This window comes from Spinacia oleracea, chromosome 4 (genome assembly GCF_020520425.1).
Source record: "Spinacia oleracea cultivar Varoflay chromosome 4, BTI_SOV_V1, whole genome shotgun sequence".
NCBI lineage: Eukaryota > Viridiplantae > Streptophyta > Magnoliopsida > Caryophyllales > Amaranthaceae > Spinacia > Spinacia oleracea.
The window spans coordinates 37,698,267-37,770,355 of NC_079490.1; the positions used below are offsets into that span (position 1 = coordinate 37,698,267).

Here is a 72,089-nt window from a genome sequence, read left to right on the forward strand (position 1 = left end):
AGTCCATAACATTTTAATGAGGGAGAAATGTAGTGCACACTGCACACTACATACACGCCCTACAACGGATCTTTTTTCAAATTCCTATATAAGGGGAACCTGCCATCATCTTCCTGGTCACTTCCAAGTCTACACAAACAATTTTTTTTTAAGGTTATTCATATGCAATGTTGTTAGAAGGGAGAAGCCCAAATTCGAGTTCTTCAAAAAGCACATCCATTACAAGTGCATATAATATCTCATGCTATCATGGTTTAAAAGCAAAATTGCAGACTTGCAAACATACTAAAAATGTTGGAGAGAAGTTTTACTCGTGTCCCTTGTGGAAGGTATGTCGTGTACTTATCTCTGAATTGAAATTATATATTACTATGTAACGGTTCGAATTATATTACAGGATGATAACTGCGGATTCTTTTGTTGGGAAAACGAGATCACGAATGACACCATAAACAACATTCAAGAAGAAAATTCTTCGTTAAAGGAACAACTTATGCGCATGACACTTGAGAAAGACAATTTGGGTATGAAGTACAATATGTTGAAGGAACGACTGACCACCGCAGAGGGGGTTAAACAGGAATTGATGAAGCAACTTTTCGAATCTAAAGCTAACGAGAAGTTGGCCTACAAATTCAGCTTCGTACTATTGCTTTTTTTGTTAGTTTTTGCTTGCAAATTTAAATGCATATAAGTAAGTAATGTTGTAAATCGTACCCAAGTTGAAATGAATGTGTAACACCGTATTTCATATTGTACCTCGAAGTTAGTAGACAAACAAATAAAAACGAATATATTCTGTTATCTAAGCTAATTATTTTTTTTTTGGCCTTTCAGTTTGTTATGCGTACTAAAATTAATAATGAAATTGTATACTTGATAAAACACCGTATCCAATATTATTATTTTTCAGACAAATATTAAAGCTTAGATGTATTACGAAAAACTAAAACATAGCCTCAAGCATGCCTATTTTTCACTTTTTATCCTTCCCGTAAAGCATGCACTAAGTTGCTTTTTTGGACATCCTATTTAAGAAATGGGAACAGATTACCATGGAACACCATCTAATAATTAAGCATACCTAAGAAAACATTACCTAATACCATGGATATATTTTTTCAAAAAAAAAATATAGGAAATACATATCAGATTAACTGCCTACACAATTAATAATTTCTAAACATATAAAGCAGAAAAATGGACCTACCCTAAGACCCTAAACCTACAACTACTGTCTCACTATTTGGGACAAGGCACCAAACAATCTTGCACCTTAACAATATGGGACACTATATATAACCAATAAATTCATGGCTTCTAAGTACCACTTCATTTCTAAAGCTTAAAAAGCCACTATTCATCAGATTTAAAAGCATCTAACAAAAGGGAGACATGGACTTTCTTGGAGATATCTCAACGGGGGTACAAGATCAAAACAATTCAAAGGTTTATTCTTTAATTCTATACAACAATATTCGGTTTTTGTACATTTTATTTTATAATTTTTTGGCTACAGGTAGATCTTAATATAAAATGTAATTTTGCTACATTTTATTATCAAGCATTCTAACATTTACGTGTAGCATAATAATCATAATCAACGAGTGTGGGTATAACACTTAACCGATTCTAATAAATATATTTATTTTACAAGGACCGGGAACAATCAAGCTTGTCGGAAGATTTGCTAAATCAACCAGGATTCCGCTTCGCACCAACAAACGAGGAATTGGTATCGTATTACCTTAAAGGAAAGGTTATGGGTAAAACATTAGGAAATCATTTTATTTCTGAAGTCGATGTTTATAAGTATGCTCCATGGGAACTTCCTAGCATGGCTTTACAAAAAAATAACGAGTTATTTTGTTTTTTTTTCTGCGCGCCGGAAAAAAAATACCCAAAAGGAGAAAAAAGGAACAGGGGAGATCAATATGGTTATTGGAAGACATCGGGGAATGATAGAATGATAAAAAATAACGATTCACCTATTGCCCGTGTAATAGGTAAAGTTAAATACTTGGTCTTTCATGAAGGAAGGGCACCAAGAGGGTTAAGAACAAACTGGATAATGTACGAATATAGATTGGAAGACGATACACTAGCCGGAAAAAACGTACAACAAGAATCATACTACATTTACAAGCTCTTTCACAAGAAGCGTGAGGGAAAGAGAAAAAAGAAGAACAAAGGGGCCATTATATTTGAAGATGAATATGAAGGGGGTACCTCAAATGTTACTAATTTGGGTCATACTAATAATGTTGTCATTGCTTCTAGTATTGCATGTACTTCAACTACTACAACCATGCCAAGTCTCACCAATTGTTATGTTGAAGATGAAGCGTTCCTAGGTCTAGGATGGGATCAAATCCTATCGATTTTGGACGACTAATTGACTCGTTACGGTTTAAGTGTTTCGCAATATTTCTGTTGTAGCGTGCTCAATCTAGATGAAACAAAATAGTTTGTCGAAACTTCATTTCGTTAGTGTAACTTAATTTTTCAGCGTTATTCTACATTTTACAATGAAATCTTGATTTAATGATTTACAACTTTAACAAATTAGTCCTTTATTATTTAAATCATCAACATAATACAATGAGGTAATGTGGAAAATTGAACAAAAGATTCTTGCTGCAATTGAAAAAAAAAAGAATTAAAACACATGTAATGATTACTTTTGCGTTTACCTATGCGAATAAACTTGCGTGTGAAATTTGTAGCATTAGGTTAGTTGAATATTATAGGTAAAATTTTAACAGACCCGTTATTTAAAGTCACATACCACACACTATTTAATATAAACCACAATGAATAAAATTATACATAAGAACAAAAACATTATTAATTGGGAGTGGAAGTCTTAAGGTCAACAACTGCATCCCATCAAAGGAATGCTAGTAGCCTAGCCTAGTCTAGCTAGCCTAGAGCCTTTCAATTTCTGAAAAGAAAAAGTACCCATTGCAAAGCAAATAAAAGACACGCAAGAAATCAATTAGCTCCTCCTAAATTTGTATTGCTCATCACTCAACTTCTCTCCTCCTCCATCTCTCCTTTCTCATCAAAATCAATTAGCTCAATTATGGAAGAGGTCGATCATGAAAACCAAAACAACAACAACGATCCTGAAGGAAATCCCCTACAACTGAAAATGGTATGATTTTTCAACTCAAATTTAAAGTTTTTTTCCTTAATTCTCAACACTTTACATTGAATTTCTTCATAATTTCAACTTGGGTTGCTAATGTTTTTAAGGAATCTGTGCATTTAACTAATACAGTATAATGATGAACATGTTATAAAAGAATTATCAACTTTTTATCTTTGATTTTATCGTTGTTAAATTTGAAATAATAGAGATTATTTGTTAGTTAAGTGATAAGTATGAAAATTGGACATCTTTTAGGTGATAAAATCTGGTGGATTAATTAGAGAAATGCTAATGTAATTAGTGATGCGTGGTTTGGAAATGTGATGGAATGCGTATATATTTTGGTGAGTAAATGGGTTTAATCAAACAATGCATGCAAAGGATGAATATTTGCTAGTTATTCTACTAAGTTGGTTGTGAATTTGTCTAGTTATAAAATAATCTAATCAACACAATTGAGTGGGTTTGCTAAATTTGGTTGTCAATTTTTGGGGAACAAGGGAAGTAAAAATTTCAAGGACTCTATGAGTGTAGAAATTTTGCTAAATAGCAACACATCCACACTAAAGAATCACACTTGAGTTTACAAAAACACCAAGGAAACTAAGATAGACTATGTGCATATTTGATGACAACAATTAGCAATTGGATGTGAGTAATTGTTACATGTCAATATCATTTTCGAATTATGTGTAAAGGACTTAGTTATAGTAAATGAGGATAACGAAATGTACAAATTTTGGGTTTAAAGTTTTTTTTTGATATTTGTTAATTCAGCTAACTACGTTGAACAAAAGAAAACACCAACCGGGCCACCGATTCGCTCCAACGAACGAGGAATTAGTAGTCTATTTCCTTAAGAGGAAAGTAAAGGGAAAGAATCTTCGTGGTAATGAAGTTGCCACTGTTGACGTGTACAAGCACGCACCATGGGACCTTCCTAGCATGGCAGGTGTAAAATCAAGTGAACAAATCTGATACTTTTTCACCCCTAGTAAACAACCCGAATGCCAAAAGGGACAAGCGCGTAACACCATGGGGAAATTGGAAGAAAACGGGGACGGATAGGATAATTGTTATAGGTAGCCATAGAGCTAACGTAGGAAAAGCTGCAACTTTGGTCTTTTACGCAAGGAGGGGAAGAACTTCCGAAAGGACAGATTGGGTGATGCACGAGTACAAGCTACGAGATGAAAGATTGCATCAACGAAATATACAACAAGACTCTTACGTACTCTGCAAGCTTTATAAAAAAAGTGGATTCGGGCCAAAAACTGCAGATAAATACGGTGCACCATTTATAGAGGAAGAATGGGATACGGACACGGACGAGGATATCAAGGAACAGGAAGATAACGACAACTTCGCAATACTGGCGAAGAGCTACTGCATGTATTCAGGGCAGTAATTCGCAAAGTGTTTAGTGAGGTTTGACATGTTTTTGGTACGTGGACAATATGTGTTAAAATTTCTAACTAATTATTAGGGTAGTTTTAACTTCCTAATTTCACATTGGTGCTTAGTTCCTATGTCCCTTATTGCTTTTGTGGATTTAAAACTAGTAGATACACATGTTTTATTTCATGAGGGACAACTTTGATAGTCAATGTATCAATGTGACTTTTGTAATTAAGTATGTTAATATTATGTTTTAATCTATATCTATATATATATAAGGAAGATTTTACAATAGATACATTAAAATTGATTATGCTGACTTCAAAGTATTTTATTTTTTAATTATAATTAGTTTTTCAATAAAAATAAATGCATTAAAAATACCCCACTTTCATATTCTAAGCATCCACGTTCTTATAAGCAGTTTTTATCACTGACAAAAAAAATGAACAAAATTTCTGAAACATCAATCCAAAATTGATGTTCTTGTTATGAAATTAACGATTTGAGATCCTCCTAATCGGGGTTTTGGTAAATTGTCTGAAACTTCAATTCAAAATCGATCGCTATTGCCAGAAGTTGGTAGGGGTGGATGTTGCAGAGAGAATTGCATATTATGGGATAACATCAAATTTGATGAGCTATTTAATTGGACCGTTGGGGAATAGTAGGCGTTTGTTAGGAGTTTCTCCAGGATCAAGAATCAGAAAATATCAAAAAATTAAATTAAGATTGAACTTGTTAAGTTAATGGAGGAGGATTTCTAATTTATTTTTTAAAAAAAATATATTTATTCATGAATAAAAAGTCAGCATAATTTGATGAGTCAACAAAGATAAAGGGTTGAGATTCATTTTATTATGGTGGCTACCATTTTATGGTAGCCATTGAAAAATCTTCCTATATATAATAGCTGTTTTTTTTAATTATTGCCTAACTATTAGAGTGATATGGTAATTAATTATTGCGGTATACGTTACTTCAAATGGGAATAAATACATATCTGAACCATAATGACCAATGGCTTAGGCCTCATGTCTCACTGGTCTTGCATTGAACGTTACACATCAGCGCCCTGGGTTCGAATTTGGATACGAGCATATTTCAACGCGTATTATAAGAAACACATACACTACCCAAAACCTTTTTTTTAAAAGTTTTTTTTTTTTCAAAAAAAAACTTAAAAATTATATTGTCTTTTTCAGTTCACCGATTTACAATTAAAATTTTATTATTTTTATTATTTTTTCGCCTATGACCAGGTAACTATATTTTTGCAAATTTAAAAAATTAAAATTCACTTGCTTTCAACTTCGGTATCATCGCCATCTAAGAACAATGAAAAAATCTTCAGAAAAATTCGATTAATCAACACACCGACCAGGAAGCAATAAGCGCAGAAAATTTGAAACTACTCTTCGTGTAGGAATGTAAGAAAACGGGAGAGGAGATGACTTGGTGTGAAACTACAAACTCCGCATTTGGGTATTACCTTGGAAACATCGAAAACACAGAGAAAAAAAAAAGGGGGGAAAAAAAGGACTGAGTTTTGAAATTCAAATTGCAAAAGGGGTTTGAAATTTTGGAAGCTGAGTTGAGAGGGTTATGATGACTATACGCTGAATAGGATAAAAATGACCAACCAAAGCCTGGGGTAAGCTGACTGGTTTTACCCCCAGTCTATCTGTGGGTTTTGCGGTTTTATGCTAAAGGCTCAGCAGACATTTTCGTTCTCGAACATTTACACATATTAATATAATATACTGGATTATTCTGAAGTAATATACTCCCTCCGTCCCTTAATACTTGCAGCGCTTCTATAAATGAAATTTTTTACCAATATTATATTATTTCTCACACTTACCTACTTATCTGCCTACACCCCTACTCCCTACAAAAAAATCATTTTAAAATTCACACCCGTCACTCACCACTCCCTACCCCTTACACATTTCCCATTAATTATATTAAAAAATACCCTGCTATCAACTAACACACGTTAAATTAATAAGTCAATTCAAGTGTTTTAAAATACCCTACTATTAAGGGACGAAGGGAGTACTGGATTAGTCTGAAGCAGTTAGGAGTGTGTTTGCAGAATTATAAGTGTGAATTACAACCAGATAATTTGTTTGCAGAATACTCCATAATAAACTGCAAACAAATTATTTGTTGTTTATTTTTATTCAGTACCTGATGATATGTTTACCATAGTTTAGAACATGACAACATAACATACTCGTACGAAAGACTGAGGGATAATACATAAATATGCATTTGTGATTTTGTGCTACACTCTACACAGTTAAAAAGACTTGAAAAAAAAAAGTTGAAGTTAGAACTTTTCCTGTAATACAGATTACAGAATACAGACTACGGAGAACCATCTTTGTCCTTGTCCTCGCTTTCGCTCCCATCATCGTCTCCGTCTTCATCTTCGTTCCCGTCTTCATCATCGTCTCCGTCTTCATCTTCGTTCCCATCCTCGTCCTCAGAGCTAGGCGTTGCCATCATATAATCCTCAATATCTCGTATTATTTGTCGACGTGAAACCCGGCGTTTTTCTCTTAGTTGGCGAATCTGCTCATTAAATTCGGATTTCATTCTTTTATATTGGGATGAATCTGTACTAGAACTAGAACTAGAACTAGAACTAGAACTAATATTATTCTCTTCCCGAAGCATATCCTCGAGTACACACCCGAGAAGGACTTTAGTTAGTTCACCACTATCTGGAATTGAATTGCGTAAGCTGTTCTCACACGCTTTATTCCGAGTACCAGCAGTAGATAGTTCACTGTTTTCAGAAGTACATTCTTGTTCAGGATTCGTTGGTTCAGACGATTCTTGAGAGGGTTCTGATTCTTGACGGGATGTTTCGGTATCTTCCCTATTTCCAGAAGAAACTATTTTTGTATTGTAGCTTGAATTCTGTTGTCGATTTGTAATACTAGCCTGCTTTCTATTCTGTCGAAAATTTGGACGATTAGGGTTTCTTTGGTTCGGATTGTCTGGAAAATTGGGACGATTTGGGTTTGTTTGGTTCGGATTTTTCATACGCGTATGAAAATTAGGGGGGAAATTGAAATTTTCATTGGGTTGGACATTATCTGGATTGGTTTGGTTTGGATGTGGAAAATTTGGACAAGGATGGAAATTATTCGGAATTGTTTGGCTTGGAAAGTTTTGATTAGGTTGAAATGGATTTGGATGAAGAGGGAGATATGGATTGGGTAAATTATGATTAGGTTGGCAATTGTTTGGGTTTGAATAGTGTGTGAAATTAGGATCTGGAAAGTTTGTATGTGACTGGAAATTATTGGGATTTCTTTGGTTTGGATAAAGTGGGAAATTTGGATATGGAAGATTTTGATTAGGTTGGAAATTATTTGGGTTTGTATGGTTTGGATAGTGAGAGAAGTTATTGGGAATTTGAAAATTAGGATTGGGTTGGGGATCATTTGGGCTCATTTGGTTTGACTGATGATGAGGAGGAGGATTAGGATGATTTCCAGTATTTGAAGTTGTTTTTGGACGTTGAGTATTTTTGGGATTTGGATAATTTGAATCCATATTGAGAAAGTTTGGATTGGGTTGGGGATTAGTTGGGTTCATTTGGTTTGGATGATTTCCAGTATTTGGAGTTGTTTTAGGACGTTGACTATTTCTGGGGTTTGGATCATTTGAATCCATATTGAGAAAGTTTGTAGAATGATATTTGAGAGAAACTGAAAAAATGGAGCTGAGTGACTGAATGGGAATATGAATCTGTATAAACTAGTGAGAAATGTAGCCGTTGATATTGTCTTTTCAAAAGTAGTTGCATTGTTTATCAGCCTTTTCTGTTTCCTACCCATACTAATAATTAGCACTTAGCAGACAGAAATTTAGTTGAACATATTCAGTTGGTGATGTCTTCTTCTCAGGTAACAGTAGATTGTGATGATTTTAACGTGGGCCGACTTAGACATAGCACCGTGCTCTGGATTTGCCAGTATGGTGTTCTTGGGAGCACGGTAAGCCGGTAATATGGTACGGAGTATAATTGGCCACTTACTGTCTGTTGACAGATTATACATTCTGGACTTTTATGGTAAGTTGAAAAAGTATAACTAACTTGTCTCTATTTAGTGTACTTGACAAGGGTTGACTGTTGACAACCCTATGGGTTAAACAAACATTTATAAGGAGTCTAATTTACGATTAGAAAAAGGACGGAATTGTGAAGTCTGATAATGCCGGGATGATAACAAGGTATTTTCGGGTTTAAAGTATTCATAAAGCTGTATAAGTTAAAGTTAGTGATATGTTTTATAGGTGCTGATACTCAACAAACTGGTGCTAGTATTTCATTGTAGATTATATTGTAATATTGTTGTTGTTGTTGTTGTTAAGGAGCAGTTTGTCATAAGCTCCTCCGTAATACATAAGTTGAGCCTTACCTGAATAATTACTTGGTAGAGGAACTGTTTGGATTCAAACCCACATTGTTAGCATTATCTGCTCTTCCTAATTCATGCAAATGAACAGAATCTAATTGATGACCTTACGTTTTATGAACTTGTGAGGAGTGACTATGTAGAAAATTAAATGTAAGCATTTCAATGAATATCATATATTATCTGCTGGTTTGAAGTTCACTTGTCGGTTCTCACTCTTATTATTGTTTGTTGTTATTCAATGTTTTTTTAAACGTACTACTTAATCTGTTATCCAATTATTTGAATTTAAAAGCATTGCTGTACATAGTTCTAAACTTCTAATGCCCACAATTTGGACTTTTGTGCATTTTATCTGTTGTAGGAAAGAGATATGAGGGTGGAATGAGGTTCCTAATTACGGAGTAGTTGCATTACAAAATTTATCTGCATCTGGTGTATATGAAACAAATGGAGTTGGGAACAATGTTGTCTGTTGCTCAAACCCTGTTTACAGCGTTGCAGTGTATACCGACAACGTTGCATGGCTGAAGTCACTACCTATGGAGGATCTACAGTTTGTTAGTGAGATAGATAATGTGTGATAAGGTGCTGGAGATCGAATTTGTCACAAGTTGAAGATATTTTCAGCAGCTGCTCGTCTTCTCTGAGAACACTGAGGAGTTTTATCTAGGGAGATTTATCTAAGGGTTTGGAGCATCTTACTGAAGTGGAGATGCTAGTTATAAAGGATAACCCCAATATAAGCAGTCAGCAGTCTTGAAGATGAGAATGGGATGCCTTCATCATAATTCATAACTTTTGTTCCTTGAGCTTGGAGTTTCTTCCAAATCTAGCGTTTGACCTCCCTCCATTCTCTTACAATCAAGGGATGTGAAGAACTGGTTATGCTGCCGCAATCATTGCTCAAACTCACGTCTTAAAATAAACCAGGTATGGTGTACTGTAGGCCGGATAGCTACACTTAATTCTATTTCATATTGAGTATTCTCTACTCTTGAACAAATAATTTCTCTATGGACCTGATACCGTGTAAATACTTTTAACTTTTTCATACTATAGATAACAACTAATGACCTTGTCAATTCTTCAAATTTTTGTTCAAGGAAACAAACACTCAGGGATGTAGCTGGAAATCTCTACTGTATAAAGTTTACATGTTACGATTGAATAATGGATAGGGCATGTCTGCATGAAAAATCCATGTTATTTTATTTTCACAAGTATGATAAACAATTTAATATATCGTGGTGATGAGAGTTGAGACTAGCTAGAAATGGTATGCAGAAGATTTCTATCGTATATATGAGTTTTGTAGAAGATTACTCTCTGCCCTTCAAGTCTTCAACCCCACTATAGAACTTTTTGCTACCACTGTTATGTCTGCAGTTGAAAAAGGAAATCTGAAAAGGCGATAGTAAATCTTGATTCTGTGTTACAACTTACATGCAAGCTGTTATTTGCTGGATTGGTGTATGTTGAGGGATAAATTATTCTTGTTATATGTAGTGGTTTACTGATTTGAATATGCTTTAGAACTGTAAAACATCTTAGTCTTTTAAGTGCTACTAATTACTACGGTTCACAACTTTATGTAGGGTATTATTTATGTCCCGATGTAGAGACAACAACACAGCCCTCTGAAAGCCTCTCATCAACATTAAACAAATTCTCCTCTCCCCTTTGGGATGAATGCATAGGTCGGATTAACATCCATGAAAATAGGTTGTAATTCTGCCTATTTGATATTAACCTTAGTCCCAAAATGATTTGGAGTGAATGATATTGTTAAGAGTGTTTCAGTTTGTGTTTATTACCATATCTAAATTTGTGCTAATTTTTGGATGTTTGTGATTTGTTTTGTTCATTTTCTTGTAGGAGGACTTGCCTCTGAGACATGTTTGGAAAAATGCTATTGTTCTGTTCAAATCTCCAGTTTCCTTACTTCCTTCTGGCACAGGTTTCAGTTTACTTGATTACAGACTAAACTGGGTCAGCGGGTCATCCCCTTTGTGTTTATATTTTATAAGGTGAGGGATTGGATTAATCACATCTGTTACATTTTATAACCCTCTTTCCCCTGACTCATATAAACTCCTTCTATTCCCTATATTAAATGTAGCCCATTTACCGATTCCTTTGACTCTAACACACTCAAACTCATTGAATGTCTCAATCCAAGGTCAGAAATTCAAAAGAATTTCGGTTGTTCTTCAAGGTAATTAATACACTTATACTATTCAATGAATTCTGCATCCCTTGTTACCCATGTAGAGAAGATACAACGAACTCAGTTTATACGTGTGACAACAATAACTGAGCTGTATGTTTAATGAGCTATCATAAGATGTTTGCCTCATTTGTAAGTGAAGTTCTGGTTTGTGCAGTAAAGTTATCATTTGATTTTGAAGCAGACAAGATATTCAAGCTTTTCCAATAAATCTTGTCAACGTATCAGACAATTTCTGTTTCTGCTATATTGCTAAGATCAGGAATCGACCCGCGGTCTAGAGATTGAAGCTCATGAGCAAACTAGAAGATCGAACTAAACACTCTCTATTTGCATATTCTTTCCCAGAAAGTTACTAGACAATAATGTAGACCCAAACTAAGGCATTTTCAGTAGCGCTGGGAAGGACCAGAGATATGATTAGCATAATTCAAAAATATTTTTTATAATTTTAATAGGATAAGTGGTGAACTTGACCATTTTGAGGTTACAAGTCACAACTGCTTAGAATTTGTAACAAAAACAACACAAATCATCTTATCTGAAATGACCACATAAATCTTGCATTTAGGTTGGGTTTTATTTTGTTGGTTTGTTCAAATATGTGGTCATATACTCATATATGTTGGGTTTTTGTTGCTATGTGGCTTTCTAACATTGCATGTAATAGGTTCATTTGTATGTTCATTCACTCTAAATGTGATTTGATTACATTATCGTTGAACACACTATCTTATATTCTTATATTGACCTGTTCCACAACAATAAATATGGTGGATTAAAGCTCGTTTATAAATAAAACTAGCGTAAGATCCGTGTAACGCACGAATGAGATTAAATTTGTTTAAGGAGTATTATTAATTACTCGTAAATTCTAATTTATAAATAGAAAATATTTTTAATAAACTAAAATAGAGTTATATTCCTTGTGTGTATTTGAGAAAGTATAAGGTACAAATTATAATAGTGAGAATTTACTGTCAAAGTTTTCATACTTTGGACACATATTCCAAGGCGTAAAGAACTTTTAGGAACAGAGGTAGTACTAGCTAGCCCGTTCCCAAAATTTCTTACACTTACTATTTGCATGCCAATAAGTGGGAAAATGAGTGGTTGTACATTGTCCAACCATATAAGGGGGCGCAAATTAATATTTCGTCCGTTTCACAACAGATGCAACATTTTGACTTTTCAAAATATTCATTTATTAATTTTGAATATATTTATCCCTATTGTACTCCCTTTGTTTCGAAATAATGGAGACAACTTACCTTTTCACGTTTTTTGACATTAATATCTCTAATTTTGTATTCGTAAAAATTATAAAAATTATTTTTCCGAAAGTACATATGACGAATCAAACAAGACCCCACACGACTATATTTTTTCTTACCCATAAATCACAAATGATAGTCAAATTGACATTTGTGAATAGGTCAAAAGTCAAAGTGTTCCTATTATTTCGAAACGAAGGAAGCGGCGCCAAAAATGATTATCCATTTTACCTTTACTTAAATCAGAAAAATATATTAAATAAATTTTACACAAAAAATCAAATCACCAAATATTAAACGTACGGAAAAATCTCAATCAAAAGGTAAAAATTAGAATCAATTATTATTGTATATGCATTTTTAAATTACAAGCACGCATTGTGTGCAAAGGAAACTAGTCTAATACGTAAATATAAATTTTGCGTTTTTAATTGTTATTGGGGTTAATATCAATATATATATTTTCAGAATATCTATTTTCTAATTTTTTTTATTAATATGTAATTAAAGATGTCAAAGTTAATGTATGAACAATATAAAAAGTCAGAATGATACATCTATGGTGAAACAGAGGAAAAACTTGTATGAAAGTATTGTGAGTGGCTAAGTTGTGGTGAATTCTCATACTAAAATATTGCAAGTTAGATGTTGTGGTGGGAAAAAACGAGAGTATAAATGTAAAATTTATATGCCAAAAATGTAATAAAGTAGAGTGTAGGAACAGACTAAATCGGAAGCGTAAAAAAACTTCCAGGAACGTAAGTAGTGTTTGTTATTTGTTCGTATTTGTTATTTGTTATTTATTACTTATTTATGTGTTCGTTTGTTCTCTCTCTCTCCCACTTCTCCTTATCTTTTTAGGGATTACAAAAGTTAGGGTTTCTTAAGCCGGAACCAAATTTCTTAATTTTTATTTTACTATATTCACTCAATTTTATTTCTATTTTTGCATTTGATCTCAATAAAACTATATATTCACAGTGTGGTAAGTATCCCTATGGTGGGTTTAATTCTAGTTAAGTTTTGTGTGTTTAGTTTAGTTTAGGTTGTTTCTCTGATAAATATTTGGGTGGGATCGAAAAGCATGTCAATATTTCAACTACAATCAGACGAATTAGTCATAAACCATATTTATAAAGGGTACAACATATGTATAGAGCCCATCGACGAAAAAGATTGTAAATCACAGTGATATAAAAGGGGTATACAAAATGTTCGATATACTATGATCGTATGGTGAAAGGAAGTTTTTTCTTATTCGATTGTTAGATTCAAATATTTATGCAAATGTCGTATGATTTTTTATCAATGAATTAATTAAATTATATAAAAAAAAGAAATTTATTTATTTAAGTTTAATAATGTCCTGTCCCGTTCATAACACTCCGTTTAGTTCATTCAGCTTAAAAGAACAGAACCTAAATCCTTTCTGTTTTAAACCGGAATGCAATGGTTTGGGGTTGTAATATTGTCGTATTAGTTTGATTAAAATTCTTTCGTATTCGAGTACTTTCAATGGTCAAGGTGTGTTTCTTACATTCTTACATTAAAATGTTTTTATATTTTAAATATTTAAGTATTTTATTAGACGGGTATGACTAAATATTTACGTTATATTACCTCCATTTTATAATGATATTTACACTTACTATTTGTACAAAAATATTAAGATAAAAAGGGAAAAGTGTGTAAAAGGTGGATGGATATAATAAAATATAGATAAAGTAAGAGAAATGTATAAAAAAGTAGGTGAGTGTAAAGAAAAAGTAAATAAAGTAAGATAAAGTGAGTAGAAAAATTGTAAATGTTGTAGGGTAAGAAAGGATAAGGTAGTAAATTTTAATGTCGAAAAATAGAATAAAACACAATGTAAAAGACACTATGATATAGACTAAAATGAAAAGTGTAATTTTGAAACGAAGGAAGTACTAATTAACCTTTTACCTTAATCAACTGATTCAACACTGTATTATTTTGGAACAAATTATACTCCAAAATAAGGGAAATGAGAAAGAAAATAAACTTATACTTGTATCTATTTATATATTTTTTTATTGAAAAGAAATCCAACAATAATACTTTATCCGTCTTTTAGATGACACGATTATTTAGGCATGTTTGCTGATACACGATTTTAATCATTAATATCTCTAACTATGGATTAAAAAATATATAAAAAATATTTATTGAGACGAATCTAACATTAAAAATATATGACTGTCACAAAAGGAAGTCAAAAGATATTGTGTAATTTGTGTTAATAATATAAAAACCCAATAGTGTCATCTAATAAGAAAATGAGGAAGTAATATCTTGGACAAATTGATGGGTTGAGAGTTTGGGTAACAAAAGAGAGGTTGAGTTTAGAATAGGTGAGGTATTGGCCCACTTAAAATGAGTATGTGGAAACCAATAAGATTTGACAGAATAAGAAATGGTTGTAGAAAATAAAATGAGAACCATACGTTGATCGAGAGGCTATCAATTATCTTATCTTGATATTTTTATGGCTTGTAATAACGTCTTCTTTCTTGAACATAATAACATCATCTTATACTTCCACTGCTTCACTCCTACTGTCTAAGTTGCTGCTGCTACATCAAGACTCAAGACTCAAGACTCAAGACTCAAGAGCATGGCTTCCAACATGCTCTCTATCGCTAACCCGTCTCTCCGGGTTATTATTTCTTCTTATTCTTTCTTACCAAGTAACAATTAAGTTAATTAATTAGCTTGATTATTGTCTCACAAATAACACTTTGAAACTTGACACAGATCACTTCCGTTGTTGATCGGTGTCAAGTTTCATCCGGTACAATGTGTCTGTGTGTGTCACACATTTTATGATCAATTGATCTTTAGTGTCATTGTGTGACATTGTAACTTTTTGTTATATTGTATTTTTGTATGCATCACTTTTTAATTATTTTAATGTAAAATATAATTATGACAGGTTTACAACAAGGGATTTTCTGAATTTTCTGGTCTACACACCTCTTCCCTTCCCTTTGGTCGCAAGGGCTCTGATGACTTGATGGCTTTTGTGTCCTTCCAAACTAATGCTGTAAGTTTACTCTTTTTTATTCTTTTGGTTCAAGTTTTATATGTCCAATTCAGGAAGGGGATTTTAATCTTGAATCTAAGTATAAAGTTGTTACTCCCTCCATTCGGAATTAATAGGTTTGTATTTGATCAGATGTAATTTATACATCTGTCTTGATTTAGTTGTTAGAGTATTAATTTGACATGTAATGCTACTTTGTTATTCCCTTCGTTTGAAACTAATAGGTCATGTTGAATACAAATACTATCTACTTTTATTTAGATCTAGTTGTCGCATTATTAATTAAAACTACATAATCAACACGACTATCATTTCATAGTGTTTTGAGTAGTTTTAAAAATTACGAATCGAAATAACACAATTACCCTCCAAACATTACATATATACACCTGGATCTTCATAATAAAATGTTAAATTTAAATGCATCATCAAGGGAGTGGCTCATTATTTTAGAATGTTCTAAGAATTAGTTTAAATTCCCCTGTTGTTCTTTTTAGGAGTCACATTGGCCTAAAATTAGGACGAAGATAGGGAAATAAAACGGTAAGAAGGCGCCTTGGAGTATATCATAAGACTAATTAAGTTGAAATACCTGGATCGAAATCTTGTAAGATAGTTTTGATTAGGCTTAACTACCAGAACTAAGATGTAATTTTTGTGCATTATATATTTTAAGGTTGGAGGGAAGAGAAGTAGCCAGAATGGAGTAGTTGAGGCAAAATTGAAGGTAGCAATCAATGGATTCGGAAGAATTGGAAGGAATTTCCTAAGGTGTTGGCATGGTAGGAAGGACTCTCCCCTTGATGTTGTGGTGATCAACGACACTGGAGGTGTGAAACAAGCTTCCCACCTTCTAAAGTACGACTCCATCCTCGGAACATTTGATGCTGATGTTAAGACTGCTGGGGATAGTGCAATCTCTGTTGATGGCAAAGTCATCAAAGTTGTTTCTGACAGAAACCCTGTCAACCTTCCTTGGGGGTCAGTATTCATTCGATCACCTTTTTATGTATGTGTTTTCCATAATATATATATATATATATATATATATATATATATATATTGTACGTAGGAGGTGTGAATTAATGTTGTTGTTTAATTGCAGGGACATGGGCATAGACTTGGTTATTGAAGGAACAGGTGTGTTCGTAGACAGAGATGGTGCAGGTAAGCACTTACAAGCAGGGGCTAAGAAAGTGTTGATCACTGCCCCAGGAAAGGGTGACATACCAACCTATGTCGTTGGTGTCAACGAGGAAGGTTACACCCATGCTGACACCATCATCAGTAACGCTTCCTGTACCACTAACTGCTTGGCTCCCTTTGTTAAGGTTCTTGACCAGAAATTTGGTACGTATACTCAACTCCTTAATCATATCATCTGCTGAATATACATATCTATCTATGACATTATATTAAAACAGACACCAGGAATTGAATGACACGTATATTGTGATGAAATTGACAGGCATCATCAAGGGAACCATGACTACAACCCACTCCTACACGGGAGACCAAAGACTCTTGGATGCAAGCCACAGGGATCTTAGACGTGCAAGAGCAGCATGTTTGAACATTGTCCCAACATCAACAGGTGCAGCTAAGGCTGTTGCATTAGTCCTTCCTAACCTAAAGGGAAAGCTTAACGGAATTGCTCTTCGTGTTCCAACACCAAATGTATCTGTGGTAGACCTTGTCGTACAAGTCAGCAAGAAAACCTTCGCTGAAGAAGTTAATGCTGCCTTCAGAGAGTCTGCAGACAATGAACTCAAAGGCATTCTCTCAGTCTGTGATGAGCCTCTTGTGTCCATTGACTTCAGATGCACTGATGTTTCCTCAACTATTGATTCTTCATTGACCATGGTTATGGGAGATGATATGGTCAAAGTTATTGCATGGTATGATAATGAGTGGGGTTACTCTCAAAGAGTTGTTGATCTTGCTGACATTGTTGCTAACAAATGGCAGTAAATTCATCTATCATGTTAATCAAAACCAAACTCACTCTTTTCTCTCATTCATCATACTTAGTACGTACAATTATCACCAATTTTCCCATGTTGCTACTACTTAATTGTTTTCATCTTTTTGTAATAAGAGATAACTTTCCAAATTTGTATAGAGCAGAATTCAGATGTTTATGCATATATTAATATTATGTGGGAGAAACAAATTAAATCCTTAATTTGCTAGCTTTGTGGAAGATGGGCAACTATATTGCTCCACATCGTCGGTTGATGTTTGACTCTATTTTCTTACCCTGCAATATATTAGAACATGTATCCTACTTTACTACTTAAATATCATAACCAATGATGTCTTGCCCTATTGGTTAAAATTGAGGGCTTGTGTAAAATAGTTCTCAGGTTCGAATCTCCATGCCCCCATTTGATACCATAATGTTGTTTGTATGAGTGCCTTAAAGAGAAGGAAAGTGTAAGTTGAAGCTAGTGGATGGTTACTAGCATGTTATGTATCGTAGCCCACTTTGCAAAGCATGTTTGCATTGTCCTCTCATTTATTGTTGAAGCTTTACCTGTATAGTTTGTTTGCAAGCATTTTCTAGAATTAGACCAAGTCTAAAGTAGGATGAATCATTTGTATTTTAAGCACGTTGACTACACACATCGATAGAAGATATCATGTCATTAAGTGAACTTGGTTAGGCTTAGTAAGCCTTAGAAAGACACTCAAAACATGTTTTCTTATTTTAACTTTTATGTCTGCTCGTGCGTATGGGATTGGATCTTGTCACCACCTTTAAACTTGATCATGCTTTCGCTTGCATCATTGCTTTGTATGTACTTGTTAGGTTATGATACATATAAAGCATATATATTTCATGCCGAAAAACCATAAAGCCAGGAATCCAAATTAATTGCCACATAACAATTAGCATAATTTCGGATACATACTTATGTAGCGTGCCCTCCCTAGCTGCTCCCGAACCGAACAAGAACAAGTTTAGGACTCCAAGTGTAGTCCCTCCGTAGATAGTCCACAGCACGTTCGGATCTGCCTTAGATTTAATTAACTAGAATTCAACCTAAGGTTTTAAGTTATTCGAATAATTGTGGCAAATTATTATCTTAGCTTTGACCTTAAAACTATATGAATACTTGAATTTGATTGATCATAAATTGTGAATGCCATCACCAATTTATAGGGTTGGAATAATGGAATTAGAAGTCTACTAGGTTTCAATTAATCTAATCCTATTAGAATTAGACATTAATTAAAACTAATAAGTTATTGTTTAATTAAACAACTAACTCTAGTAACTTTAGGTAAATTAATCTTTATCTAATCCTAATCGCTTAAGGATTCGATGCATGCACGAACTCAACGCACAACCCACGAGGGGTGCTGGACGCGCGCGCGCACGGAGCAGCTCGGCCCACAGCGCTGCGCGCAACCCAATGCTTTGGGCGCGCCAGTTGCCTTGCGCGTTGGGCCTGGCCTTGCGTGCTGCTTGACTGGGCCTGCGTGCCTTGGCTTGTTGTGTTGCCTTGCGCACATGGGCTTGCTAGGCGCAGGTCTGGCTTCGTGCTGGGCCTTGCGTCTAGCAAGCTCGTCCGATGTTTATTTCGTACGACGCGCTTCCGATTAATTTTTCGATTTCGGAATTCATTTCCGAATCGAACAATATTTAATATTTCCGATTCCGGAATTAATTTCCATTTCGAACAAATATTTAATATTTTCCGATTCCGAAATTATTTTCCGATTCCGATAATATTTCCGATTCCGATAATATTTCCGTTTCCGGCAATATTTCCGATTCCGGCAATATTTCCATTTCCGATAATATTTTCCGATACGTACCATGTTTCCGTTTCCGGCAACATCTACGAATTTGGATAATATTTATATTTCCGATACGATCCATATTTCCGTTTCCGGCAATATCATCGTTTCCGGAGTATTCATAATTTGCCTTTGACGATTTCAGCTCCCACTGGAACCGAGATCCGTCAATTCCGAATATCTATTAATGGAGTATTTAATTCACTTAAATACTTGATCCGTTCACGTACTATTTGTGTGGCCCTACGGGTCCAGTCAAGAGTAAGCTTTGGATTAATATTATTAATTCCACTTGAACTGAAGCGGCCTCTAGCTAGGCATCCGGTTCACTTGATCTTACTGAATTATTAACTTGTGTAATTAATTAATACTGAACCGCATTTATTAGACTTATCATTGAATGCATACTTGGACCAAGGGCATTATTTCCTTCAGTACTTGATAAGAGATATAAGTGGTCTCCACCCATAATGTTCAATAATCGAGCTTCATTTTATGAATCTTGCTCGAGGATGAGCGAGAGTTTAGCTTGGGGGTGTTTTATGTGCTCGTAATTTGCACAATTTTTAGATCCGATAGGAACTCTTTCAGTGATCTTGGTGGGGTTAGGCCCTGTTCTTTTTGGCTTAATTTCAGCTTCAGGACATATTTGGCAGTTCAGTTCAGTTCAGTTTAGTTCAGTTCAGTTCAGTTCAGGATCATTCAGTTCAGTTCAGTTCAGGAGCATTCAATTCAGTTCAGGAGCATTCAGTTCAGTTCAGTTCAGTTCAGGAGCATTAAGTTCAGTTCAGTTTAATTCAATTCAATTTAATTTAATAATAATAATAATAATAATTATTATTATTATTATTATTATATTATTATTATTATTTTTAATATTACTTATATTATTATTTATAGTTATATTATTATATTATTATATTACTTATTATTTATATTTATATTATTATATTACTTATTATTATTATTATTATTATTATTTATAACTAATTATTTATTAATAATTATTATTATATATTATTATTTTTTAATTAGTTACGGATTATTAGTTAATAATTATTTAGTTATTAGTTATAAAAAATGAATTATTATTATTATTAATATTTATCATTTATTGTAATTATTGAGTAATCAATTACAGATAATTATTAAGAATTATTATTTATTATATAGTTATTTAGTTATTAATTAATAATTATTATTTAAATATTATTTAATTTTTTTTTATTTTTTTTATTTACTGATTATTAATTATTAATTATTATTTATTTATTTATTATTTATTATTTATTATTTATTATTTATTATTTATTATTTATCATTTACCATTTATCATTTATCATTTATCATTTATCATTTATTATTTATTATTTATTATTTATTATTTATTATTTATTATTTATTATTTATTATTTATTATTTATTATTTATTATTTATTATTTATTATTTATTATTTATTATTTATTATTTATTATTTATTATTTATTATTTATTATTTATTATTTATTATTTATTATTTATTATTTATTATTTATTATTTATTATTTATTATTTATTATTTATTATTTATTATTTATTATTTATTATTTATTATTTATTATTTATTATTTATTATTTACTCCCTCCGTTTCTTTTTGTTGTATCCATTTCCATTTTAAGCGTTTCATATTGTTGTATCCATTTAGAATCTATTCTATATTTGGACATACATTTTATCCTAAAATACCCTTACATTTATATCTAATTACCAAAATACCTAAAGATTTTACCCATATTCCCACCTAATTTTCCCCACCCATAATATTTAATTCTTTTCCCTTCCCCATATACCCACTCTCTCACCTCCTTTATCACCCATCATTATCACTCATCTCTCTTACCTTATTTCTTTATTATTTTCTCACTCCTTTATTTATTATAATCTCTTACACCCAATCATTACACTTATACCCATACAAACCAAGATTCCAATTTTCTTAAAAACCACCCCAGATTCCAAATGGATACATCAAAAAGAAATGGAGGGAGTATTATTTATTATTTATTATTTATTATTTATTATTTATTATTTATTATTTATTATTTATTATTTATTATTTATTATTTATTATTTATTATTTATTATTTATTATTTATTATTTATTATTTATTATTTATTATTTATTATTCATTATTTATTATTTATTATTTATTATTTATTATTTATTATTTATTATTTATTATTTATTATTTATTTCGGTAATATATTCTGTTAAGTTCAGTTCAGTTTAGTTCAGTTCAGTTCAGTTCAATTCAGTTCAGTTAAGTTCAGCTCAGTTCAGTTCAGTTCAATTTAGTTCAGTTCAGTTCAGTCAAGTTCAGTTCAGCTCAAAAGAACAGGGCCTTAGGATGACACTAAAAACATGTTTTCTTATTTTAACTTCTGTGTATGCTTTTGCCTATGGAATTGGATGTTGTCACTACCTTTGGTCTTGATCATGTTTTCGCTTGCATGATTGCTTTGTATATTATATTGTGATGAGAGACATAAGTGGTCCGAACCCTTAAGGTTTCATCCTTGTGCTCTTGCTTCAATCGAGCTTCACTTTATGAATCTTACTCGAGGACGAGAAAGAGTTTAATCTGGGGGTGTTTGATGTACTTGTAATTTGCACAACTTTAGGAGCCAATATGAAATCTTTTGTGTATATGTTAGCGCAGTTCAGTTGCATATAGGTGGCATTTATAGCTATTCCTATTCTATTGTCTTTCTTTCCTTGTTTTCTACGTACAACTCCACGACCTCTCCCTATTTTTGGGCCAAGCTAGAGCGTAGCAAGGAGTATGGATGTCCCGCTAATTCAAAAGAGAGAATGACCACGTCAATGGGAACGATTGTAGCTTCGCGACCTCCTGATCACCCTATGTAATACCCCAGATTTTTAAACTTGATTTAATTATGCTAATTATTTTAATTAACCTTTCTAATTAATCTTTAACCTGATTAATGAATATTTTGAAAATTTTAAATGTTTTAATGTTATGTATTATTTTCAGGTTTTAAGATTTAATTAGAAATTATGTTAAAGCTTAGTAGTAAAATTTCAGAAAAAAGAGAATTAAAAATCTAAAAATTTTCTAATTGCCAAAATGCCCCTATTTCAGTCAAAAGACCAATAAACACTCTCTGCTATTCTTCTTAACCGTGTCATCTCCTCTATGAGAGTCAACCATGAGCTTTTGATGTGTGTTCACCATTTTTCATTCAACTCCTTGATTCATCAACCTACCTATAGAATTAAAGACCAAAACTAGAGTAGCCTATCTTAATCAGCAATTCTCATTCTCCATTTCTTCCATTTGTCAACACAATTAAGCTGCGTTGTTGAAACCAGAGAACACCATAGCCCCTATAAATAGAGGCACATTCATCACAAAAGAGATACAAAATCAGATTACCTTCAAAATCCAATTAAAATCATAAGTTCTTAATCTTGTTCGAACAACAGAGAGCATCGCCGGAAACCACCGCGAGCGACCATCACCGGCATTGCCGCCGGCGTTCTGCTACCACCCACCCTCGCCTAGTAATCCGGCCACCTCGTGTGTGCGGGTCCCGACCAGACGCCATGCACCCAGTTACCAGCCGATCTCCTTTTTCCTTCTCTGCTCTTCTGTTTTGCGAAACGGTGAGTTGCTTTGCTTTGGCCTGCTCCTCGGTATTTCATAACTTTGCTTTGGTAAAGTTTTAAATGGGCTTTTATTTCCAATAAAAAAAATTAGGCAAATTTGTTAAAAAGGACATTTTATAACTCAAATTTTGCGAGAAAGGACCTTATATAATTTTTTTTGTGAAATCACACCTTAATGTAAATTTTTTGCGAGAAAGGACCTTATATAATTTTTTTTGGTGAAATCACACCTTAATGTAAATTTTTTTTGTGAAACACAACCAAAAGTAAATTTCCGGCATTGACTGAGTTTTTCCGGCCATTTACTTGCACGTGAGAAGCACGTGTAGCTTTATTTTGCTAATTACACCCAGTTTTCCTCCAAAATTCTAAGCTTTAAAACCTAAAGTTGAAAAAAAAAATCGAAATAAAATCAAGTTTGAAAATTCAAGACTCGAGAAAATCAGTGCCTTTAGCCAACGTAAGCCACGCGTGCTGCTCACGTGCAAGTCAATGGCCGGAAAAGCTCAGTCAATGCCGGAAACTTCCCTTAGGTCCTTTCTCGCAAAAAAAATTACTTTAAAGTGTTTTCATAAAAAAAAATTATATAAGGTCCTTTCTCGCAAAATTTGTGTTATAAAAGGTCCTTTTTCACAAATTTGCCAAAAAATTATGTGGGATTTAATACCTTATAGTTGACTTTTCAAAGTAAGACATTGTTATTGGGGCTTGTTACAGTACTTTGTAGATTTATGTTAGGAAAGTTGGTGGGCCTTAGTTTCTATTAAAATTATCATGGCCTTGATTATTTCAAAGTTTACTTTCAATCAAGAATGCTACCAATACGTAGCAGTACTAACAATTTAAAGCTAACCATGTTATTTTATTTATTTATTTAAAATAAAGAAAAGAAAATGTATTTAACTTATTATTAGTATTACTAGTAGTAAGTATTAACTTTAAAATACTTTTTTCAAAAAGATCTCGACCCTCGGAGCTCAGGAAGGACGATAATCAAGGCTAAAGAAAAAGCCTAGCCAATCACGAAATTAAGGTAACGGCTATTGCTAGTACCCGCAAGTCCCTTCTAAATGAGATTATAAAATTACGATGTTACATTTTATTTTATCATTTTTATCGTGTTTTATGATTTGCGGGAAAGAAATATGCTTTGAGTAAACTATTTCATATTTATATGATATTTATGAGAACCATGAAACAATTATGTTTTATTGATCACCTGATCTCAAGAATTATTTTACTTCAACTGAAGTACAGAGGTTGAGAATTATAAAACTAATTAAAACATGATAAATAAAAGTGAAAGACCTAGTTTTGTTGGCAGTAGCAGTTCAGTTCACAAATTACAGTTTCGGTCATGCATGTATCCAGGGGCACAGGCCCACAGTTGAGCACAGGCTCTTATGGACATCGGTCCATCGTGGAAGACGTTTCACCAGTTTATACTTGCCAACAACTAGTATGTTAATAAAGAAAAGTTTACAAATAAACTAATATGATGTTTTATTAAATGTTTTATGATATTCTATTCTCCCTGTTTTAGTAACTAAAATGAGTTGAAATGATTTTACGTTGCTAGAGTAGTACGTTACTGAGTCTTCGGCTCACCGTTTGGTTTTATGTTTTAGGTGTCGACCGGGACGGCGGATGCGATTAGTGGCAAGGATTTCGTCTTATTAGGGCTCACCTAGTTTAAGCTTAATTTGTACTAAGTTCAAGTAAGAATTTTCTACTAAGTTATGTAAGTCACTTTTGAATATTAATATAGAACATAGTTATATTAGTTTTATAAACGTATTATGAGGATAATAGCCTTGTAATTCCCAAGAGGGAGTTACGGCGGTAATGTTCCGACCAAATTAGGGCAATTCCGCTGCTTAATTACTTGAATTAGAGGTCGGGGCGTTACACCCTACCTCATCACTATCATAAAAGGATTACACGGAGAAGGAGAAGAAAGTGTAGAAACATTCCACCAAGTCGAATCTTTGGCCTAAGGAGTGCATGATGTTTATGCACGGGAGAAGATAAGTGAACTAGCCACAGGCACATTCCTTGTACGGACCGTGCAACCCTTATATCTCTATGTAGCCTAAGGATAGCAGGGTGCCATAGACCGTGCGAATTTGGCACAAACCATGTAGAGCTGATGCATTGTTCGTCGCACGAACCATATAAGACCTATTGTGCTACCTTTCGCAAAACTACACGACCCTGTTGTACGGGCCATGCAGACCTGCTGAAGACTGTGCGATGATTGACGGATAATCCACTTCTTGGGCACATGTTCCCCTTAGTATAAATAGAATATTACCCTGAATCTCATAGGTGTAGAGTGTGTTGTAGTGTAGTTTTCTCTGACTTTTCTGAATTTCCTAGGTTGCACACTCTCACTACTTTATTGCTTTCTTAGTTTAACTCTTTAATTTAGATTTAATGTGCTTTATTGTTCTTTCAAATTCTGCACTTTAGGAGCAAGATCTCCTCTTTCGATTCAAGTCTGGTATTATTTCTTACCTTAATCTTGTATTGCTTTCATTTATTTCTTTCTTTACAATTTCTGAGTTTTTAGTCCATAATTTGTGGTTGAGTTTCTTTACTCAATTTGGTATGTTCTTAGTGTTCATCCTCAAGTTCATCTTTTAGGTTGAGTTTCTTTACCAAAATACTAGTAGAATAAAGGGGATTTGCCTCATTTGACCTCCCTTATCGTGGTGCGGCAACGTTGGAGGCTGCAAATGTGACATATCATTTGCTACGCCAAAAAAATGTTGCAAAAAAATTGTAAATTGCAGTGTTTTTCACACAATATGCGGTAAATACAAATGTTTTTTGCATAAAGTTTTAGTCACAAAATGCATCAATTGGCACTGTTATGGCGGGTAATTTGAAATATATTTTCTGCTATTTTATTATAAAAATGCAGAAAATGATTTTTAAGAAAAAAAATATTCTTTAAATATAGCAAATTCTGCCTTTTTGTAGCCCAAACTAAGTACTAATTTTAGCAGAGTTTCCTTTATATTTGGAAACAACCCAAATATTTTTATTTTGCATTTCACTTGTAAAACATAAACAACATCTCAATACTTGATAACCAACTACACCAACAAACCCAAACTCCATCATCCATCACCTTAACAAATAACCCCAAAATTACCACAGTTAGAATACAAAACCAACTAAAACCAAATATCGTGTCATTACTAAATATTTATTTCTATATACAAAGTATGTTTTGGTAATACATTGGTTCAAACCATCACATAGTTATTCGTTAAATAAGATGTTTCGTACAAAATCAACTTGTTCATTGGTGAAAGGCTCATCTCGTGGTGTGTTGTATTCCTAAAAACATAATAAACGAAGTCAACAATAAGTTAAGTAACAAAGACTAAACAAAGTCAACAATATACAACCATTTTGCCTTAATTTTTTTTGGTTAATAAACACACCATAATCTATAGTAGGAAATAGTAACCTAAAACCCCTTAAAAGCTACCAACAAAACTAAACTTCACAGCATACCAAAGCAACAATAGTCCTCACTAGACACTATTACTCAAACTTATGATCATGTTAACAGATAAATATATAACTTTTTTCATGATATCATCTCTAATATATAAGTCAGGAGGTGAGGTTATTTGATTAAAAACGCTTTTGGAGTTCATCTTATAGGTTTATTTCGCATGACGATGGGATTATTTATAACCTAACATAATGACATTATAAACCCCTAATCTACCTAATTAACATCTAATTAACCTGTTAACCCTCTAATTTGCCTACCCATTAACCCCTTAATCAACTCATATTTTTTCTGTTTCTTTTCCTCTAGCTTTTATTTTTGCTCTCCCCTTTCCTTCTTCCCTTTCTTCCATGAGGTGATTGAAGAAGTTGATGGTCTTCCAGATACGATGACAACCAGACACAAGAGAGGAGGAGATAAAATATGTGACTCTGTGTTTAGGAACAACATCTCTACACCAGACTGCATGACACCAAGGAATCTTCTGGTGATGCACCACCATTTTCTGATACACCTTCTTCACATAGTACTTAGGCAATTGAGCAAAACTGCTCTCATCATAGTATTGTTTCAGTTGTTCCTTAACTGCACAAATTTTCCTCCAATACCACCCACTACCAGCCTTTGGCTGATACCCCCACCAGTTCTCCCCTTTCACATAGATGGCATTAACCCATCTAACCCACATAATATCTTTTTCTAGCTCTTGCCCACACATACTTCCCCAGGGATGCAATGTTCCAAATCTGAACATTTCTGATTACTAAACCACCCTCTTTTTTAGCTGTACACACTTTTTCCCATGCTATGTACCCAGGTTTAGAACAAAAGTAAGACCCTTGCCAAAGAAAAGCTCTGCAGATAGACTCCACGGTTTTAAGTGTGTGCTTTGGCAACACAAACACCTGAGCCCAATAGGTATGCACACTCATCAACACATAATTAATTAGTGTGATTCTACCAGCAAAAGATAAGTTCCTAGAACTCCAAACCTTAATCCTAGCCAACATTTTGTCAACTAAGCACTCACAGTCAACATTAGTTATCCTTTTAAAGTAGATTGGCACCCCAAGATATCTGAAAGGAAAACTTCCTGCAGGGAAACCAGATAACTCCACCACCTTTGTAAACTCAGCTTATTTCACGCCAGCAGCATAAATAGCTGACTTTTGAACATTAGCTTTCAGACCAGAAGTATCAGAGAAAATTTTAAAACTCTGAAGCATCATGAGAATAGATTGGGAATCACCCTTACAGCAAAGGATCAAGTCATCTGCAAAACACAGATGAGTTAGTTTGGTAGCTTTGCATCTAGGGTGGTATCTGAATCCTTTTTCCTGGCCCAACTTCAGCATGATTCTAGACAAATATTCCATGCAAACCACAAACAAAAAGGGTGAGAGAGGGTCCCCTTGCCTTAAACCCCTCTTTGAAGCCAAAACTTAGGGGTAGTGACACAAACCAGAATCCATTTAATAAATTGAGCAGGAAACCCCAAAGCAAGAAGCATCTCCTCCAGAAAACCCCACTCAATTGTGTCATATGCTTTCTGCATATCTAACTTGATTAAACAGCTAGGTGAAGCATTCTTCCTCCCATACTGTCTCACAACCTCTTGGCAGATCATGATATTGTGCATGATGAATCTACCATGAACAAAAGCCCCCTGATTCTCAGCAATCAACTCAGGTAACACCACCTTCATTCTTTCACACAGAATCTTCGTTATGCACTTATAAATTACATTACAGCATGAAATCGGTCTAAACTCAGTGACATTGGAAGGACACTTAGTTTTTGGGATCAAAGTAATGGTGGTGGAGTTAATCTCCTTCAGCAACTTCCCAGTCTTAAAAAAGTCCAGAACAGCTTTAGTAACATCCCCACTCACAATGTGCCAATTCTCCTTAATAAAAAGGCTCCCAAAACCATCAGGTCCAGGTGCTTTGTCACCATTAATGGAGAACATGGCAACCTTCACCTCATCCCCAGTAACTTGGGTAATCAATTGCTGACCTTGCACAAGAGTTAAAACAGGTCCAGCTGCAACTACTTCTGGCATAATGCAACTCCTATGAGTAGTTTTTGAACCCAGGAGCTTCTGATAGTATTGCAAGAAAGCATTAACCACTGATTGTTCATCACAAACCCAATTCCCCTCCATGTCATGTATGGCATACACTGAATTCTGCAGAACTCTAGCTCGGATACTCTTGTAAAAAATGGCACTATTCTCATCACCACCCTTAGCCCATGACTCTTTGGCTTTTTGTCTCAAAAAAGACAAGTATAAAAAATGCACGATTCTATATTGATTTGCAGCTGCACACTAGAACAAAAAAGGGTTATAGTAACGCCCTTTTTTGCAACAGTTTCATTGGCGTTGCTATATCATAGTTATCGCAACAGTTAAATAATTATTAATTTGAGTAGACTTTGACTTTAGAAAAACGTTGCTATAGAAATGCTATGGCAACAATTATATAATTTTATTATTTTATTGCAACATTTATTAATATTCTAATGAAATATTGCAACGGTTTTTTGTTGAGTATCTAAAAAATTAAAAAATTAAAAAATAATACGGAGAAAGTTACTGAAAATTTTGTTTACTGAAAAAATGTTATTGAAACTTTTTGTACAGAAATGATTTATTTGGTTTCCCTCCTTCCAAACCCTTTTGTTTCACCCCCAAACCCTTCTTCACGTTCTTCTTCTCTGTCCTTCTCTTTCACCTGCTTAGGTCTTCTTCTTTGTTCTTCTCTTGCATCTGCTTCGTTCTTGTCAATCCTCTTCATTTTCGTTTCCTGAAGCAAGGCGAATCTGAATTGGAAATTGGGTTTTTGAATTGGAGATAAAGGAGAAATTGGCAAATTATGTTTCTGAATTGGCGAGAAGGAAAGGTTAATTGGTAAATATCTCATCGAATTTGGTCTTAAGTTTTCAATTACGCTATTTAATTAATTGGTTACAATTGCATTTTGTCTGTGGTTTTGAGGCCTAAATTAGGGTTCTTAATTGGAGAATTATGTTGATTTTCATTCATGTCTGTATGATTTATTTACAAATTGTTTTTGTTGATTCCACAATATTAATCAATTATGTGGTCGATCATGTGGGTTATTTTGGATGATTTTGTTCTGAATTTTGGTAATTTTTGTGACAATTTATTTGTTCTTTAATCTCCCCTTCTTTTGTTTCTGAACGGGTTCTTCATATGAGTTCTTACTGCTATGTACAACAAATACTTGAAGTTGCATCTATTTCTCTTCCAAATGCAAGTTTGTTTCCTATGAGTTCTTCAAATTCATTTTTTACCTTTTAAGAGTCACAAACTTGATTTTTATTTCCACGAGAAAACACCTTCACATATGATGCTGTGAGATTTTTTTTTGGGTGTTTGTGGTTCGGGGCTGCTGGTTTCGTTATGTTCATGTGTTGAGTGCTGGCTCTTTGTTGATTTGTTGCTGTTGGTAGGGTCTTATGGAGAGGTTTGGTAACTAGTGCGTTTTGTGTAGTTCGTTGGGGTTCTGGTGCAGGTCGGTGTTGTTGCATCTGCACACTGTGTTGTTCTTGCAGGTGTGCTGCAACTAGGTTGTGTGGGTTTTGCAGTTGGTTGGTGTGTAGCTGTTGGGTTTGGGTCTGATGTTGCACTGCTGTTGGGTCAGAACTGATGTAGCTGTTGGGTCTGCTACTTAACTCTTGTTTGTTTAGTCAACTTTGGCATGAGTTAACTAGTTTGGATGTGTTCTTGTTGTGAGTTTTGGGTGTTTTTTTGGTTTGTTTTTGTCTTGTAAGTTGGGGTGTGTAGACACCTACTTTTGTCCCCATTCCCGAAAGGGAAAGTTCGATGATGAGAACATAAATCTCCACTTGACAACGCATCTCCTATAAAATAACGAATCTCAATTCCCCTTTTCATTTCACCCGAAACCTGCTATTTATAGTAACTGCCGTAATGGGTAGTTGTTAAAAGTGGCAAGTCATAAAAGATAGAAACCTGTCAGAATTAGGTGTTGCACTCTAACATAAATCCTAAATGAGATAGAGATTATGAGAGAATCCTATTCCTAATATGCATGATTCGAAAATAAGAGTCACGTATTAATTAAAATCCTAACTAGCCTAGAGTTCGTAACGGGCCCAGACGCATCCCGTCACAAGGTTAATACGCACTAAAAGACTCAACTAAAACTCAAATACTCCGGATTCTAGGAATCCGAATCTGACTAAGAAAAACAGCCAGATCCTATTTTCAACGCCTGGCTCTGGGCGCTGAAAATACCTGGTACGTGTTTTTTCCTAATTCCTCGTGGATTAGAGTTCTACAATTCTATCTTTCCACGAACTCTTTTCTATAAATAGGGCCTTAAGTTCGACGTGAAAACACAACAACACACAATTATTATTCTGAGTATTGACTCTGAACCCTTAAGCCTAAGCCTCACACTGCAAAACCGATCATGTGTTCTGTCGCAATCGATCCATAAATCGAACAGAACGTATCCCGTCCCATAATTTGAGATTCGTTAAATATAAGGAGAAATAGCAAAGTCAAAGTGGTTAGTTTTCTGAGAACCGTGACACACCTCTCAAGGGTGCGTCGTAATGTGTCCCTTTTCCATGGTTTAATTGCTTTCCTCGCCCTTTTATGAACTGTTAAACTAACTAAATCTGATTGTTCGATCACGCCTAATAAATATGATATTTTTGGGAAATTGGATTATCATGCTAGGTCCCTTAATACAATCTAAATCAGATAATCGCGCTCGATCTAGTATTATATGTTGTATATTGTTAAAATCGACTCAGATTAGTTTAATAGTTAACGCATGTCCCTTCAATTATTTGTGCTGAGCTAGTAAGGATATCCTGCCTCTGGAGTTATCGAAGAGCGAGTACTCCTCTCGGTAGTTACAGTCCCCCGAACCCTCAATCTCTACCCTGCGGGTGTACGTTGAGCGATCCCCACCACCAGGGATCACAAGGGAACCTACGGCCGTCGTGGTCAAACATAATTGCACTCCCTTTATGTCACGATAACCGGGTTTTGTCAGTTTTTCTCATTGTCGTTAAAAACTGAATGGCGACTCCTATATTACTAGTCAATTGGGTGTAAACTCACAGGAAATCCAATTACACTTGATTTGATAAAAAGAAGCGTCACACCCACGAGGGACGAGGTCACACATTAGCCTCGTGCTTTTTCGACCCCCTCACAGTGGCGACTCCACTGGGGAAAGTGAAGGAAATACTCGTGCTTGTAGGTAATCAAAATAGCCGAAGGGTGAAACGATCCTACCCCGCGTTTATTTCCCCATCAAGTTGGGACGACCTGAAAATCAGCATATTAATGTGAACGGGCAGAACCGCATAACGAATCTTGGCTCCCTTGGTGTTTCATCTCGGGAGTTGGGACTAAGGATACCCATCGCCAACCGGGGGGTGCATACGCTTTGAATGTTGTCCACTCGGCACTTTCGCTAGTAGTACACCCGTCCCAAACCCAATCGCTCGCTCATTAGGTCCCTCTCGCCTGCATGCCCCCTTGGCTTGCACTTGCGGGTTGGCCTTCTGGGACGAAATTCGTCTGTTGAAGGCACTACCTCGACCGGGGCATGTGTCGGATCTGCGATAGAAGCGGTACCAAGCCAGGCGCAAATACTACCCATAGAAGCCTATCACAAACTACATGACATATTATTATTGCCTCATGATGGAATGTTAGTTATGTGTAGCGAAATATATGATTGTGTGTGACAAACTATCCTAGAAAAACCAACGACCTTAAAAATTGCCCAAACATTCATAAACCAATTTGCCAAAGAGTTATACCGAAATACGTGTTCCGCAACCCGAACGATCGCCACAAAAATAAGCGACGCTCGGTATGGCCTGTAACGAATCCCACAAACGCTGCACAACGCGTAAAGGACGTTATTAGGCAAGCACGCAATATTTAAGTCGCATCTACAAAAAATATACGCGAACAGAATACGAGTACCAGTCAGGGACGCATTTTCAGCGCCCCTGGCTGGGCGCCAAATATTCTCACGCCCACAACTGGGCCCTGAATTTGCTGCCTGGCCTTTTGGTCAGGCACAGCAGCCTCAGTGCCCGCGCAAAGAATATATACGTAGCAAAAAAAAAACTTTTCGAGAAAATTGCTACGAGGGCGTATGAAAAAGCACTCGATTCTAAAAGCGACTTGTAAAAAATAAAATAACTCTTTGTGTCGTTGTTAGGCCTCCTATGACGACAATGTTCGGCTCCAAAACCGAGCACGCTAATTAAAATAACTTTGAATGTAACATGGGCAAAGTATTGAAAAAATGATGTTCGAATAAAGTTTTCAAAAAAAATAATGTTCAAGTAAAAAATAAATAAATCCGAGTCTAGACTAGGCTATGCCAAAGTACAATCTAAATCCTAAGTCTTAGTTGTCTTATCCATAGAATCGGTCCAAATGCTTGGTGTCGTTCTCCAAGTTAAAAGGTTAAACCATATTGAGTCTCCCTTCCTAACATTTAAATCAATAAAGCACCCATGTGTAATTGTCATCCCTTGCTAAGAATCCACGGCCTCAATACTCTCTCTCACCAATAAAAGGAATATATTATAGTATTTGCAAAATGGAAACAGTCACATTCTGAAAATTATTCCTCCATAGTCGCACAACCCCCAAAGTGAACCTAAGGTGTCAATACCATTGGAAAGAAAAAAATTATGGCCTCAAGGCTTATGATCACATTGGGTCACGACTATCATAGTCCTCTCGAGTCACTCGCTCCTTGAAATACTACTAAGTACGGACTAAAAGATTTCCATGAATGCAACATGACCAACCATGAAAATACCCAAATCTGCATGCCATAAGGCTACCATTGGGGTAAAGCAATACACACTAAGAGGGAAGCCGCACTAATGATTCTAGTCTTGCAAAAATAAAAATTCGATCTCCCCAACTGACTACCTTGCCAATATTAAGCAAATGGCGCATGACAAATGAACACCCAAGGGTTAAAATCTAAAGTGTCAACCAACGAAAGTTATGGTCCAATAAATCTAAACCTGAAAGTTGCTTGGTCAAGTATTATAGGCTTGCGCCACGTCTTTATTTTGAGTCTAGGCCACCTCCTTATTCATAAACGGGTTATAATCAGAAAAATTAATGAAAGTTTGAGTCTAAATCACAACTTCCAGTTAAAATCCGAGAAACTGGAATTTGAAAAAGAAGCAAAAAATTATTTTCGATGTAATTCTTTCGTTAAATTTCAATAAGGTAAAAACAACATTTTGAATCAACGCTATTTGCACATTTTAAGAAACGACTAAATAAGATTGCAAAGTAAGACAATTTAAAAAGTCCACCCTAGGCCCACTAAAATTAAAGGTCCACTATAGGCCTACCAAACGAGGCTCACTCAGTCTCGCCTCGTGACTCAAAGACCACAACCATCTACCTTTTAGCCCAAATAAAATTTTTTGAAGGATTTATGTTGGGGAGAAATCCCAAGCAAAAAGAAAAAAATAGAAAGAGAAAAGGGAGAGCGAAAAGAGCAAGCCATGAAATGCTTAAAAAGAAAGAGAAAAGGGAGAGCGAAAAGAGCGAGCCATGAAATACTTAGCCCGTACCTCCCAAAGCGCGAAATCTGCCCAAGTAAATAAAGGAAAAGAATTGAGTCAACCAATCCAAATCATGCCACAAAAACTACATAAAGTTCTACGATGTCTACCCTTTCCAATCCTTATGTTCTTAGACGCCGTCACTCTGGGGCCCCTGTTCAGCTCATTTAACCCATCCATGTTCTCATTGCCATAACCCAAGAAACCATTACCTCGACTCTTGTTCTTGAACTTGTTGTCAACCGCAAACCCCGTACGGCCATTGACACGCGCGTCATACCCGTCATCTCCAAAACTTGCTCTTACATCACCGCTAGTATAATGACCATATAACTTGTTTGAATACATCTTGTTGATATACCCTTGAGCCGTCCCCATGCTACTCGTTGACCTTGGTTGATTTAAACTCATGACACTAGCACGAGGCTGCAAATTGTGAGTCCTAGCAGATGTAATCCTCATGCTTGACTAATACCTATACAAATTATCCTATCTCATTCGACCCGTCTTTCAAACCGTCTTGAGTCACGAATAAAAAAAAGAAGACAAATGAAAAAGTACATTCTACACTCAACATAAGAAAACAAAAATTAAAAAAAAAATATGAATAATAAAAAAAAAGGAACTTTGCAAAGCGCCTCTAAAGTTAGTCTAAAAAGAAAAAGAAGCATTTAGCGCACCAAAAAAGATCCGCCCAGAAATAATTTTCAGCGCCCACAGCTGGGCGCCGAACTTTAGCGCCCCAGCCTGGGCCCTGAATCTCTCTGCTTGCCAAATTTTGTCCAGAAGTGCTCGTCATTTTATCCGCACATGCACGGAAAAATAACGAACACTTGGAGGGGTACAACACATATTCAGGTATACGTACCAAAAAACACATGAAAAGAAAATACATGTACTTAAAAAATAAAACAAAATTTTGGCTTACGGCAAAGCAGCAGATTAAAATAATAATGAACTTCACTTATCTCATCCTATTTCAAACATTACGGTTCCACCTCAGAACGTACTTGTTCAAAATCAGCATTCTAAGAAAACCATTTTCTAGGCTAAGAACTACGCAAGACCTGATTCCAAATTAAATCTATTTAAGGCGGATACGTAGGCAATCCATGATTCGGTCCAACCAATATTAAAGCCTATAAAAAAACAAGAATAAAAATAGAAGTCCCTTATTGAAATTTAATTACTTGCAATCCAAGTCGAAAGAAAAATTGAAAGCACGGAGAAGAATCCAAGTCATCAAGATGCCAAAATGAGCACACATCGAAAAATAATAAGGGCACGTACCCTTGCCAGAAGGAGCACTCACACTCCTAGGCACTTAGCCAAGACTCAAAAAGATCGCTTTGCCTCAATTGAATGGGGGCTAGCGCAAGCGTCCATGACCTCTAAAGTACTCGACTTGACCCTCCCTAAAGAGAACTAACTCACTTAAAGACTTTCTTTCACCACTAGACATAGTCGTTCGCTTAAAGATCTTCTTTCACCACTAGACACAGTCATAATCGCCAACAAGTAGTAAAGGCAGTAAGCTTGCAATAAAGAGGATTGTTCTACGGCGTCGCCCCATCGTTCCTTCGAGCTCAGGGCACCCGTTCATGGTAACTCAAATGCTCGCGAATCCCCTTTAAAAAAAACCAGACATTGTCAATTGGACTTGGCACTTAACCAAGGCTCACTCTACTCAGACATATGACACGGGCATCTAAAATCGAAATCTGAAACATCATTAATGGGAAGACATAACAACAACTGGGGGCTAAAAATTGAAATGAAAGAGCTAGGGAAAGAACTAAATATACCTTGACCTTTTGTACAGACATACACCAAGTAAATCTAAGTCAATTTGAAAACGGTTTATATTCCCGCAATTCTGGAAAAGATAGCCCTAAAAGCCTAAAGCATATGCCAAACGGACACAAGTATATCTTGACGCCTGCACCCTGGCTTCCAGCAAATTCTTAGACAGCATTCCAAAAATCGTAACAGTATTTTTGATTCACTCATGTAATCCTGTACGAACCCTTCTATAAGTCAACTTACTTAGGACACCTCGCACTGTACACAGTAGGATTCGGATTTTAAATAATTTTCAAATAATTTTCAAAGAACGAACATAATAAAGTGTCGTTGGTTTAAGCTAAGTGTGCGTTTATCTCAATGTTGCAAGTGAGTCAAAAGATTTCTAAATATGATTATGCGTAAAGAAAGGCACCTAAATTTTGGTCAAGGCACACTTCCACATGTTACTACCTTGACCATGGCGATGTCGCATAATACGACATTTACAAGAGAAGTAGCAGGTCACTACTCGAACGTACCTCGCACTAAACCAATCTGGTTCAAACTATTCATGATCCATGTCACCATAAAAGCATAAAGACGTATGCAAAGCATTATAGCACCAAGCCAATCCCGTAGCTACAATTGGGGGCTTGAGAAAAACACTCTAAAAATGCTCGAAATGACGATTTTATCGCAAATTCTCGACGCTAATGCTATACATACATCATAGGGGCGCAATCCTAAGCTTTAAACGTGTAAAACGAACCTTAGAATGGCTACAACCCCTCCCAAATTCTAAAGCACTACTTAGAATATATAAAGTCACCCCACTAACAAGGGTAACTGAAAATCGCGAGTCACCAAAACTCCGATCAAACTACTTCACCTAACGCTCGCCCTATAAGCACCCGTTACATAGTCTACGTCGTTTTAAAGCAAAAGCAAAATAAAAATCAAGGATAAGAACTGTCAAAATATACCCAGAGATAATTTTCAACGCCCAGAGCTGGGCGCCAATATCTTTAACGCCCCAGCCTGGGCGCTGAATATCTCTGCTTGCTAAATCTTGCCCTGATATAAAAACAAGAAAGAAACATCTATCAATCCTCGCACCGAACGAAGTAATAAGCCGTGCACGCCCACGCAGAAGGTGCTACACTTGTTCGAGCACCTGAACGATTCAGCGCGATGAAGTATTCCAATGCAAAAAATAATAATGATATCCCAACACTTGGAGGAATGTTCTAAGACACGCCGTTAGGCCACACAAGCCTACGTTGCACCATAAGTTCAACCATCCCACAGTACAAGTCTAAAAAAAGTAAGGCACATTGCACTAATGCAAGCACGACCAAGAGTAAGAGGCAAAGACTACTTATCGCCCAAATGCAAGCCACACGACTTCTACATTAAGGATTAAAGGTAGCAAAACATTACCTACCACAGAAGGGATAACTCGCACCTACACGAGCGAAACCCCAAGGAATCTTTCTCGAAAGAACCTACAAAAATTGTACGCCAAAAGGAAGCATCCCAACATGCATACTTGGGGGCTCCAAGCTACGAAATAACCATAGCAAAATAAAAAATCTCGAAGCAAATGTTTGAACAAACGAAAGGGCACGATGTTTGAGCCCACTTCATGAATGGCCTGAACCCTATCAAGCTTCTAAGCAAACTATTCAAAATCAGTCATTGCTCAAAAAAAACAAAAAAATTATGATTCAAGCAAACCGATTAATGGACCGCACACAACGACCATTCTATGAACGCTCGTTCGCACATACATATCATAATTCTAAGTATCAAACATTCACGAACGCGTTCAAAAGGAAAAATATACAACAACAAGAGCGGTCAAAGTCTTACGCCTCAAGGTATGTTCCTCGGGCCATATAGACTCGCCCAACTATCGCAATAACTGTACGCCTTAAGAGCAACAGTTCCTTAAAATAATCGCCCCAAAGCGACAGGCACCATAGTCCACCGATCGGCTACGGCTTCTCGAGAAAATCATCACGTTCTAAAAATTAAGAAAAAAACAAAAGAAAAGAGAATACATAGAACTTCCAAGTGAAATAAACGAAAAAACAAGAGGCCAACTGTGTCATCAAAAGACGGACCCAAACAACATTTTCAACGCCCCACCTGGGCGTAAATTATTTCTGACGCCCTGGCCTGGGCGCCGAAAATGAGCCCAGGCCCAAAAAACAGCTCTGACTTCTATAGGGCCCTGCCATATTCATTCGACTTGAAAATTGCCGAAAGTCGCACCTCACGACTTCGCCAAAGTAGCATACCACTTCAAAGATCGCTCGCACTTACGAGCACGATCCCCAAACACGATCAAGGACATTACAAAATGCATATCCCCAAGGAACCTCTTTAACAAGAAATGACCGTCAAGCACGAATGCTTGGGGGGCTCGAGAGAAAATATATTATTCAAAGTTAAAAACAATATTCCCAAACTACGCTGTACGAAGTCTCGTGTTTAGATGTCTCAAAAGATAAAACCGGTTTACGACCTCAAGACAAAAGTCGCTGTTGATACTTATACATAGTCCCCTAATCAAGGACCCCAGTAGTGGCAAAATTGAGCCGAAAAGACTCGCTCAAAACCATGAAAGATGATGACCACAAGACAACGGTCCGTCTAAGCACCTTGTCAACCCACATTCAGGTTGCAACTAAATCCGAGCATCCCTCGAAAGAATTCGCTCTTACAAGAATGAATAAAAAGAAATTCTCAAAAGAAATCACGATGAACAAAAGAAATAGGGACTTGCCCACTGTGAGGGGGTCGAAAAAGCACGAGGCTAATGCGTGACCTCGTCCCTCGTGGGTGTGACGATTCTTTTTATTCTATCAAGTGTAATTGGATTTCCTGTGAGTATACACCCAATTGACTAGTAATATAGGAGTCGCCATTCAGTTTTTAACGACAATGAGAAAAACTGACAAAACCCGATTATCGTGACATAAAGGGAGTGCAATTATGTTTGACCACGACGGCCATAGGTTCCCTTGTGATCCCTGGTGTGGGGATCTCTAGACATACACCCGCAAGGTAGAGATTAAGGGTTCGGGGGACTGTAACTACCGAGAGGAGTACTCGCTCTTCGATAACTCCAGAGGCAGGATATCCTTACTAGCTCAGCATAAATAATTGAAGGGACATGCGTTAACTATTAAACTAATCTGAGTTGATTTTAGCAATATGCAACATATAATACTAGATCGATCGTGATTATCTGATTTAGATTGCATTAAGGGACCTAGCATGATAATCCAATTTTCCAAAAATATTATATTTGTTAGGCGTGATAGAACAATCAGATTTAGTTAGTTTAACAGTTCATAAAAAGGGCGAGGAAAGCAATTAAATCATCGAAAAGGGACACATTACGACGCACCCTTGAGAGGTGCGTCACGGTTCTCAGAAAACTAACCACTTTGACTTTGCTATTTCTCCTTTTTATTTAACGTATCTCAATTACGGGACAGGATACGTTCTGTTCGATTTATGGATCGATTGCGACAGAACGCGTGAACAATTTCGCAGCGTGAGGCTTAGGCTAAGGGTTGGAGTCAATACTCAGAATATGAATTGTGTATTGTGTGTGTGTGTTGTTTTCACATCGAATTTAGGGCTGTATTTATAGGGAAGAGTTCGTGGAAAGATAGAATCGCAGAGTTCTAATCCACAAAGAATTAGGAAAAAACACGTACCCAGGTATTTTCAGCGCCCAGGCCTGGGCGCCGAAGATTTCGGCGCCCAGAGCCAGGCGTTGAAAATAGGGTCTGGGCTGTTTTCTTAGTCAGATTCGGATTCCTGAAATCCGTAGAGTTTGAGACTTAATCGAGTCTTTTAGTGCGTATCAATTTCATGACGGAATGCGTCTGGGCCCGTTACGAACTCTAGGCTCATTAGGATTTTAATTAATACGTAACTGTTTATTTCCGAATCATATTAGGAATAGGATTCTCGCAGTTTTCTATCTCATTTAGGATTTATGTTGGAGTGCAACACCTAATTATGACAGGTTTCTATCTTTTATCACTTGCCACTTTTAGAAGCTACCTTTTACGGTAGTTACTATTTTTAGCAGGTTTCTATAAATAGCAGGTTTCGGGTGAAATGAAAAGGGGAATTGAGATTCGTTTATTTTATAGGAGATGCGTTGTCAAGTGGAGATTTATGTTTTCATCATCGAACCTTTCCCTTTCGGGAATGGGGACAAAAGTAGGTGTCTACAGTTAGCCCCCACTTTGACTTAGTCTTGGAGTAAGACGATGGTCAAAGTACTAGACGGAGTGCGTCACACAAGTCATGGTGACCTGTTTTTGCGAGGGTCTCACGAGCCCCCGAGTGATAACATTTGACTTAAGGGTCATCACTTGAAGTGTCGACATATCCCTCACGTGTCATTGGGATTTGTCAACTGATAGTATAGAAACTTCCTCACTTTGTCATTGGAAGGATCTAAAGGTGCGTAGAAACTCCCTCACTTTGTCATTGGGAGTAGCTACAGATGTTTTCGAAATCAAAGCTGTAAAGTGTAATTGGGCCTGGCCAAGCCCAATCACGAGGTAAAAATGTTTTTAAAGATTCTCATTTTCAGGGTTAGCTAAACGAGAAAACCCCCTTGTTTTTATGGGACGTAAAACGAAGGAAAATCCAGCACATCATTCTTTTTTGGAAAAACGGAAAACCAATCCTTTTAATTTTTGGAAAAAGGGAAAACCGAAAAAAGTTATCGCTGCAGCGACTAAGGACCTGCGTGGTTAGTGACGCAGACCCCGCCGGCTAAAGATGGCGAGCTTGTCCGCTAAGGGTGGACACCCCGTCCGATAGAAGTGGACGAATCTGTTTTTGAAATTTGAAAATAAGGACCTACGCGGTTTGTGACGTAGACCCCGCCGGCTAAAGATGGCAAACCTGTCCGCTAAGGGTGGACACCCCGTCCGATAGAAGTGGACGAATCTATTTTGAAATTTGTTTGTGCTTTTTTGAAAATAAGGACCTACGTGGTTTGTGACGTAGATCCCGCCGGCTGAATATGGCGAGCCTATTTTAAATTTGAAGACTTTATTTTTCGAAACCTGAGGACCTGCGCGGCTACTGACGCAGACCTCGCCCGCTAAAGGTGGGCGAGCCCTGTCCGCTAAGGGTGGACGCCTCGCTCGCTGGAGGTGAGCGAACCTGAATTCGTCTTTTCGATTTGGGATTCGCGCGGTTTGTGGCGCGATCTTGCCCGATTGAGGTGGGCAAGTCCCTATTTCTTTTGTTCATCGTGATTTCTTTTGAGAATTTCTTTTATTCATTCTTGTAAGAGCGAATTCTTTCGAGGGATGCTCGGATTTAGTTGTAACCTGAATGTGGGTTGACAACGTGCTTAGACGGACCATTGTCTCGTGGTCATCACCTTTCATGGTTCTGAGCTAGTCTTTTCGGCTCAATTTTGCCACTACCTGGGTCCTTGATTAGGGGACTATGTATAAGTGTCAACGACGACCTTTGTCTTGAGGTCGTAATCCGGTTTTATTTTTTTATCCAAGCTCAGGACTTCGTACAGCGTAGTCTCGGAATATTATTTTAACTTTGCATACTTTCTTTTAGGATATATTTTTTTCTTTCGAGCCACCAAGCACTCGTGCTTGACGGTCATTTCTTGTCAAAGGGGTTCCTTGGGGATACGCAATTTGTGATGTCCTTGACCATGTTTGGGATTGTACTCGTAAGTGCGAGCGATCTTTGTAGTGGTGTGCTACTCTTGACAAAGTCGTGAGGTGCGACTTTTAGTAAGGAAATCGGAAATTTTCGAGTCGAATGGATGCGGCAGGGCCCACTAGAAGTTAGGGCCCTTTTTTGAGGCTGGGTTCATTTTCGGCGCCCAGGCCTGGGTGTTGAAATAATTCACGCCCAGGTGGGGCGTTGAAAGTGTTGTTTGGGTTGGTCTTTTGATGACACAGTTGGCCTCTTGTTCATTCGTTTATTTCACGTGGAAGTTCTATGTATTCTCTTTTCTTTTGTTTTTTCTTTGTTTTTAGAACGTGATGATTTTCTTGAGAAGCCATAGCCGATTGGTGGACTACGGTGCTTGTCGCTTTGGGGCGATTATTTTAAGGAACTGTTGTTCTTAAGGCGTACAGTTATTGCGATAGTTGGGCGAGTCTATATGGCCTGAGGAACATACCTTGAGGCGTAAGATTTTGACCGCTCTTGTTGTTGTATATTTTTCCTTTTAAACGCGTTCGTGAATGTTCGATACTTAGAATGATGATATGTACGTGCGAACGAGCGTTCATAGAATGGCCGTTGTGTGCGGTTCCATTAATCAGTTTGCTTGAATCATTTTTTTTGAGCAATGACTGATTTCGTATAGTTTGCTTAGAAGCTTAGTAGGGTTCAGGCCTATTCACGAGGTGGGCTCAAACATCGTGCCCTTTCGATTGTTCAAACATTTGCTTCGAGATTTTTTTTATTTTGCTATGGTTGTTTCGTAGCTTAGAGCCCCCAAGTATGCCTGTTGGGATGCTTCCTTTTGGCGTACGACTTTTGTAGGTTCTTTCGAGAAAGATGCCTTGTGGTTCCGCTCGTGTAGGTGCGAGTTATCCCTTTCATGGTAGGCAATGTTTTGCTACCTTTAATCCTTAATGTAGAAGTCGTGTGGCTTGCATTTTGAATTTGGGCGATAAGTAGTTTTTTGCCTCTTTTACACATGCTCTTGGTCGTGCCTGCATTAGTGCAATATGCCTTACTCTCTTTTTTAGACTTGTACCGTGGGATGGTTGAACTTATGGTGCGACGTAGGCTTGTGTGGCCTAACCGCATGTATTAGAACATTTCTCCAGGTGTTGGGATATAACATTATTATTTTTTGCATTGGAGTACCTCATCGCGCCTCGTTCAGGTGCTTGAACAAGTGTAGCACCTTCTGCGTGGGTTTGCACGGCTTATTACTTCGTTCGATGCAAGGATTCATAGGTGTTTCTTTCTTATTTTTATATCTGGGCAAAACTTGGCTAGCAGAAAGATTCAGCGCCCAGGCTCGGGCGTTAAAGATATCGGCGCCCAGCTCTGGGCGTTTGAAAATGATTTCTGGGTATATATTGACAGTTTTTATCCTTGATTTTTTCTTTCGCTTTTGCTTTGGAACGAGGTAGACTGTGTAACGGGCGCTTGTATGGCGAGCGTTATGTGCAGTAGTTTGATCGGAGTTTTGATGACTCGCGATTTTCAGTTACCCTTGTTAGTGGGGTGACTTTATACATTCTAAGTAGTGCTTAGAATTTGGGAGGGGTTGTAGCCATTCTAAGGTTTGTTTTACACGATTAAAGCTTAGGATTGTGCCCTTATGATGTATGTATAGCATTAGCGTTGAGAATTTGCGATAAAATCGTCGTTTCGAGCATTTTTAGAGTGTTCTTCTCAAGCCCCCAATTGTAGCTACGGGATTGGCTTGGTGCTATAATGCTTTGCATACGTTTTTATGCATTCATGGTGACACGGATCATGAATAGTTTGAACCAGACTCGTTTAGTGCGAGGTATGTTCGAGTAGTGATTTTGCTACTTCTCTTGTAAATGTCGTATTGTGCGACATTGCCATGGTCAAGGTAGCCACATGTCGAAGTGTGCCTTGATCAAAAGCTAGGTGCCTTTCTTTACCCATAATCCTATTTAGAAATCTCTTTGACTCACTTGCAACATCGAGATAAATGCATACTTAGCTTAAACCAACGACACTTTATAATGTTCGAAGAAGTTTTTTTTTGAAAATTATTTGAAGATTATTTGAAATCCGAATCTTACTGTGTACAGTCAGAGGTGTCCTAAGTAAGTTGACTTATAGAAGGGTTCGCACAGGATTGAATGAACCAAAATACTGTTACGATTTTTAGAATGCTGTCTAAGGATTTGCTGGAAGCCAGGGTGCAGGCGTCAAGATATACTTGTGCCCGTTTGGCATATGCTTTTGGGCTTTTAGGGCCATCTTTTCCAGAATTGCGGGAATATAAACCGTTTTCAAATTGACTTAGATTTACTTGGTGTATGTCCGTACAAAAGGTCAAGGTATATTTAGTTCTTTCCCTAGCTCTTTCATTTTAATCTTTAGCCCCCAGTTGCTATTATGTCTTCCCATTAATGATGCTTTTAGATTTCGATTTTAGATGCCCGTGTCATATGTCTGAGTAGGGTGAGCCTTGGTTAAGTGCCAAGTCCTATTGACAATGTCTGATTTTTTTTTCAAAGGGGATTCGCAAGCATTTGAATTACCACGAACGGGTGCCCTGAGTTCGGAGGAACGATGGGGCGATGCCGTAGAAAAATCCTCTTCTTTGCAAGCTTACTGCCTTTACTACTTGTTGGCGATTATGACTGTGTCTAGGGGTGAAAGAAGGTCTTTAAGCGAACGACTATGTCTAGTGGTGAAAGAAGGTCTTTAAGTGAGTTGGTCCGCTTTAGGGAGGGTCAAGTCGAGTACTTTAAAGGTCATGGACGCTTGCACTAGCCCCCATTCAATTGAGGTAAAGCGATCTTTTGAGTCTTGGCTAAGTGCCTGGGAGTGTGAGTGCTCCTTCTGGCAAGGGTACGTGCCCTTTATTATTTTTCGATGTGTGCTCATTTTGGCATCTTGATGACTTGGATTCTTCCTTTGACTTAAATTTTTCTTTTGACTTGGATTGCAAGTAATTAAATTTCAATAAGGGACTTCTATTTTTATTCTTGTTTTTTCTATAGGCTTTAATATTGGTTGGACCGAATCATGGATTGCCTACGTATCCGCCTTAAATAGATTTAATTTGGAATCAGGTCTTGCGTAATTCTTAGCCTAGAAAATGGTTTCTTTGAATGCCGAATTCGATAAGTATGTTCTGAGATGGAAACATATCATTTGAAACGGTAGAATAAGTGAAGTTTATTATTATTTTAATCTGCCGCCTTGCCGTAAGCCAAAAATTTGTTTTATATTTTTAAGTATATGTATTTGCACAAAAATCTTTTCATGTGTTTTTTGGTACGTATATCTGGATACGTGTTGTACCCCTCCAAGTGTTCGTTGTTTTTCCGTGTATGTGCGGATAAAATGACGAGCACTTCTGGACAAATTTTAGCAAGCAGAGAGAATCAGCGCCCAGGCTGGGGTGCTAAAGATTTCGGCGCCCAGTTGTGGGCGCTGGAAATGTTTTCTGGGCGGATCTTTATTGGTGCGCTAAATGCTTCTTTTCTTTTTTAGACGAACTTTTAGAGGCGCTTTGCAAAGTTTGCTTTTTTATTTTTTATTATTTTTTGTACTTTTCATTGGTCTTCCTTTTTTATTCGTGACTCAAGATGGTTTGAAAGATGGGTTGAATGAGTTGGGATAATTTGTATAGGTATTAGTCAAGCATGAGGATTACACCTGCTAGGGCTCACAATTTGCAGCCTCAAGCTAGTGTCATGAGTTTAAACCAACCAAGGTCAATGAGTAGCATGGGGACGGCTCAAGGGTATATCAACAGGATGTGTCCACACAAGTTTATATGGTCATTATGCTAATGGTGGTGTAAGAGCAGGTTTGGACTTTTGGAAATGATGGGCATGACGCACGTGTCAATGGCCGTGCGTGGTTTGCGGTTGATAACAAGTTCAAAAACAAGAGTTTAGGTAATGGTTTCTCGGGTTATGGCAATGAGAACATGGATGGGTTAAATGAGCTGAACGGGGACCCCAGAGCGAAGGCGTCTAAGAGCATAAGGATTGGAAAGGGTAGACATCGTAGAATTTTATGATTTGGATTGATTGACTCAATTCTTTTCCTTCGTTTACTTGGGTAAATTTCGCACTTTGGGAGGTACGGGCTAAGTATTTCATGGCTCGCTCTTTTCGCTCTCCCCTTTTCTCTTTCTATTTTCTCTTTTTGCTTGGGATTTCTCCCCAACATAAATTTTTTTATTTGGGCTAAAAGGTAGATGGTTGTGGTTTTTGAGTCACGAGGCGAGACTGAGTGAGCCTCGTTTGGTAGGCCTATAGTGGACCTTTAACTGTCATACTTTGCAAGCGTATTTAGTCGTTTCTTAAAATGTGCAAATAGCGTAGATTCAAAATGTTGTTTTTACCTTATTGAAATTTAACGAAAGAATTACATCGAAAATAATTTTTTGCTTCTTTTTAGATTCCAATTTTCGGGATTTAATTGGAAGTTGTGATTTTAGACTCGAACTTTCATTTAATTTTTCTGATTATAACCCGTGTATGAATACAATGAGGTGGCCTAGACTCAAAATAATGACATGGCGTAAGCCTATAATACTTGACCAAGCGACTCTCAGACTTAGGCTAATTGGACCATAACTTTCGTTGGTTGACACTTTAGATTTTAACCCTTGGGTGTTCATTTGTCATGCGCCATTTTGCTTAATGTTGGCAAGGTAGTTAATCGGGGAGATCGAATTTTTATTTTTGCAAGGCTAGAATCATTAGTGCGGCTTCTCTCTTAGTGTGTATCGCTTTACCCCAATGGTAGCCTTATGGCATGCAGATTTGGGTATTTTCATGGTTGGTCATGTTGCATTCATGGAAAATCTTTTAGTCCGTACTTAGGTGTACTTCAAGGAGCGAGTGACTCGAGAGGACTATGATAGTCGTGACCCAATGTGATTATGAGCCTTGGGGGCCATTAATTTTTTCTTTGCCAATGGTATTAACACCTTAGGTTCACTTTGGGTGTTGTGCGACTATGGGGGAATGATTTCCAGAATGTGGCCGTTTTCATTTCGCAAATACTATAATATATTATTTTTATTGGTGAGAGAGAGTATTGAGGCCGTGGATTCCTAGCAAGGGATGACAATTACATATGGGTGCTCATTGATTTAAATGTTAGGAAGGGAGACTCAATATGGTTTAACCTTTTAGCTTGCAGAACAACACCAAGTATTAGGACCGATTCTATGGATAAGACAACTAAGACTTAGGATTTAGATTGTACTTCGGCATAGCCTAGTCTAGACTCGGATTTACTTATTTTTCATTTGAACATTATTATTTTTTTTTTCTTTGAAAACTTTATTCGAACATCATTTTTATAATACTTTGCCCATGTGACATTCAAGGTCATTTAATTAGCATGTTCAGTTTTGGAGCCGAATATTGCCGTCATAGGAGGCCTAACAACGACACAAAGAGTTATTTTATTTTTTACAAGTCGCTTTTAGAATCGAGTGCCTTTTCATACGCCCTCGCAACAATATTTTCGAAAAGTTTTTTTTTTGCTACGTATTTTCTTTATGCGTGGGCACCGAGGCTGCTGTGCCTGACCAGAAGGCCAGGCAGCAACTTCAGCGCCCAGCAGTGGGAGTTAGAAATATTGGCGCCCAGACAGGGACGCTGAAAATGCGTCCCTGACTGGTGCTCGATTCTTGTTTGCGTATATATTTTGTTTATGCGACTTGATTTTGCGCGCTTGCCTTATAACGTCCTTTACGCGTTGTACATCGTTTGTGGGATTCGTTACGGGCCATCCCGAGCGTCGCTTATTTTTGTGGCGACCGTTCGGGTTTGCGGAACACGTATTTCGGTATAACTCTTTGGCAAATTGGTTTATGAATGTTTGGGCAATTTTTAAGGTCGTTGGTTTTCTAGCATTATTTATCTAGCATTATTCGTACGCACAATCGTAACATAGTCACATAGTTCGCTACACATAACTACATTACAAACATGGATTTGAAAATTAAATATGTCACGTAGTTTATGATAGGCTTCTATGGGTAGTTATTTGCGCCTGGCTTGGTACCGCTTCTATCGTAGATCCGATACATGCCCCGGTCGAGGTAGTGTCTTCAACAGACGAATTTCGCCCAAGAGGCCAACCCGCAAGGTGCAAGCCAAGGGGGCATGCAGGCGAGAGGGACCTAATGAGCGAGCGATTGGGTTCGGGATAGGTGTACTACCTGCACAAGTACCGAGTGGGCAACATGCGCGGCGTATGCACCCCCCAATTGGCGACAAAAGGTATCCTTAGTCCCAACTCCCGAGGGAGCCAAGATTCGTTATGCGGTTCTGCCCGTTCACATTAATATGCTGATTTTCAGGTCGTCCCAACTTGATGGGGAAATAAACGCGGGGTAGGATCGTTTCACCCTTCGGCTATTTTGATTACCTACAAGCACGAGTATTTCCTTCACTATCCCCAGTGAAGTCGCCACTGTGAGGGAGTCGAAAAAGCACGAGGATAATGCGTGACCTCGTCCCTCGTGGGTGTGACGATTCTTTTTATTCAATCAAGTGTAATTGGATTTCCTGTGAGTATACACCCAATTGACTAGTAATATAGGAGTCGCCATTCAGTTTTTAACGACAATGAGAAAAACTGACAAAACCCGGTTATCGTGACATAAAGGGAGTGCAATTATGTTTGACCACGACGGCCGTAGGTTCCCTTGTGATCCCTGGTGTGGGGATCTCTCAATATACACCCGCAAGGTAGAGATTGAGGGTTCGGGGGGCTGTAACTACCGAGAGGAGTAATTCGCTCGTCGATAACTCCAGAGGCAGGATATCCTTACTAGCTCAGCATAAATAATTGAAGGGACATGCGTTGACTATTAAACTAATCTGAGTTGATTTTAGCAATATGCAACATATAATACTAATTCGATCGTGATTTTCTGATTTAAATAGCATTAAGGGACCTAGCATGATAATCCGATTTCCCAAAAATATCATATTTGTTAGGCGTGATAGAACAATCAGATTAGGTTAGTTTAACAGTTCATAAAAAGGGCGAGGAAAGCAGTTAAATCATCGAAAAGGGACACATTACGACGCACCCTTGAGAGGTGCGTCACGGTTCTGAGAAAACTAACCACTTTGACTTTGATATTTCTCCTTTTTATTTAACGAATCTCAATTATGGGACAGGATACGTTATGTTCGATTTATGGATCGATTGCGACAGAACGCGTGAACAGTTTCGCAGCGAGAGGCTTAGGCTAAGGGTTGGAGTCAATATTCAGAATATAATTGTATGTTGTTGTTGTGTGTTGTGTTGTTTCACGTCGAACTTAAGGGTCTATTTATAGGAAAAAGTGGCGTAGAAAGATAGTTTTTCAGGAATTTGAATACAAAACGGATTAGGAAAAGAATCCGTCCCAGGTATTTTCGGCGCCCAGGGCTGGGCGTTGAAAATAGGGCCTGGCAGAATTCTTTGGTCAGATTCGGATTCCTGAAATCCGTAGAGTTTGAGACTTAATCGAGTCTTTTAGCGCGTATCAATTTTATGACGAGCACTGGCGACTCACGAGGGCACCTACACTTAGCTGATTTTCGGCGACTCGATTATGTCTGCCCATTGCGAACCGCCCATTGCTTAGGGCTAGGAAACGATGATTTCCAAACCTCCACGCAAGGGGTACGAGCTTATGATAACTCCCGAAGGCTTGTATTGGGAAAAATCAACCTTACCATACAAACCGGGCCTGTGGCACGCACCACGAAGTTTCAAATTATCGATATCAAGCCCACTTTCAACCTCCTCTTGGGGCGACCTTGGCTCCACGACTTAGGAGGTGTGGCTTCTACCATGCACCAAATGGTTAAACTTAACCATAACGGGGTAATACTAGAAATCCGCACCCCTCCTCTCGACGTCAGTTGTACTATGGTTGGAACGGCCGAAATTGCAGACGACCTTTATGGGTTTCAAATGGAAGAAACAATCCAGTTCATCGAAGATTATGATACAGCATTCCTAGACCCGCATGCATCCCGAGTCATCCCTAGAATGCTGTTAGCTCAAGGCTATTTTCCAGGAACCCCATTGGGCATAAGGAAGAAGGAATGCACATTCCATCCTTTTCCCGACAAATCTACTCCCTTTGGCTTAGGTTATGAACCAACGGAGGAAGATATTGCTGACCGCCTATCCAGGCTACGCCTTAACAAAACCAAACAAACCACCCTCCTTCCCCCATATCAAAGGACCCTTAACGGGATGTTCATTCGGGAAGGAGAAGAACACCCATGCTGTGATTTCCCTGAACCCTTCGTTCAAGATGGCTTGCTAAAACCCGGATTTGAAATTTTCCATGACTGCCACACCTTGGATGAGGCACCCCACCTCACCAAGACTAAAACAGCTGAAATATTGGACAACCAGGCTCTGTGGACATTGTTTAACGAATCGAGGCCTATGGAGGACGAGGCTGTGATGACTACCCTAGCTTTACAAGATGAAGGTTTCGATCCAACCCGGTTAATCTCTCCTGCATCAACACTAGAAGAGGTCGAGAACGGATGGGTGAAGACATGTCAGTGGGTCAACGCAAAAGGAATAGAATTCAAGATGAGTACCGGTGAAGGACCGAAGTTTTATGAGACTAAACCCCAGGCTTGAGCCACATAGAGCACCATTAGTAAAAAGCGCCTAGTAGTTCTTTAAATTGATAGAAAAAAATAATAGAGACTTTAGATGGTCCTAAGGCCCTTTAGAATGTGGGTCAGTTTTATTTCAGTGTGTTTTCCTTACTTTCCGAATCAATAAAGGCGTAATATTTCTCCTGAAAATTTTATTCTAACACTAAATAAACACCAAATGTACTTGCAAAATAAAGAAGCGGCCCACTATAGGCCCAACAAACAAAGCCCACTCGATTTTGAAATAGTGCCATGGGAACCAGTTCTCGAAACCCACAAAATAAACCATACTATCCCATTCATATCCCCAAAACCTAAAAAGCCAACCAGTGTCAGAACCAATCCATCCAACCTAAAATCAAAGGAAATAAAAAATTTAAAACAATGCAAATGTTACCAAAAAAACAGATTCATAAAACATAGATTCCATCATACCCTTCACTACCAACCTACCTCCAAAGCCTACACAAAGATCTTCATAAATTCCGCACCCTAACTCCATTTTCAAAACTGTTTTGAGTCACCAATAGACAAAATCAATCTGGACAAAAATGCGTTTCACGCTAACAGTAAAAAAAGCCCCCAAAATAGCCTCAAAGTTAACTTTAACTACAAATCAAAATATCAAGGCACAAAGAAAAACGAAATAGAAATAAACGCAAGAACATGTGAAGCAAAACGTCAAAATTGACCGCCTAAGTCATTATCAGCGCGCAGGGCTGGGCGCCGAAATTTCTGACGCCCCAGCCTGGGCGTTGAAACTCTCTGCCTACCAAACATTTTCTTTTTCGAAAGTGCTCGTCATTTTATCCGCACACAACGGAAAAATAACGAACACTTGGGGGGGGTACCATACGTATCCAAATAGGTTTACCAAGAATACAGCTATACAAATTGGTCGAATTTTATGCAACCTATGGAAAACGGCAGATGAAAATAATGGCAAATACTTCACTCATTTGACCAATTAAGTAATATGTTTCCACTTCAGGACATATCTACCGAAATCCGGCATACTAGAACTTGTTCTAAAGCTAGAACTACGCACGACCTGATTCTGACAAGATACGTAGGCAATCCTTACCAAGGATTCGGTCCAAATAATAATAAAAAATTATATTCTTTGTGTAAAAAGTGTTAGATATATAAAAGAAGAGAAACAAAATCGAATGGAAACTAAAAATACGCCTTTATTAAAATATAATAAGAAGGAATAAAGTGCTGGGAATAAAAAACAAACATAACTGAAATAAATAAAGGGCACCTACACCCTAGCAAAGAACTACACTACTCTAGTTCTTCCGGATCATCAAATAAAGTCTTGTAGAGAGCAATGTTCGCAGGATCCACCCCCATAGTCTTCTGCGCTGCCCCATATCAATCTCCATAAGAACCGGCTCCTGGACACTAACTTCCAAAGATGTCAAGGCTTCAGAAACATTCTCGATTATAGCCCGCTCAGCCTCGAAGGCACAGGCAATGGTGGGAGAAGGATTACTATCATCAACTGGACTAGCCACTGTTTCTACAGGCGGCTGAGCCTTCCTAACCCATACATTGTTCCGGCGACGATCTCCGCGAGAGCTTACATTTCTTTTAACAACAGCAGGCCCCTTCATGTTAGGCATCTTTTTAGGCCTGACACTGGAACGGGGAAGAACTTCCTTTCGCTTTCGATCAGGACGAGCTTTCACAGTCTTAAAACTATAGGTACGAGGTCTGGCAGAATCAGGACCCTCATACTTAACACGAATACGAGGTATCAAAAGCTCAGCCGGCTCCCCATTACGAGCCTCGGTCCTCACATCTTTGTCATCGGAACTCATCCACAACTTATAGTTTTCAGAAATACCCACAAACCCATTTGTAGCTACAGCCCAAAGCGGGAGACCATCATAATACCTAGCCCACGCTAAGACCCGTGTTTGTGAAAAGGCCGCTACCTTAGGTGGCACCGTATCAGAAAAGGGGATAGTCTGCCTGTTAGGTTATGATTCATATGACAGTTCATAAATCATGCGGAAAAACCATAAAGCCAGGAAACATATTATTTACACATAATCATTTAGCATAGTTTAGATGCATACTCTTTGTTGCGTGCCTTCCCTAGCTGCGCCCGAACCGAACAAGAACAAGTCTTTAGGACTCCAAGTGTCGTCCCTCCGTAGATAGTCCACAGCACGTCCGGATCCGCCTTAAGATTGACCAACTAGAATCGCCCTTAAGGTTCTAATATTTTCGGTTAGGTAGGCAAGAATATTGGCTGATTTTTCTGCTTAAAAATCTTAGTTTTGAATACTTAAAACTTGTATTTAAATAATGACCCCTAGGCCTTTATTTATAGAGTTATGGAAAAGGAATCGTAATCCTAGTAGGATACGAATTAATTGAAATTAGAATCCTACATGAATTCTATTTAATTAATTTATCCAATTAGGAATAGGAATTTAATCATACACTAACTCTTGTAGATTTAGGAATCACGCATGAGCACAAACTCACACACACACGGCAGCCACAAGGGCTGCCCATGCGCGTGCGAGCAGCAGCCCACGCAGCGCGGCCCACGCATCCGTGGCCTTGGCGCGCGCTGGGCCTGCCTTGCGGTAGGCCTGGGCGCTGCCTTGGCTGGGCTTGTGGCGCGCGTGCTTGCTGGGCGATGGCCCGGCTTCGTGCTGGGCCTTCGTCCGGCAGGCCTCGTCCGATGCTAATTCGTACGATACGCTTCCGATTAAATTTCCAGTTCCGGAATTTATTTCCGATACGAACAATATTTAATATTTCCGATTCCGGAATTAATTTCCGTTTCGAACAAATATTTAATATTTCCGTTTCCGGAATTTATTTCCGATTCCGGTAATATTTCCGATTCTGACAATATTTCCGTTTCCGGCAATATTTCCGATTCTGGGAATATTTCCATTTCCAATAATATTTTCCGATACGTACCATGTTTCCGTTTCCGGCAACATCTACGACTTGGATAATATTCATATTTCCGATACGATCCATATTTCCGTTTCCGGCAATATCATCGTTTCCGGAGTATTCATTTCTTGCCTGTGACGATCTTAGCTCCCACTGAAACCAAGATCCGTCGGTTCCGAATATTCATAGATGGAGTATTTAATGCCATTAAATACTTGATCCGTTTACGTACTATTTGTGTGACCCTACGGGTTCAGTCAAGAGTAAGCTGTGGATTAATATCATTAATTCCACTTGAACTGAAGCGGCCTCTAGCTAGGCATTCAGCTCACTTGATCTCACTGAATTATTAACTTGTAAATTAATACTGAACCGCATTTATTAGACTTAACATAGAATGCATACTTGGACCAAGGGCATTATTTCCTTCAGTCTCCCACTTGTCCTTAGGGACAAGTGTGCATTTCCTAATTCCTTTGTCGCTCGACGCTTGCTCTTGAACATAAGGTAAGAGTTGTCATCCTTATTATGTCCAGAGGTGTTCCTCGGTTTCAGAGTTCAACTGATCAAATAAACAGATAATCATAGCCTATGATTCATCCGAGCACGGCCATGCATTTCACAGTTTCTAGCTCTCCGAGTGGCCTTGTACAACTTTTAAGCATCTCATCCCGATTTATGGGAGGACAATCCCAATCTTGCGATCTTGAGATTAGACTTCGTTTGATAGCTGATTACCTGAGCGTTGCCTTTATAGCCTCCTTTTACGGTGCGACGGTTGGTCAACGTCAAAGCAACCAGTTCTCAAACAAGTAATCTCAAATCACTCAGGTATTGAGGATTCAGTGTCTAATAATTTAATGAAATTTACTTATGACAGACTTTCATCTCTTACAGTAAAGTTTCATAGGTCTTGTCCGATACTAGTCTTCCCAAAGTAAGTATCTATGCAAATGATTATGACATTGCCATGTCCACATAGTTCAAGAAACAGAACTACTAGTCATCTTGCATTCTAATCGTCTAACGTTTTCTATGCGTCCAATTTTATAGAAAACTCTGATTAGGGACCATTTTCAACCTTTGACATTCAAGTTCACTTGATAGACATTTCTTAGTCACAGGACTGGTCCTGACAGTCTATCTTGAATATATCGTCAAATTTGAAGGGACTCATCATTTAATACTAAACCAAGATTAAATGGAATATGAAAATACATTTCATATATGATAAATGTTCAACCCCAATGTTTTATAACCATGGGCCTCAAACCCATCTTCTAAAACAATTCATGGAATTCAAAGCTATGCTTGATTTCCAGTGCTACAATGTGAGTGTTGCTTCTCACTTGTTGCATAGGTTTAGTTATCATGCTTTGCCAATCTTAATATCCTTTTCATCGAATGTTCTTCGAGATATGATGATAAGATCTTTTCGAGTTTGTTTATTATGTGATCTAGTCTTTCTTACTTCGATGGTGGTTTTACTCACTTTGCAATGAAGAACCATCAAGTTAGCAGACGTTTTTCTTGCTTCAAGAGTGGTTCTACGCATTTTTCAATGAAGAACCATCAAGCCAACAGACAGGTGATCTACCCAAGTTCAGTGAAGAACTTTAAACAACCCTGTTTTATTGCTTCTTAGGCAATAATTACTTTTACTTCAACTGTTTAGGTTGCTAGTGATGCTTTGTTTGGATTTACTTATCCAAGCAGTTCACAGATATGTGGAAGACTTTCCAGCTGTATCTTAGAACATAGAAATTAATATTTTAATTTCCCACGCAACAACTCATGGTCTCCAATCCATGTTGCCATTTCAAAACACGATGCTCTATAGCTCGTCCTTATCAATGGTTAACTCCAAAGGGTCTTGCTTGATCCTTTGCCAGTGTTTATGCGTGTAGCATCAATATTTAGCATATCTATATTTCCTTGAATCAAGAACTATTCCTATGTACCTTTTCAAGTACCATAAGTATTCTTGATCTCAATCTAGTTGATCTTCACTTAGATCAATAGAGATTGGTATATGTTCGTCATGCCTAAAGTCATACGATACGTTTTTGGCGATCCTCATATTATATCATACATGATAAATTCTTTTGGAGAATAATTCCCAATTGAATTCTATTCATGTAACTTTAGCTTATCTAGTTTCAGTAGATACTAAATTCAACTAAATTCTTTGACATATAATATAGGTTTAAGAATCTCATTTAGACTCTTTGATGTTTAACTTAGTAAATGCTTATACATAGTTCAAACATCCTTTACTTAGATTTATTCATATGGGTCGAATGTCTCCAATGGAGTCTTTCGTGTTTGATTTAGTAAATGCCATTACTTAATCCAAAACAATATCATAAGATCTTTGTAAATAGATCTTAATACCCAGTATGTACTAAGTTTCGCCATGGTCCATCATTGATGAATAATTTCAAATCTAAGTCATTAGCATTTGAATGTTATTTCACAATAGAGAGATATGTGTGTGATACACATAGGACCAATTAAGTTTTATGTACTCCCACTAAACTTCTTATATATCTATAAGAATCATGTATATTTTATGAAACTAAAATACTTATTAGCTTCACTAAAATACAATTCCAATTCCCAATTGCTTGCTTAAATCTGTACTTAGATTTTATAAACTAGCTTTTCTTTTCAAGCATTTATTTGGATCCACAAATCCTATGACATACTATGTACATAGTTTTCTTCCAACATTTGATTGAGGAATATGTTTTGTCATCCAATTGCCATATGTACCAATATGCAATCATTGCTTGATTTATAGACTTGAGCATTACGATTATGCATGAGGTTTCAACACAATCCATGTCATGAATTTGCTTGTAACCTTTAGCAACTAATCTAGCTTTGCGTGTGAACACAATTTCATGTTTGATGGTTTTTATCCTTAAAACAAACTTGCAACCAATAGATGTGAAACTATTCTTGCAAATCAACAAACTTTTAATTTTGTCATCAAAACATTGAGTATGTTTTATGGCCTCTAACCATTTAAACATATAGTCTATATATGGCCTCTAACCATTTTAGGGAATCTATATTTCGTCATAGCTTTCTTACAAGTCACAAACTCATTAATCTATATGATAATAGTTTGACTGCAAGTTGTAGGTTTCTTCACTATTTAATAGAAGAATCTCATAGTTTCATTGACCTGATCTCTATGTTTCTTCACTATCTAATAGAAGAATCTCATAGTTTCAGTGACTTGAATTCTATGACTACTTGGGTATATAACATCAAACAATAGAATATCAATAGCCACTTGAAAGTCCTTTGAATATTCTGTTCTCCTTGAAGCACTTGTAAAGTCTTCTAAGAGATGTCTATTCTTTAAAGCCACTTCTAAAGTCCTTAAAGAATAAGTTCGGATTTTCTGAAGCACTTCGAAAAGCCTCCGGAATGTCCGTTTATGTTTGTTGTTCGTCTCGAAGACTTTCGAGGTCTATTTTCTCCCACTTGTCATTTTGGAAACGAATCTCCAAAAGGACATTATTTCGAGCAAACAAACATTATGTTCTCAAAAATTCGTGGTAGAAACAATACCCTTGTGTCTCATTTGAATAAATCACAATGAAACATATATCTATACTTGGGCCTTAGTTTGTCGAATGACAAACACTAAGCTCCCACTGAGTTTTGCAACTCTTTAGATATATATAATTGAAAAGATATCCTGAAATTACTTTTCAATAGCTTTGACGAATTTGGTTTAGTTTGGTAGTTGAGCATTTTGTTTTAGAAATTATAGGAAAAGTCTTTATGATTCATCATTGATCGAATCAAGTACTAATTGACTTCGATTATTCCAACTACGATATGCCATATCTTATGGACCTAGATTGTGAAATTACAACACACAATCATTGATGATCATATTTGGTCTCAAGTAATCATTAACATGATCTAACCTAGATCTTTATGATTTCTTACCAAGTGGATTTTATACTTCTGAATCTTTGAACTAGCCAAACAGATTCAACTTATATCACATTTGAGTAAATAAACCTATATTCACTCAAATCCATGTGAAATAATAAAGTCATAAAATCTTTCTTTAGCTTTGAACTCCATTGTCTAGGCGTTCTAACAATAGTTCATATCTTTTGTTACTTTCAACAAGTAAGACTAGCTTGTCTTAAGTTGATCTAGAAATCAACCAACTTTCAAAAGTCCATTAAAATAGAGCTTTTGAATGTTAACTTGTTGATATGGTCTAAGCAACAATGCCAAAGATTTGTGGAACTCAAATCAAGGAGTTGATTTGAACCTAGTAAAGTTCTTTAAAGAGTTGTTTGTTTTAATCAAGCATATTGACTCAACCTGTAATTGACCATTTCATTCAAATAAACAAACAAACATTGTTTTTGTTTTTCTTTGAATGTGAGTCTTTCTGTGTTTGAAGCAGAAATTTAGGTATGCTGATTATGGATCAAAATAGCCATTAAGTTCCAGCCTTTGAAAGGACTTAAAACAAACTTAGATGACCCTACAATTAATGTAGCATTGCCATGCTTCATTTCCCACTTGTAGGTCATTAGTGTATCCTAGCTTCCATTGTTTGAGTTATTACCGAAGTAAGAACCTCAAGCGGTATATGATACCAAGGAAGTTTGATTGCTAGGTCACTTCTCTTTAAACATTAACTTATAGGTAGAAACGGAATCGTAAATTCCTTTCATTTGTTCCTCGTTTTCCTATTTCTTGTACCCTTTCTTACAGTCTTAAGAATTGAATTCTTTAGTGTTGACTTTTATACTTTGTTAGACATGTCCAATGTCACCAACAAGGTTCTTTACCATTTTAATTTATGTTGAATATTTTGTTTCAACTAGATGATCTTACCAGAAGCTTCTAAAGTTCTCTAAGTATCGATCTATTCGAATGTCTAGGGACTAGACTCATTCGAGAATTAAATGGACAGAGATATTAGGTTGTTAACCATTGGTAAAGCTGAGCGTATTAAACTCAATGCTTTATGATCTCAAAACTACAGTGTATTTTGAATTCACAAGCACCAATTGGTTTGCCATTCGATTTTGATATTCGAAAACAACCATAAAAGTCGCTATAAGAAACGTACATTTTAAATTGCTCACTTTCTCTCTTTTCCGTGAATCGTTCTTGGATTCACTACCAATCGAGGAAATTTACTGTTACCTTTCTAAAAGGATTTATTGCAGTGCAAGATATTTAATTATAAACAATAATTAAAACATACATTGAAGCATGCAAAGTCCAAACATTTATCATGAATAATAACTTGAAATTAAAGCAACCATGCAATTCAAACAAGTTATTAGCATTTTATTCGATTTTATTGTTCCGGCAGGTGTGAATAAAATGATTCCAAGATCCTAAAATCATTGAAGAACTAAGCACAGTTTGTCGACTTAATCCTAGAACATCTTAGGTAAGCAAAAGCCTTTTGCTAATAGTCTAGAAACTATTCTTGGTTGATAGGTGCGTCTAAGAACTTATTAGGTAAACCTATCGAATTTGCCACGACATAAAAGGACTCCTTACTTATATCGTTGAGTTTCACCAAAACTAACATGTACTCACAATTATTTGTGTACCTTGCCCCTTTAGGACCAATAAGTAACACCTCGCTGAGCGAAAACTATTACTAGATTGATGTAAAGGATATCCAAGCAAGTGTATATTTTGGCATGGCACCTTATAACTCAATTTTTAAGTTTGGAACTTAAGGCTCTTACTATGTTGGTTAGATTTTAAGTGAACTAAAATCCTTAATCATGCAACATAATCAAGCTTTTGATCTCATGCATTTTAAGACATATTTAAAACAATAAATAACTTAAAACATGCATAAGATATTTGTGATCTAGTATGGCCCGACTTCATCTTGAAGCTTTGACTTCAAAGTCCGTCTTGAAAATCTCCGTGGGAGGCACCATTTTCTTCAAATAGGATAAGCTATAACTAATTACAACTATTTGATGGTTCGCAGACCATATTTGAATTGAAAAATAACTTTGGTACTTTAGACCAATTACATTCAAATTAATGGTACGCAGACCATATTTTCTATCCTATTTGGGCCATACTAGTCACTTCATAACCTGCAAAACAGTACATATACAATATATACCATTCACCCATTCATTATCATGAATAGCCCACATAGCTGGTTAGTAAAACACATTATGCATCACGTAAACATTTGCAGCAATTAATCAAGGGCACCAATAATCTACCAATTATTCAGTCCTTATTAATTCTAATCAAGTTGTTTTAACCTTAAGGATTTGTAGACCTAATCAAGAGTTTATGACTAAAAAGCGCTCCCACTCAAACCAATAAATTCATATGCTTTACTAATTTTAAACATAAAATTGTATTTCTAGTCTAACCGGAAACATACAAATTTAATTAAAATTTAAAGCTCATATAAATTTATAATTGAATCCAAAAATTTAATTTAATTTCAGTCGCATTTAAATTAATTCATGATTTTAATTTTAGTAAAATAATTAGAATAAATACCATTTATTATAATTATAATATTCAAAATTAAAATCCAAGAAATTAATTCAAATTATTAATTTTAAAATTAATTAAAATTACGTGAACTGAAATTTTCAAATTAAACATTCAAAACGATCTAATCGTAACGCAAACACCCTACGCGTTGCACGCCCATGGGCCGCACGCACACAGCCATTGCTGGCCATGTGCGCGCAGCCCATGCGCTCGTCGCATAGCTGCTGCTGTCCTATCGCAAGCCTCCGCACAGCGCCCATCGCACGCGAGCTATCGCTCGCAGTGCGCGCGCGCGACATCGCTCGCTGGGCGCGCGACATCGCTCGCTGGGCGCGCGAGCTCGCTCGCTGTGCGCGCGAGCCATCGCTCGCTGGGGCGCGACATCGCTCGCTGGGCGGGCGACATCGCGCGCTGTGCGCGCGAGCCATTGCTCGCTGGGGCGCGACATCGCTCGCTGGGCGGGCGACATCGCGCGCTGTGCGCGCGAGTAATGCTGGGCGCAGCGCTCGTGGCATGCGAGCTTGCGCTCGCTGCGCGCGAGGCTGCGCGCTCTTGTGCGAGGCAGCGCGCGTTGTGGCGCAGCTCGCTTGCTGCCCACACGCGACTGCCTTGGCTCGCCCTTCGCCCATGCCCATTCGTTCATTGCTCGTGGCACACGACACAAGGCAGGGCTGCTGCCTTGTGCTCGTGCACTACGCCCTTGCTCATTGCATTCGTGCCGCACGGGCGACGAGCTCCCTTGCTCGTCGTCGCATGCCCGCATTATACAACACCCCTTAAGGGTAACACGAAGCGTCCATTGCTTCGTGCGTGCAAGTTTTATGAACGAATCGCATAAAAATTTAAAATTTATATTTAAAATTAATGACAAATTAATAAATAATATTAATTTCATAATTTTAGGGCGAAAAATCGAAAATTTATTATCCAATTGATTTCCGATTGTTATGGATTCAAGTCTAGGTCATAAAAATTTAAAATTTATCGTAAATTTACAATTTTTATGGTGGTTTTTAATCATAGGTTTCTAATTAAATTACAATTAATTATGAAAATCAAATTAATTCTAAATTATTCTAATTTTCAACAAATTAATCATAATTACAAATTAGATTGCATAATTAACAAGACTAGGCATTCAAACTTGTTAAACATATGCAGTAGGTCAATCAAAAATTCAAGATTTATCAACAAGAATCGCAAATATTTAATTTAACATCTTAAATTTTCGAAATTTTGCATTCGAAAAACTAAAACCTTCGAAAAGTCATAGTTAGGCTTCGAATTTGAGAATTCTGGGTTCGGCAGAAAAATACTATTTTTGTCAAAATTTTAGAATGCCTTTTACATGCGGAATTAACACAAAAATCACTCAATTCGGATGAGTAATGAAGAAACTGCCGAAAAACTGCGTACGTATAATTAAATAAACGCAATTTGCAATTAATTATCAATTACTAAAATTAATCACCCCTTTTAATTCTTGCAAATTTGTAATATTTAACCATGTTCATGAAATTTAGATTATGAAAATAATAAGGGGCTCGTGATACCACTGTTAGGTTATGATTCATATGACAGTTCATAAATCATGCGGAAAAACCATAAAGCCAGGAAACATATTATTTACACATAATCATTTAGCATAGTTTAGATGCATACTCTTTGTTGCGTGCCTTCCCTAGCTGCGCCCGAACCGAACAAGAACAAGTCTTTAGGACTCCAAGTGTCGTCCCTCCGTAGATAGTCCACAGCACGTCCGGATCCGCCTTAAGATTGACCAACTAGAATCGCCCTTAAGGTTCTAATATTTTCGGTTAGGTAGGCAAGAATATTGGCTGATTTTTCTGCTTAAAAATCTTAGTTTTGAATACTTAAAACTTGTATTTAAATAATGACCCCTAGGCCTTTATTTATAGAGTTATGGAAAAGGAATCGTAATCCTAGTAGGATACGAATTAATTGAAATTAGAATCCTACATGAATTCTATTTAATTAATTTATCCAATTAGGAATAGGAATTTAATCATACACTAACTCTTGTAGATTTAGGAATCACGCATGAGCACAAACTCACACACACACGGCAGCCACAAGGGCTGCCCATGCGCGTGCGAGCAGCAGCCCACGCAGCGCGGCCCACGCATCCGTGGCCTTGGCGCGCGCTGGGCCTGCCTTGCGGTAGGCCTGGGCGCTGCCTTGGCTGGGCTTGTGGCGCGCGTGCTTGCTGGGCGATGGCCCGGCTTCGTGCTGGGCCTTCGTCCGGCAGGCCTCGTCCGATGCTAATTCGTACGATACGCTTCCGATTAAATTTCCAGTTCCGGAATTTATTTCCGATACGAACAATATTTAATATTTCCGATTCCGGAATTAATTTCCGTTTCGAACAAATATTTAATATTTCCGTTTCCGGAATTTATTTCCGATTCCGGTAATATTTCCGATTCTGACAATATTTCCGTTTCCGGCAATATTTCCGATTCTGGGAATATTTCCATTTCCAATAATATTTTCCGATACGTACCATGTTTCCGTTTCCGGCAACATCTACGACTTGGATAATATTCATATTTCCGATACGATCCATATTTCCGTTTCCGGCAATATCATCGTTTCCGGAGTATTCATTTCTTGCCTGTGACGATCTTAGCTCCCACTGAAACCAAGATCCGTCGGTTCCGAATATTCATAGATGGAGTATTTAATGCCATTAAATACTTGATCCGTTTACGTACTATTTGTGTGACCCTACGGGTTCAGTCAAGAGTAAGCTGTGGATTAATATCATTAATTCCACTTGAACTGAAGCGGCCTCTAGCTAGGCATTCAGCTCACTTGATCTCACTGAATTATTAACTTGTAAATTAATACTGAACCGCATTTATTAGACTTAACATAGAATGCATACTTGGACCAAGGGCATTATTTCCTTCACTGCCTTAAACCATATTGACGCATGACTCGGTAAGGGAAAATATAAATGGGACGAGATAGCCCCAACAAAGAAAAATAAACCGATACATCAGACCCCCCTGTCATAGTAGTCAAACCCCACCATGGTACCACCCACTTAATAGAACAAATGCCATAAGTAAAAAAAAGAGGTCCATTCGGCCTCGTCCTGGCCTTGGTGTAAGTATTTTCGGTTACCCAAAAGCTATAGGGCGATAATGTTTAGGATCGGCAGGAGCTTCCAAAAGACTAAGCCGTTCCGCAAGCCAAATCTGCAAAAACAGGTACGATCGAATCAAAAGAATGAAAAGAAAGAAAAAGGGGTTCCTGGGGCGCAGTTTCAACGCCCAAGACCAGGCGCCGATTATTCCAGCGCCCAGCCCTGGGCGCTGAACCTCAGCCCCAGGCAGAAAGAAATATGTGCAAAAAAAATACATGTGCGCAAGGAAAAGATCGATTACTTGCAGCAATAGGGGGCTCCCCTTAAAATATTCAGATTTGGCGCCTTTCTTCATTTCATCTGCACTCAGTAAAGTCTCAGCAACAACCAACGGCATAATAGAATAGCAACTTTCCATCTGGCTAATCAAGGGGATCAGCCTTATGTCACCGAACTCACCAATATTATTCGACAGCAAATAATAATTCAACAAGCAAAATACAAGGGCTCGAATGTTCAATTTTTGTTCGGTCATATTCTTACTAGGCCTAAAGTGATGTTTTACAAGTTTCGCCAAGTTAACCTTATCATCTACAACAATTTCAGCAAACATGTTATCATCTAGACCTAGGAAAGCCCTTATGGTTGTTTTACCCTCTTCAATAGTACCAGGGGTAACAGGAGTAGCATTAGTAGGATAACCAAGGATCGCAGCAAACTCATCAGGCAAAGGACATATTTCATTGCCCCGAAAGGAAAAAAACATGATGATCGGAGTCCCAAAAGCTTAGGGCAGCATGCAGAAAATTATAATCAATATTAATTTGTTGTAAACCTAAAAGTGCCTCTAAGTGGTATTCTTTTAACAAAGCTTTTTCTGTGGGAGTAAGGGCTCGTAACCAACGCCTAACAGTCCGTTGGAGTGAGAAAGTAGGGATCGACATGACAAAAGCAGTAAATAATTAGAGCACAGCAAAAAGAGAGAAAGAATTTGAGAGTGATGGAAAATAAGGACGTATCCAGCCCCTATATATAGCTGAACGCACCCAATAACATCCTGATCCCATTCGGAAACGTGTTTAGAAATCCGAAAATCAAATATTACCAGGAAAGAACTTTCAGCGCCCACCCCTGGGCGCCGAAATGTTTAACGCCTGAGCTTGGGCGCTGAAAATGCAGCCCAAGGCCCAGATTTCACAAAACACGGAATAGGAAAGGACTTAAGACCGTGTTGCTAAAACACGAGGCCCTATTGCAAGTAAGATCAAGCCCAAAGCACCTTTAGCTCCCAAATAAGCAAAAAAAATAATAACATTAAAACTTGGTCGAAACTTAGACTCGTCTAATAAAACGCTCATGTACACTTTTCAAAAAAAAAAAAAGCAAGTTAAATATCATGGTCATTCTTCGAAACACCAAAAATATGTCTCGTCAAGTCATTGGTTTTCCAAATAGAAAATGTCTGTCTTTCAAAAGGATAATCCGGGCCAAGCCAAAACCGGATGTCGCCTGAAAACTAAAGTCGCACTCCACGGCTTCGCTAAAATAGCACACTACTACAGGAGGTCGCTCGCACATACGAGCGTGACCCCAAACGTGATTACAAGATGCAAAATACAACCGACGAGCCCCAACGCTTGGGGGCTCGCAAAAAATGGACTCCAACAAGGAGCGCGCAATCAAAATCACATTCCCAGACTGCGCCACACACCATATCATGTTTGGATATCTCAAAATATATTGTTAAACAAAAACATACACAGTGTGGACCCACTTATAGGACACATCTAATCAGGAAATATTACGACCCACCAACAGGTTGTAATCACAAAAGCCCTTCTACATAGGCAAAATAAGAAATTTAAAATGGGCTCGCCCACCCTCAGCGGGCGGGGTCTGCGTCACTAGCCGCGCAGGCCCTCAGTTTTCGAAAGAAATAAAATCTTCAAATTTAAAATAGGCTCGCCATCTTCAGCCGGCGGGGTCTACGGCGCAAAACACGTAGGTCCTTATTTTCAAAAAAAGCAAAATAAATTTCAAAAGAGATTCGTCCACTTCTATCGGACGAGGCGTCCACCCTCAGCGGACAGGTTCGCCATCTTCAGCCGGCGGGGTCTACGCCACAAACCGCGTAGGTCCTTATTTTCAAAACATCAAAACAGATTCGTCCACTTCTATCGGACGGGGCGTCCACCCTCAGCGGACAGGCTCGCCCACCTTCAGCGGGCGGGGTCTGCGTCACTAACCGCGCAGGTCCTTAGTCGCTGCAGCGATAACCTTTTTCGGTTTTCCCTTTTTCCAAAAATTAAAGGATTGGTTTTCCCTTTTTTCCAAAAATTAAAGGATTGGTTTTCCCTTTTTCCAAAAATTAAAGGATTGGTTTTCCCTTTTTTCCAAAAATTAAAGGATTGATTTCCCCTTTTTCCAAAATTTAAAGGATTGGTTTTCCCTTTTTCCAAAAATTAAAGGATTGGTTTTCCGTTTTGCCAAAAAAGAACGATGTGCTGGATTTTCCTTCGTTTTACGTCCTATAAAAACAAGGGGGTTTTCTCGTTTAGCTAGCCCTGAAAATGAGAATCTTTAAAAACGTTTTACCTCGTGATTGGGCTTGGCCAGGCCCAATTACACTTTACAACTTTAATTTCGAAAACATCTGTAGCTACTCCCAATGACAAAGTGAGGGAGTTTCTACGCACCTTTAGATCCTTCCAATGACAAAGTGAGGAAGTTTCTATACTATCAGTTGACAAATCCCAATGACACGTGAGGGATATGTCGACACTTCAAGTGATGACCCTTAAGTCAAATGTCATCACTCGGGGGCTCGTGAGACCCTCGCAAAACAGGTCACATACACCATGGCTTGTGTGACGCACTCCGTCTAATACTTTGACCATCGTCTTACTCCAAGACTCAGTCAAAGTGGGGGCTAACTGTAGACACCTACTTTTGTCCCCGTTCCCGCAAGGGAAAGGTTCGATGATGAAAGCATAAAAACTCCACTTGACAACGCATCTCCTATAAAATAAACGAATCTCGATTCCCCATTTCATTTCACCCGAAACCTGCTATTTATGGAAACCTGCTAAAAATAGTAACTGCAGTAAAAGGTAGCGTCTAAAAGTGGCAAATCATAAAAGATAGAAACCTGTCAGAATTAGGTGTTGCATTTCAACATAAATCCTAAATGAGATAGAAAACCGCGAGAATCCTATTCCTAGTAGGATTCGGAAATAGGAGTTACGTATTAATTAAAATCCTAACGAACCTAGAGTTCGTAACGGGCCCAGACGCATTCCGTCATAAAATTGATACGCGCTAAAAGACTCGAATTAATCTCAAACTCTACGGATTTTAGGAATCCGAATCTGACTAAACAAAACTGCCCAGACCCTATTTTCAACGCCTGGCTCTGGGCGCTGAAAATACCTGGGTACGTCTCTTTTCCTAATTCTTTGTGGATTAGAACTCTGCAATTCTATCTTTCCACGAACTCTTCCCTATAAATAGGCCCCTAGTTTCGACGTGAAAGGACACACAACAATACACAATTATATTCTGAGTATTGACTCCAACCCTTAGCCTAAGCCTCTCGCGGCGAACTGTTCACGCGTTCTGTCGCAATGGATCCATAAATCGAACAGAACGTATCCTGTCCCATAATTGAGATTCGTTAAATAAAAAGGAGAAATAGCAAAGTCAAAGTGGTTAGTTTTCTGAGAACCGTGACGCACCTCTCAAGGGTGCGTCGTAATGTGTCCCTTTTCGATGATTTAACTGCTTTCCTCGCCCTTTTTATGAACTGTTAAACTAACATAATCTGATTGTTCTATCACGCCAAACAAATATAATATTTTTGGGAAATCGGATTATCATGCTAGGTCCCTTAATTTTATTTAAATCAACTCAGATTAGTTTAATAGTCAACGCATGTCCCTTCAATTATTTATGCTGAGCTAGTAAGGATATCCTGCCTCTGGAGTTATCGACGAGCGAATTACTCCTCTCGGTAGTTACAGTCCCCCGAACCCTCAATCTCTACCTTGCGGGTGTATATTGAGAGATCCCCACACCAGGGATCACAAGGGAACCTACGGCCGTCGTGGTCAAACATAATTGCACTCCCTTTATGTCACGATAACCGGGTTTTGTCAGTTTTTCTCATTGTCGTTAAAAACTGAATGGCGACTCCTATATTACTAGTCAATTGGGTGTATACTCACAGGAAATCCAATTACACTTGATTGAATAAAAAAGAATCGTCACACCCACGAGGGACAAGGTCACACATTAGCCTCGCGCTTTTTCGACCCCCTCACAGTGGCGACTCCGCTGGGGATAGTGAAGGAAATACTCGTGCTTGTAGGTAATCAAAATAGCCGAAGGGTGAAACGATCCTACCCCGCGTTTATTTCCGCATCAAGTTGGGACGACCTGAAAATCAGCATATTAATGTGAACGGGCAGAACAGCATAACGAATCTCGACTCCCTCGGGAGTTGGGACTAAGGATACCTTTTTTCGCCAATAGGGGGGTGCATACGCCGCGCATGTTTCCCACTCGGTACTTGTACAGGTAGTACACCTATCCCGAACCCAATCGCTCGCCCATTAGGTCCCTCTCGCCTGCATGCCCCCTTGGCTTGCACTTGCGGGTTGGCCTCTTGAGCGAAATTCGTCTGTTGAAGACACTACCTCGACCGGGGCATGTGTTGGATCTACGATAGAAGCGGTACCAAGCCAAGCGCAAATAAACTACCCATAGAAGCCTATCATAAACTACGTGGCATATTTAATTTTCAAATACCTGTTTATAATGTAGTTATGTGTAGCGAACTATGTGACTATGTTATAATTGTGCGTACGAATAATGCTAGGCAAATAATGATAGGAAACCAACGACCTTAAAAATTTCCCAAACATTCATGAACCAGTTGGCCAAAGAGTTATACCAAAATACGTGTTCCACAAACCCGAACGATCGCCACAAAAATAAGCGACGCTCGGGATGGCCTGTAACGAATCCCACAAACGCTGCACAACGCGTAAGGACGTTATTAGGCAAGCACGCAAAATCGAAGTCGCCTAAACAAAAGTAGACGCAAACGAGAACCAGCCAGGGACGCATTTTCAACGCCCCTGGCTGGGCGCCTAAAGTTCTCACGCCCACTGCTGGGCGCTGAAGTTGCTGCCTGGCCTTTTGGTCAGGCACAGCAGCCTCGGTGCCCGCGCATAAAAAATATACGTAGCAAAAAAAAACTTTTCGTAAAAAATTGCTGCAAGGGCGTATGAAAAGGCACTCGACTCTAAAAGCGACTAAAAAATAAAAAAATAAATAACTCTTTGTGTCGTTGTTAGGCCTCCTACGACGACAATGCTAGGCACCAAAACCGAGCATGATAATTAAACGACCTTGAATGTCACATGGGCAAAATATTCAAAAAAATAATGTTCGAATAAAGTCTTGTCTAGACTAGGCTATGCCAAAATACAATCCAAATCCTAAGTCTTAGTTGAATCGGTCCTAATGCTTGATGTCGTTCTGCAAGTCAAAAGGTTAAACCATATTGAGTCTCCCTTCCTAACATTTAAATCAATAAGCACCCATATGTAATTGTCATCCCTTGCTAAGAATCCACGGCCTCAATACTCTCTCTCACCAATAAAAAGAATATATTATAGTATTTGCAAAATGGAAACGGTCACATTCTGAAAATCATTCCCCCATAGTCGCACAACCCCCAAAGTGAACCTAAGGTATCAATACCATTGGCAAAATTAATGACCTCAAGGCTTATGATCACATTGGGTCACGACTATCATAGTCTTTTCGAGTCACTCACTCCTTGAAATACTACTAAGTACGGACTAAAAGATTTTCCATGAATGCAACATGACCAACCATGAAAATACCCAAATTGGCATACCATAAGGCTACCATTGGGGTAAAGCAATACACACTAAGAGAGAAGCCGCACTAATGATTCTAGTCTTGCAAAAATAAAAATTCGATCTCCCCAACTAACTACCTTGCCAACATTAAGTAAAATGGCGCTTGACAAATGAACACCCAAGGGTTAAAATCTAAAGTGCCAACAACGAAAGTTATGGTCCAATTAGCCTAAGTCTGAGAGTCGCCTGGTCAAGTATTATAGGCTTACGCCATGTCATTATTTTGAGTCTAAGCCACCTCCTTGTATTCATACACGGGTTATAAAGATTAATGAAAGTTTGAGTCTAAATCACAACTTCCAATTAAATCCCAGAAACTGGAATTTGAAAAGAAGCCAAAATTATTTTCGATGTAATTCTTTCGTTAAATTTCAATAAGGTAAAAATAACATTTTGAATCTACGCTATTTGCACATTTTAAGAAACGACTAAATACGCTTGCAAAGTAAGACAATTAGAAGGTCCACCCTAGGCATATTAAAGCTAAAGGTCTACCCTAGGCCTACTAAAGTTAAAGGTCCACTATAGGCCTACCAAACGGGGCTCACTCAGTCTCGCCTCGTGACTCAAAGACCACAACCATCTACCTTTTAGCCCAAATAAAGAAATTTAAGGATTTATGTTGGGGAGAAATCCCGAGCAAAAAGAAATACTTAAAAAGAAAGAGAAAAGGGAGAGCGAAAAGAGCAAGCCATGAAATACTTAGCCCGTACCTCCCAATGTGTGAAATTTACACAAGTAAAGCAAAGGAAAAGGATTGAGTCAACCAATCCAAATCATGCCACAAAAACTACATAAAGTTCTACGATGTATACCCTTTCCAATCCTTATGCTCTTAGACGCCTTCGCTCTGGGGTCCCTGTTCAGCTCATTTAACCCATCCATGTTCTCATCGCCATAACCCAAGAAACCATTACCTCGACTCTTGTTCCTGAACTTGTTGTCAATTGCAAACCATGCACGGTCATTGACATGTGCGTCATGTCCATCATTTCCGAAGTCCAAACCTGCTCTTACACCACCATTGGCATAAATGACCATGTAACTTGTTTGCATACGTCCTGTTGATATACCCTTGAGCCGTCCCTATGCTACTCATTGGCCCTGATTGATAACTCGTGACACTAGCCTGAGGCCTTAAAATGTGAATCCTAGCAGATGTAATCCTTATGCTTGACCAATACCTATACAAATTACCCTATCTCATTCAACCCATCTTTCAAGCCGTCTTGAGTCACAAATAAAAAAAAAACAAATGAAAGGTACAAAAAATAATAAATAATAAAAAAGCGAACTTTGCAAAGCGCCTTTAAAAATTCGTTTGAAAATAAAAAGAACATTTAGCGCACAAAAAAAAAGATTCACAAACATTTGGCACAAAACCAAAAATCTGCCCAGATATCATTTTCAGCGCCCACAGCTGGGCGCCGAAATCTTTAGCGCCCAAGCCTGGGCGCTGTATCTCTCTGCTTGCTAAAATTTGTCCAGAAGTGCTCGTCATTTTATCCGCACATGCATGGAAAATAACGAACACTTGGAGGGGTACAACACGTATTCAGACATACGTACCATCAAAAAATACATGTACTCAAAAAATATATAAAACAATTTTTTGGCTTACGACAAGGCAGCAGATTAAAATAATAATAAACTTCACTTATTCTACCGTTTCAAATAATATGCTTCCATCTCAGAACATACTTATCGAATTCGGCATTCTAAGAAACCATTTTCTAGGCTAAGAACTACGCAAGACCTGATTCCAAATTAAATCTATTTAAGGCGGATAGGTAGGCAATCCATGATTCGGTCTAACCAAGTTGCAAAAATATTAAAAGCCTATAGAATAACAAGAATAAAAAATAGAAATCCCTTATTGAAATTTAATTACTTGCAACCCAAGTCGAAAGGAAAATTTAAGTCAAAGGAAGAATCCAAGTCACCAAGATGCCAAATTAATGAGCACACATCGAAAAATAAGAAGGGCACGTACACTTGCCAGAAGGAGCACTCACACTCCTAGGCACTTAGCCAAGACTCAAAAGATCGCTCTGCCTCAATTGAATGGGGGCTAGCGCAGGCGTCCATGACCTCTAAAGTACTCGACTTGACCCTCCCTAAAGCGAACTAACTCACTTAAAGACTTTCTTTCACCACTAGACATAGTCGTTCGCTTAAAGACCTTCTCTCACCACTAGACACAGTCATGATCGCCAACAAGTAGTAAGGGCAGTAAGCTTGCAATAAAGAGGATTGTTCTACGGTATCGCCCCATCGTTCCTTCAAACTCAGGGCACCCGTTCATGGTAACTCAAATTCTCGCGAATCCCCTTTGAAAAAAATCAGACATTGTCAATAGGACTTGGCACTTAACCAAGGCTCACCCTACTCAGACATATGACACGGGCATCTAAAATCGAAATCTGAAAACAATATTAATGGGATGACATAACAGTAACTGGGGCTAAAAATTGAAATGAAAGAGATAGGGAAGGAACTAAGTATACCTCGACCTTTTATATAGACATACACCAAGTAAATCTAAGTCAATTTGAAAACGGTTTATATTCCCGCAATTCTGGAAAAGACGGCCCTAAAAGCCTAAAGCATATGCCGAACGGGCACAAGTATATCTTGATGCCAGCAACCTGGCTTCCAGCAAATCCTTAGACAACATTCCAAAAATCGTAACAGTATTTTGATTCACTCATGTAATCCTTTACGAACCCTTCTATAAGTCAACCTACTTAGGACACCTCGGATTGTACACAGTAGGATTCAGATTTTAAATAAATTTTTCAAATGATTTTTAAAGACTTCTTCGAACATAATAAAGTGTCGTTGGTTTAAGCTAAGTATGCGTTTATCTCGATGTTGCAAGTAAGTCAAAAAAAAAAGATTTCTAAATATGATTATGGGTAAAGAAAGGCACATAGCTTTTGGTCAAGGCACACTTCGACATGTGACTACCTTGACCATAGCAATGTCGCACAATACGACATTTACAAGAGAAGCAGCAAAATCACTACTCGAACGTACCTCGCACTAAACGAGTCTGGTTCAAACTATTCATGACCCATGTCACCATGAATGCATAAAAACGTATGCAAAGCATTATAGCACCAAGCCAATCCCGTAGATACAATTGGGGGCTTGAGAAAAA

General features: G+C 37.6%; 4 protein-coding genes and 1 long non-coding RNA gene across 5 annotated transcripts; 3 read left to right on the plus strand and 2 right to left on the minus strand.

Annotated features, from left to right (window-relative positions):
• Nucleotides 1-3,085: 3,085 nt before the first annotated feature.
• LOC130471469 (NAC domain-containing protein 17-like) lies at nucleotides 3,086-4,562 on the plus strand. The gene is made up of 3 exons (XM_056841613.1): nucleotides 3,086-3,157; nucleotides 3,932-4,106; nucleotides 4,150-4,562. Exons 1-3 carry the CDS (start codon nucleotides 3,086-3,088, stop codon nucleotides 4,560-4,562), a joined length of 660 nt encoding a protein of 219 aa, XP_056697591.1.
• Nucleotides 4,563-6,925: 2,363 nt separating this feature from the next.
• LOC110805421 (uncharacterized) lies at nucleotides 6,926-8,245 on the minus strand. Its single transcript, XM_022011024.2, has one exon. The coding sequence runs from the start codon at nucleotides 8,243-8,245 to the stop codon at nucleotides 6,926-6,928; it is 1,320 nt and encodes a 439-aa protein (XP_021866716.2).
• A 6,560-nt stretch (nucleotides 8,246-14,805) lies between these two features.
• On the plus strand, nucleotides 14,806-18,043 carry LOC110805429 (glyceraldehyde-3-phosphate dehydrogenase A, chloroplastic-like). Its single transcript, NM_001426491.1, has 5 exons — nucleotides 14,806-15,172; nucleotides 15,449-15,559; nucleotides 16,236-16,540; nucleotides 16,665-16,909; nucleotides 17,028-18,043. Exons 1-5 carry the CDS (start codon nucleotides 15,131-15,133, stop codon nucleotides 17,528-17,530), a joined length of 1,206 nt encoding a protein of 401 aa, NP_001413420.1. The 5' UTR covers nucleotides 14,806-15,130; the 3' UTR covers nucleotides 17,531-18,043.
• A 4,463-nt stretch (nucleotides 18,044-22,506) lies between these two features.
• Nucleotides 22,507-25,554, plus strand: LOC110805431 (uncharacterized). The gene is made up of 3 exons (XR_002538011.2): nucleotides 22,507-23,035; nucleotides 23,999-24,071; nucleotides 24,667-25,554. It is a non-coding gene; the product is annotated as an uncharacterized lncRNA (long non-coding RNA).
• Nucleotides 25,555-27,706: 2,152 nt separating this feature from the next.
• On the minus strand, nucleotides 27,707-29,368 carry LOC110805420 (uncharacterized). The gene is made up of 3 exons (XM_022011023.1): nucleotides 29,247-29,368; nucleotides 28,033-28,843; nucleotides 27,707-27,820 (listed from the first exon to the last, which is right to left on the minus strand). The coding sequence occupies exons 1-3, from the start codon at nucleotides 29,366-29,368 to the stop codon at nucleotides 27,707-27,709; spliced, it is 1,047 nt and encodes a 348-aa protein (XP_021866715.1).
• Between the last annotated feature and the right edge of the window lie 42,721 nt (nucleotides 29,369-72,089).

Excerpts from the sequence above, each read along its gene's own strand:
- LOC130471469 (XM_056841613.1), top strand. The coding sequence starts at position 3,086 with ATGGAAGAGGTCGATCATGAAAACCAAAACAACAACAACGATCCTGAA. Across the intron at positions 3,158-3,931 it reads ATCCCCTACAACTGAAAATG|CTAACTACGTTGAACAAAAG; the intron begins GTATGATTTTTC and ends TTGTTAATTCAG. Across the intron at positions 4,107-4,149 it reads GGACCTTCCTAGCATGGCAG|TAAACAACCCGAATGCCAAA; the intron begins GTGTAAAATCAA and ends TTTCACCCCTAG.
- LOC110805421 (XM_022011024.2), bottom strand. The coding sequence starts at position 8,245 with ATGGATTCAAATGATCCAAACCCCAGAAATAGTCAACGTCCTAAAACA.
- LOC110805429 (NM_001426491.1), top strand. The coding sequence starts at position 15,131 with ATGGCTTCCAACATGCTCTCTATCGCTAACCCGTCTCTCCGG. Across the intron at positions 15,560-16,235 it reads TGTCCTTCCAAACTAATGCT|GTTGGAGGGAAGAGAAGTAG; the intron begins GTAAGTTTACTC and ends ATATATTTTAAG. Across the intron at positions 16,910-17,027 it reads GGTTCTTGACCAGAAATTTG|GCATCATCAAGGGAACCATG; the intron begins GTACGTATACTC and ends TGAAATTGACAG.
- LOC110805420 (XM_022011023.1), bottom strand. The coding sequence starts at position 29,368 with ATGAAGAGGATTGACAAGAACGAAGCAGATGCAAGAGAAGAACAAAGA. Across the intron at positions 28,844-29,246 it reads TTTGGGGGTGAAACAAAAGG|ACAAAAAGCCAAAGAGTCAT; the intron begins GTTTGGAAGGAG and ends GTCTTTTTTGAG. Across the intron at positions 27,821-28,032 it reads AATTTATTAAATGGATTCTG|GGTGATTCCCAATCTATTCT; the intron begins GTTTGTGTCACT and ends CTTTGCTGTAAG.